A 72,089-nucleotide genomic window follows, 5' to 3' on the forward strand; every position below is an offset into this window, starting at 1 on the left:
CTTTTCAACTCAGTGCTGGCAGTCCCAGCACTGTTTCTCAGCCTGCCCCCAGGCAGCTGCAGATGATCTTGATGGGGCCTCCTCAAGGCCCAAAAGGAGACTCTGGGCACAATTGACAGTGGTAAACTACTTAATGTTAATGACATTATGATAATGATAAGGGAGACAGGTCAGGCTCAAAATTGTTCTGTGCTGTAACCCCTTGAGTGAAACCTGGAAAAAGATTAAGGCACAGACAATATGCTATATTGTCTGATCCCTCTCCTGGGATGAAATTTATTATGTAAATTAAATACATAGATAATAACATTCATTAGTATTGTTTCAGAATATAAATTTAAGAAACTGTCCAAAATTAAAAAAGATAAAGGAAAGGTAATAGTTCTTTTAATAGTTTTTTTTTTTTTTTGTCAGCCCCACCAAAAGTAAGTAAAGGTAGAGGCTATAAAGCAAGGGTTCATAGAAAGGAGTGTCTAATAATTAACAAAAGAGACTGTCAGAGTCACAAGCTTTTGACTTAATTTGAGACCTGCTAATCTTCCTAACCTACATGGGCAGGGTTGATCTGTGTTTGCTAGTATAATTTTCTAGCCCTAAGTGACAGAAATAAAGGGATCTCTACTAAACACAGAGGCAATACAAATAGAAAAGTATTTTACAAAAATTAGATGGCATTAGATATCTTAACTACAGCTCATGAGGACATCTGAGACATTACAAAAACTAAATGTTGTGTATGTATTTCTAACAACTCTGCTTATGTTTCTAAAAGCCTTAACTGGCCTCCACTCACAGATCAGTAACATGTGGATCCCACCTAAAGCTTTAATAAATTACCATCTTCATAGTTTTCAGAGACTATCTGATAATACTGATTGCTTTCATACTAATTGTTCACAAAAAAATGGTTTGCTGTCTATTTATTGTTGTCTTAGTGTTATGGGCCAGGCTATATGGACAATGACCAAACAGACTCCATTTTACTCTGAGACTCCATATCATGTAAGAAATGCTTCTTCCATGGGAAAGCCCTGACTCTGTACCTGTTAATAGTTACCTAGCATAACATACTTGGCAACACAAAATAGCAATTCTTATACAATGTAAAATTGTTCTCTTTGGTTTCCATTTTTCTTGGGCAATGTACCTAGTCAGAGATTGATTTTCTAGACTTTAGTAACCATTCTCTAATGTGTATTGAACTAGGGTCATTTTGACCCCCTTCCCTTCTGCATGCTTGCTGCTATGCCAACCTGGAAAGTCCCATGAGAAATGCTAATGTACCAATTGCATTGTCTCACTAACTGTCCAATTCAGCTTCTGTACCTGCTTGCTTGCAGCTATGTCAACCCAGGTGTGGTTTTTGCCGTTAAATATCCTAAAATGCTCAGGCTCTGGGCTGTTCCTCGAAGAAACAGTTATGAGTCCTGCAGGGAGCAGTCACTGGCAGGCCAGCTAAATAAAAACTCTTCAATTTGGACAAAACTGGGATTTAGTGCATTTTCTGAGCAACCTGTCCCACAACGTTAGCATGATACCTGCCCTGTGTATTCTTCATCCATTCAACTACTAACTGCCTCCATGGGCCTCTGGACTGTCCTGATGCTGAATACCCTTAACTCTCCATGTCACACCTGAGGGGGAACAAGGACTTCAGGTCACTTTTCCCCACCTTCACTCCTTCTCAGCAGGACCCAGCAGAATGAGTTGGCACCCAAATATCCTAAAAGAACTTAGGGCCCTAAGTCCTGAGGGGAAAATATTAAGAGACAGATGGATAAAGATAGTGGGAACATAAGGTTAAGAAAATTCTATAAAATGGGCCCACAGTGCTGACTCCCCCCATATGCTTTCTTACCCAAGTAGCAATTTACCTGCAGCCCTGCCTTTCCTAAGTGGATAGAATATGTCACATTCCTCATCAAACTATCTGCTAATTACAGGAGACTAGATTCTGAAACTCTGGGAGACAAAAATATTTGTAAGGCTGAATTGGGAGGAAGACCTGTTTTTTAAAAAAAATATATAAATGTATTTCTTTAAATATTAAGCTGTTTTATGTTCAAAATATCCAGTTAATATTTTACTCTAAGTGGCAGTGACCCCCAGCATTAAAAGTTCCTTCTCTCTCAAGAAAAAAAGTTGAACTAAGTAACATTAAAAGCCAATTGGATGATCTCATTTGTTCAATAAAAGCTTAAGTTTCATGGCAGGCCACTAGGAAACTGCCTTCTTTTAGAGTAGCTGATCCTTGCCAAACAGGCCCCAGGTGATATATGGGAAGATGAAAGCCAGAAGTATGAGAACTTTGTGCCACCAGTATACCCTGAGGGCTTAGGCTCCAAAGCACTGTAAGATAACATTAAATAGCTAATGTTTTTGCTCTAGGCACAGGAGGTACCTTTCTTGTGTTAAATCTTTTAATCATTTTATTTCTTATTCTTTTTTATTTGTAACTCTTTTAATCTTCAACTACTGTAGGAGGTAGGTACTGTTATTGTTCCAGTTTTAAGATAATGAGGCTGAGATAAATAAGATTGGCTTGCCAAGACCCTACATCTATTTCATCCTTAGGCAATCAGTTCCAGAGATCCTTTCTTAACATGTACCAGTATACTATTTATTCCAAATAGTATAGCAGAAATAACACAGGTATTGGATTTAGAAAGATATGGTTTAGAATTTCATTTTCTGGCAGTGTGTTCTTGGGCAAGCTCCTTTGCCTCTCAGGGCCTGTATTTCTTCATCTGTAAAATGGGAAATATTTAATACCTCCTACCTTATAGGATTCTTGTGGAAATAAAATGAGATCACATATTTGCTTATGAAATGTATCTCCTTATCTTCTTTCCTATTATATCACTGCTTCTGTTCAAATCACCCAGCAGAATACATTCAAGGAACTGTAACAGTGGTCCACTTTATGCTTTATGTGGTAGAATGCTTGCCTAGCATGTGTGAGGTATTGGGTTCAATCCCCAGAATCTCCTAAGCAAACAAAATAAATGTATTTGTGTCCATCTACAACAAAAAACATTTTTATTTTATTTAATTATTTAATTAATTAATTTTTTGGTACTGGGGGTTGAACTCAGGGGCACTTGACCACTGAGCCACATTCCCCAGCCTTATTTTATATTTTATTTAGAGACAGGGTCTCACTGAGTTCCTTAGCATCTTACTTTTGCTGAGGCTGGCTTTGAACTTGTGATCCTCCTGTCTCAGCCTCCCGGGCCACTGGGATTACAGGTGTGTGCCACTGCACCCTACTTAAAACATTTTTTAAAAACCCTACATTCTTGTATGTAGGTAGCAGAAACTATGGTCTATTAATGTATAGCTTAAGATGGGCATCAATACTAACATGAAACTGAATTACAGAAACCTCAGGAGGTCCAATAGCATCAACTGAATGCATCCAACCCTTATGACACCTGTGGTCTGAAACTCAAGGATAATTTCTTGATTTTATTTGCATCTCTTTGTTCCCACTTCCAGTCACTGGCCCAAGGAACAACATGGACTTTGGATGACTGTCCTCCATTTTCTCATTCAACCAGCTTTTCAAATAAAGTTACCTTCTTTTGCCTCAATAACTGGTCTCTCATCTTAATTGTTCTCTCTTACAGGGAGCAGCCAGACCCATTATTTGGCAACTACACTGTCTTTTGATTAATCACCACTCCTCTCTCAGTCTACAACCTAGTCACTTTTCTGACTCTTCTTGTTTGGAAGTGAGAAGTTTGTCCCTGGTTCCATAACAGGAGGAATGGAATAGAGGATATTGTTTTCTTAGTCAATCAGATGAGAGTCTTCTAATACACATGGCTCTGTGATATTACTTAAAATACTATAGAACTCTATTATTACTATACAATTATCATAAATGTTGTATGTATGTGTGTGCATTTGTTAAGGGGTTTATAAACCCTCACATGCAGATACACATATACACACCAAATACTGACACCTGTCTAACTTGTCAGATACATTGAAAAGTATCTAAGAGTAGAAAATGGGTATTAGAGACCCAGAAAAAAATATTAATATATTATTGAAAAATGTTTCACTAAACTGCAGAGAAAGATAAAGAATTAGGCAGAATCCCATAGTATATCAGTAGTAGAGTTGGAATTTGAATGCATGATTCTATGGACCTTCATGTAGCACAAATGAGTTTGAGAAATGACAGAGAAACATATAATATACAAAGATATGAAAAAATGTGCTTTATGTGTATAATAAGAACTGTAGTGCATTCCACTGTTGAGTATTAAAAAATAAATTTAAAAAAAGGAGAAATGACAGAGAAATGCTTCATTTCCTTAGAATTTCCAGTGGTGTTTACCCGTCCACTGCTTGACCATGAGGTTTTTCCATTCTTTTTTTTTTTAAAAATATATTTATTTATTTATTTATTTTTTGGTGGACACAACATCTTTGTTTGTATGTGGTGCTGAGGATCCAACCCGGGCAGCACGCATGCCAGGCGAGCGCTACTGCTTGAGCCGCACCCCCAGCCCCAGGTTTTTCCATTCTTGCTGCTTGGAAAGGGCTGAAAGGATAATCCTTGGTGGAAGTACAAGATACTTGGGCAGAACATCCAGGACTGTACTACTTCCAAGATCTGGGACAATTAGCATTTCTTCCTATCAGGGAAAGCCCAACAGGACAGCACAGAACCAAAAGAAGAAGGCCTCAAACCAGAATGATAGGTAAGTGCTAGGCAATTAATCACAGAAAAATGCTGGTGCTTCTGTTTAGAGTAAGTCATGACTTACTTAAGGAGACTCAGAGTCAGTCCATCACACCCCCAATCCCAGTTCCTTTCTGACTGCTGCCTAGTAGGATAAAGCTTTCAACAGATACTCATTCTGCCTGCTGACTACACTTCATAAGGAATTGCAGTACTAGTTGTGTTGCTGAGTTATCTGTGAAAACACTGTGGTAGTCAGCTTTTCATCACTTTGACACAATACCTGAGAAAAACAACTTGAAAGTGGAAACATTTATTTTGGCCCTCAGTTTCAGAGGTTTCAGTCAGTCCATGGTCATTGGCTGCACTGCTTCTGGGCTTGTGTAAGACAGTACATCATGGTGGAAGAGTGTGGGAGGAGCAAAACTGCATACCTCATGGGAGCCAGGAAGTTGGGTGGGGGGTAGGGGTGGGAGAATGAATCCATGGACAAAATATATCTTTCAAAGATATGTTCCCAGTGACCTACAACCTTCAACTAGGCCTCACCTCCTAAAGTTTCCAACACTTCCCAAAGGTGCCAGCAACTGGGGATGAAGCCTTCAACACATGAGACAGACTATGGAGGATATTCCAGATCCAAACCAAACACACACCCTTGCTTTTTGTAATCCTCCAAACATTACACACTCAAATGTTAACTTATTTCTAGGACCTTGCCTTGATAACTCTCACTATTGTGTTTTTGGTTCTGATTTTAAAGACATAATTTTTTGAAACTATCTGATAAGAGCACAAGGATCAGGAATGAATTGAGATTGACAAAAAACTTAAGAAGGAAGAGATGATTACTCTTTTGAAAGAGCAGGCCCAGTTTCTACCTGTATCTGTCATGCCTAACAAAATAGTATGAGAACATGCCTAGTATTACTCATTCTTGAACCAAGTGTGCCTAATTGAAACTTTTCTTGTCATAGAGGCACATGTTTGGATAAAAAGATTAAGGGTGAGGGCTGTGGTTGTGGCTCAGTGGTAGAGTGCTTACCTAGCACATGTGAGGCACTGGGTTCAATCCTTAGCACCACATAAAAATAAACAAATCAAATAAAGGTATTGTGTCCATCTACAACTAAAACAAAATATTTAAAAAAAAGGAATAAGGGTGAAACAGACTAGTATTTAGTGCATACTATTACATACAATAGGAGGTACAGAACACTCATCCATTCATGAAACAAATATGAATTAAGAACCTACTACTCGCCAGGCACTACACTAGCCTGAAGATACAATAACAAGCAATCAGGCATAATTTCTGCACTCATGAAACATACAGATAAGTGCAAGAAACCCATTTTAATCAAATAATCATACTAATGAATATGTAATTATATGGCAAGCATGAATCTCATTCTACAAATCCTATTCTACAAAATCATATTAGATATGTAAGAAATTTCATGTTTCTTGATTTTCCTTAAATTAAAAATAAGCCACATATTTTGTGTCAGAAATGTTAGGGGTAAAAACAATAGAAATAGGGGGATCTATAAATTGATTAAGTTTCTCCATTCAACTTAAAGTGGTAAAATATGAGTCTAAGTAGACTATGAAAAGTTTATAATGTATAGTGTGATTCTAAGCATTCCCACCCATGCCCCATCCTGTCCGACTATAGGAAAATCAATAGAACACATTAGTGATTTTTTTGTGTGTGTGGTGCTGGGGATTGAACTCAGGGCCTTGTGTATGCAAGGCAAGCACTCTACCAACTGAGCTATATCCCCAGCCCAATATAACACATTAGTAAGGCACCTCAACCACATTTCACCCCCGACTTGCTAACCCAACACTGCACAGAGTTGTAAAACATTTATTAAGCATTCCCATCCCCCACCCCCAAACTCTGGTTCATAATGATAAACCTGTATGATCAAATGTGCAAACCTGTGTGATTCTCTGATATCAAGAATTAGGGATATGATTGTTTCTTTTTAGACTTGGTAAATATAAAATGCCTTGAAAATGATCCTAATAGAGACGTGATATGAGCATTTGAATCCATTACATAGGCAGTTGAAAGGCTTGGCATATGATGGAATTTAAAGCCTTTAAATTTGTCTAGATATTATAAAATGAAAAGAAAATAAGCCTCTTCTTTTTTGAAAAGGATATTGAGAAGAGCAGCCAAAGAGTTGGGGACATTTGTGCTATCAGGAAAGATAAGGGAGGAAAGAAAGTGTTCCAAATAAAAGTGAGTGGTTAATGGTGCTGGATATTGTTTTAATAGTCAAGTAAGATGAACAATGAAATGTGTTTATTGGATTTCATAACATGGATGTCTGAGTGGCACTGATGATCTTAACAAGAGCTGTTTTGTTGTAACAGAGAAGACAGAAGCAGATTGGAGTGTGTTGAAAAGTAAATGAGGGTGGAGAAAACAAAATAAAAAATTTGGCTATTCAAAGAAGATAGATAGGATGTTACTTGAGGGAGTATGAGTAATCTAGAAGAGGAGGTTTTCTCTTTTTTTTCCCAAATAGGAAAGAGTTAGGTAGGCATTCCAGGGATGAAAAGAGCTTGTTTTACACTGAGGATTAAGCCTCTTTCTGTCTAGGCCCACAATGTAGAAACTTTATTCTACCATATGATCCCAACTATATAGCACTCTGTAAAAGGCAAAACTATGAAGACAGTAAAAAGAACAGTGACTATCTGGGAATTGGATTGGAGGGAGAGAAGGAGGGATAAATAAATGGTACATGGGTGATTTTTAGAGTAGTCAAACTATTCTGTATGATGCTAGTAGAAACATATCATTATTTGTCAAAGCTTATAGAATGTACAACATAGAGTAAATCCTAATGTAAACTATGAACTTTAGTTAATAATAATGTATCAATATTGGCTCATTAATTATAACAAATGTACCATACTAATTCAAGATGTTATAATAGGGGAGAGGGGGTACAGGAATATATAGGCATACTGTACCTTCTGCTCATTTTTCTATAAACCCCAAACTGCTGAAAATAAAAAAGTTTTTAAAAGTTTAAAATATCAGGTACAGTGGCAGACACCTGTAATCCCAGATACTCGGGAGGCTGAGGCATAAGGATCACAAGTTCAAAGCCAGCCTAAGCAACTTAGCAAGGCCTTGAGAAACTTAGTGAGACCCTGTCTCAAAAATAAAAACTATGTGATGGCTCAGTGATTAAGCACCCCTGGGTTCAATACCAGTTACCAAAAAAAAAAAAATTGTTAAAAAATTTTTATCAAAGGCCTTATGTATGGGTAGTCTCCTTCCTAAAATGTTTCTTTTTATTTGATTTATTCTGTCTCATCTGTAGCTCAAAATATTTGAAGATGACTTTCAGAAAGAGTGGCTTAACAGGTAGTTCAACACTTTCTGAAAATTAATTCCATTATAATAACATATAAGAGTGGAATTCATTGTAATGTATTCACACATGCACATAATTTGATTGATTTCATTTCCCAGTACCTCCTTTTCCCTTCCCTCTTCCCTACCCTGATATTCTTCCTCTACTTTACTGATTTCCCTGAGATATCATTTTTTATTCCATTTGACTCTCTAACTTCCACGTATGAGAGAAAACACATGACCCTTGACTTTCTGAGTCTGGACTATTTCACTTAGTATAATGTCATATTCCAGTTTCAATCCATTTACCTGCAAATGGCAATTTAATTTTTCTTTATGGCTGAGTAAAATGCCATTGTATATGTGTTTGTGCATCTCATTTTTATTATCCATTGACCTGATGATGGGTGCCTGATAATAAGATCTATTCACGAAAGACTTAGAACCACAACCTTGCACAAAAACCACTGAGACTTTAGGATATCTGTCCAAAGGCTGGCTGTCTGTTCAACTTTGGACTGATGCCACCATTGTCATCGATCCTTGTAGTCAAGATTACAGTTTCAAGTATCCTGCTTAATTTGCTGTAAGAATTTTCCCTTATCTTATCCTCCTTGACTATACTTGTATCTTCCTTTGACACATGCATTCCCATTGCAATGTTGTTATTCCTAAATAAACTTAATGATTTGGGGGAAAAAATTAGGTGCAAGGACACTGATCCCATTCCAGTATATCGCTGCAATGGCTACAAAAAGGCATTATTCCCTTTCTGTAGTATCTATCCAATCAGTTACTCTACATTACAGTGAGTCAACTTCAGTAAGCAATGGAATTGGAAAGAGATTAATTTGTGCCAGGAGACAAAGCATAGTAAGTGACTTGACAGAAATGTTTCCAGAAAAAGAGATCCATTAAAATTAACATTTTTATTTTTATAGATTTAAGATATTTATAATCTCTGAAGATATCCCACTCATAAATTCTAGCATCAACTATGCCTCTCTCCATTTATCAACTCAGTACATAGACTTAATAAGTATGAGCTTGTGACAAAATCTATGAATTTCCTACTCTAACATCCATTCTTCCCGTGCTCCTTAATGACAAAATATTATTTTATTTCGGGAAGCCATGCACCTAAATAAATGTTGACATTTTTCAACATCCCCTAGCCACATGACTAGATTCTAACCAGTGAGATATGAATGGGAGTGTCATACATGAATTTCAGGAAGTCTTCTAAAACATGCTGGTTGAACTATAAATGTAATGGCTACAGGTTAAGTAGTTATCTTGGACCATGAGATGACATTTTTAGGATGACAAAACAAGATAGGTGACTGAGTCTCTGGCTACTATGGAAAAAAAAGTCATATTTAAGTTATTCTCTTTTTGTGTTTTTCTGTTATCTGTAGTCAAACCTAATCCTAGACAATATGATATTGTACTGTTATCACATTAGGTTGCAGCATCAGAAGAACATCGTTAATCAACTGTTAAGTATTTGAAATGTTCCCATTGTTTAGAATTATTTGTTGTGCAGCATTAGTCATTGAAAAAAATCATCCCTCCACCTATAAACATGACTTGGGTATCTTAAAGGATATTTCCCCCCAAAAGTAATTATCATCATATTGAAGGGTTGGAAAAATGGTGTAAAGAACAAATTTGGGGCTTTCATTAATATGTATGTATACAACAGCTTTGTCACTTTTTTCTTTGAATTTCAAAAGGTGCATAATGACACGTGAAATGCTTTTTTGTTTTTTTTCCATGCTAAGGATTGAACGGAAATCAATCTACCAATGGGCTACATCTTCAACCCCTTTCTATTTTATTTTAAGAGAGGGTCTTACTAAGTTGCCCAGACTAGCCTGGAACATGTGATCCTCTTGCCTCAGCCTCCCAAATTGCTGGGATTACAGGTATGCTTCACTGCACCTGGCTTTAAATTTTTGATGGTTAGATATGCAGTGCATTTTTTTCTGCAAAATAATCTACTTTGTATATTGCCTCATGAATTATCTCCCAGTAGAAAAGAAGCTCCCTAATGGTGCAGAGCTAAACCTAATACACCTTTGATTTCCTCAGTATATTCATTATTTATGGAAATAGAAGAAACCATCAAAGACTACCAACCAAGAAAATCCCAGGACGGGAAGGATAAACATCCAAGTTTTACAAGACTTTTAAAGAAGAACTAATATCAATACTCTTCAGTTTATTTTAGGAAATAGAAAAAGAGGGAGTACTTCCAAACTCATTCTATGAGGCCAATATCACCCTGATTCCAAAATCAGACAAAGACACTTCAAAGAAAGAAAACTTCAGACAAATATCTCTAATGAACATAGATGCAAAAATCCTCAATAAAATTCTGGCAAATCAAATATAAAAACATATCCAAAAAATTGTGCACCATGATCAAGTGGGATTCATTCCAGGGATGAAACGTTGGTTCAACATACGGAAATCAATAAATATAATTCATCACATCAATAGACTTAAAGATAAGAATCATATGATGATCAATAGACGCAGAAAAAGCATTTGACAAAATACAGCACCCATTCATGTTCAAAACACTAGAAAAACTAGGGACAACAGGAACATATTTCAACATCATAAAGGCTATCTATGCTAAGTCCCAGGCCAACATCATTCTAAATGGAGAAAAATTGAAGACATTCCCTCTAAAATCTGGAACAAGAGAGGAATGCCCTAGCTCACCACTTCTATTCAACATAGTTCTTGAAACACTGGCCAGAGCAATTAGACGAAAGAAATTAAAGGAATAAGTATAGGAAAAGAAGAACTTAAACTAGTACTATTTGCTGACGATATATGATTCTATACATAGAAGACTCAAAAAACTCCACCAGAAAACTTCTAGAACTAGGAAATGAATTCAGCAAAGAGGCAGGATATAAAATCAACACCCATAAATCAAAGGCATTTCTGTATATCAGTGACAAATCCTCTGAAGGGGAAATGAGGAAATGTACCTCATTTACAATATCCTCAAAAAAAAAGATACTTGGAAATCAACTTAACAAAACAGGTGAAGGATCTATACAATGAAAACTACAGAATCCTAAAGAGAGAAATCAAAGAAGACCTTAGAAGATGTAAAGGACTATTCAGATTTAATGCAATTCTGATCAAAATCCCAATGGCATTCCTCATACAAATAGAAAAAGCAATCATGAAATTCATCTAGAAAAATAAGAGACCCAGAATAGCTAAAGCAATTCTAAGCAGGAAGAGTAAAACAGGTGGTATCACTATACCAGACCTTAAACTAAACTACAGAGCAATAGTAACAAAAACAGCATGGTATTGGCACCAAAACAGACTGGTAGACCAATGGTACAGAATAGAGGACACAGAGACTAACCCACAAAATTACAATTATCTCATATTAGACAAAGGTGCCAAAAACATGCACTGGAGAAAAGGTAGCATCTTCAACAAATGGTGCTGGGAAAACTGGAAATCCATATGCAACAAAATGAAATTGAACTTCTATCTCTCACCATGTACAAAAGTTAACTCAAAATGGATCAAGGAACTAGGAATTAAACCAGAGACCCTGCGTCTAATAGAAGAAAAAGTAGGCCCTAATCTTCATCATGTGGGATTAGGCCCCAACTTCCTTAATAAGACTCCTATAGCACAAGAATTAAAAGCAAGAATCAACAAATGGGATGGATTCAAATTAAAAATTTTTTCTCAGCAAATGGAATAATCTGTGAGGTGAACAGGGAGCCTACATCCTGGGAGCAAATTTTTACCCCTTACATATCAGATATAGCACTAATCTCTAGGATATATAAAGAACTCAACAAGCTAAGCACCAAAAAAAAAAACCCTAATAATCTAATCAATAAATGGGCCAAGGACCTGAATAAACACTTCTCAGAAGAGGGTATATAATCAATCAACAAATATATGAAAAAATGCTCATCATCTCTAGCAATCAGAGAAATGCAAATTGAAACTATTCTAAGATATCATCTCACTTCAGTCAGAATGGCAGCTATTATGAAGACAAGCAACAACAAGTGTTGGCGAGGATGCTGGGGAAAAGGTACACTCATACATTGCTGGTGGGACTGCAAATTGGTGCAGCCAATTTGGAAAGTAGTATGGAGGTTTCTTTGAAATCTGAGAATGGAACCACCATTTGACCCAGCTATTCCTCTTCTTGGACTATACCCAAAGGACTTAGAAACAGCATACTACAGGGACACAGCCACATCAATGTTTATAGCAGCACAATTCACAATAGTTAAACTGTGGAGTCAACCTAGATGTCCTTCAATGGATGAATGGTTAAAAAAAATGTGGCATTTATACACATTGGAATATTACTCAGCAATAAAAAAGAACAAAATCATGGCATTTGCAGGTATATGGATGGCATTGGAGAAGATAATGCTAAGTGAAGTTAGCCAATCCCAAATAAACAAATGCTGAATGTTTTCTCTGATATAAGGGGGTGACTCATAGTGGAGTAGGGAGGGAGAGCATGGGACGATTAGATTAATTCTAGATAGGGAAGAGGAGTGGGAGGGAAAGGGAGGGAGAAGGGGATTAGCATGGATGGTAGGATTGTGATAGTCATCATTATACAAAATTACAAAATACATGTACAAATATTTGAATTTGGGGCCAACATACCTTATATACAAACAGAGATATGAAAAATTGTGGTATATATGTGTATTAAAAATTGTAATGCAAAAAAGAGTACACATATAATGGCATAAATTGGCATGAACATATTTTATATACAGAGATATGAAAAATTGTGGTCTATATGTGTAATAAGGATTATAATGCATTCCACTGTTGCCGTGCATTTAATAAATAAATAAATAAATAAATAAATAAATAAGTTTTCATTATTTATTGCTGAATAAAAGTTACACTAAAACTTAAGGGCTTAAAACAATAAGTATTTATTATCTCACAGTTTCTGTAGATAAAGAAACTAATTATGGCTCAGCTGAATGTCTCTGCCTTCAGGTGTCTTATAAGCTGGAAATCATGATGTTGGCTGGGGCTGTAGTTTCATTTGAAAGCTATGCTAAGAAAGGATCTGCTTCCAAGCTCACTCATGTGGTTGTTGGAAGGACTCGACAATTTTGTGAGGTCTCAATTTCTTCCTAGCTGTTGACCAGAAGTCACCCTCAGTTCTTCAGTATAAACATGTGAGAAAGAGAACAAGGCAGAAGTCAGTTTTTGTATCTTAATCTCAGAAGTAACATCCTGTCATTTTTGCCAAATTGTATTTGTTAAAAGAAAGTTGTTAGAACCATTCTAAACTTGAGGGGAGGAGGCCATGCAAATGCTTAATAGGGCTAGAGTAAACATTGGTAGTTTACATAAATTCTGTGTGTATCGTATATTGTACTTTTAGTTTTCAATTTTTTTTCTATATACCAAAGATTATTTTGTGTATTCAAATAACCATTCTGTTGTAACAATTTCAAGCTGATAATTTTATTTGATGATTGTGTTGAATCCTTTTAATATGTGGTTTGCCAAATATTCATAAATTATGATCAGCCTGAAAATTTTAATTTGTTATGAAGTTATTTTGGGGTTTCAGGATAAAGACTTTATTTTATCTCATCAAACTGGAGAGTATACCATCTTTTTCTATATTTTGAAATAATATAAGATTAACCATCTTTGATACAGATGGAAAAAGTCATCAGGGTCCATCTTTGATGTAATGATAAAGGGATACCCTAGTAATATTTCCTATAATCTTACTCTGTTAATGATTTATACATATTTTTAAGCTGTACGGTCCAATATATTATTTACTTGTCACAATGGCTATATATACATTCAAATTTAATGACAAACAATTAGTTGCTTGGTTTCACTAGCCACATTTCAAGTGTTCCATAGCCACGTGTTGAGTGACTACCATATTGAAGAGAACAGATATAGAACATTTCTATCATCACAGGAAATTCTATTGGACAGTGCAAATTAAACAAAGTTGGCTTGAAATCAGTAGAATTGGGTGTGAGTTCCAGCTACACTCTTCACTAGCTTTGTGACTTTGGATATATCACAACCTCATTGTCACTCATTGATCTTATCTATAAAATTGTACTACTACCTTCCCTATCCATCTCACAAGACTGTTGAGAACAAAAAATATATATTTGAAAATTATAAAATACATTTACAATGTTTGTAGGGAAGTTTGATTATTGTGCAAATTATTCCATTTTTTTCATGCAAAATGGTGATAACATTACCTACTTCATAGGGCTGCTATGACATTTAAGTAAATTAGTATATGTAAGTAATATTTAGGTCCTGTGCCTGATACATATTAACAGATCTGTAAATATTAGCTGTGATTATTGTTGTAGGCATTCAGCATTACAGACATATATGGGGCTGAAAGTAGACTTAAGGAAACACTGCCCTTCACACTTTTACAGAAATGAGAATACATTTTTCCTTACAGGGATCTAAAATTCCCCAACTACAGCCATTTATTATAATACTTTGGCAAATCATTTCCTCCCTGCAATAGCTGGCTTTCAAATACTTTTTAAAATAACAGCCTAATTATTTTGTCTACCTGTACTCACTCTTAAGTTGTTCTCATCCAATTTTAAACTAAACTTGAATATCTAGGCTCAATCAATCCTTCCTGAATTCAAGATTAATACTGAGTATGCAGACACAATTGTATTCATAGGCATCTCAAGCTTACTGCGAGATACCAAAACTCCCAACTCTTTCTCAAGCTACGTTCTCCCTCAGCATTCTCAAGTCTCTGGCACCTCTATTAACCCAGTTGCTTAAGCCCAAAACCTTGGTGTTATCTGATTCCTTATACTCTTCAAAAAGAAAATATGATGGCTCTTAGAAACTTAGCCAGAAACCTACCCTTTCTCATAATCTCCACTGCTTCCAAACCACCATCATTTCTCACTTATTACCATAATAACCTCCTCACTGGTCACCCAACATTTACTCTTATCTACAAATATTCTATTCTTTGGCTTTGATCTTTTTCAAAAAGTAAGTCTGATCACATCATTCCACTGCTTAAAACTCTGTAGTGGTTTTCCCATCTTACTGGAAACTACATCAACATCTTTACAATTGGCTAAAGGGCCCCAGTCTTTCCCTTCCACTACTTCTTTACCTCATCACTCCACCTTACCTCTTATTTCTCTCACTACTTTTGGTTACAGTCTAGTTATGCTGACTTTGCTGTTGCTCCTCTAATATTTCAAAACTCTCCCAAATTATAGCCTTGTAGTTGCTCTCTCTTCTACCTAGAAAATTTTCCCTGGATATATACATGGCTCCTTCTCTCATTTATTCCAGTATTTGTTCAAATTTGATCCTATCATGGAAGCTACCTCTGATCTCCTTAATAAAAGTTTCTGTGATGATTAATTTTATGTTTCAATGTGGTTGGGTCATAAGGTGCTCAGATATTTGTTCAAACATCATTTTAGGTGTGTCTGTGAGGGTGTTTATGGATGAGAATAATGTTTTAATTGGTAGACTGAGAAAAGCAGATTGCCTTCCCTAATGTGGGTGGGCCTCATCCAAACAGCTGAAGACACGCATAGAACAGAAAGGGTGACCTTGTTCATAAGAGGGAACTCCTCCTGCCTGACTGCTGTAAGCTGAAACACCAGCATTTCCCTGCCTTCGGATGTGAAAAAAAAATTACTGGCTCTTCTTGGGTCTTGAAGCTACCAACGTTTGGACTGGAACTTATACCATCAGTTTTCCTGCTTCTCAGGTCTTTAGACTCATATTGGAGTTATGAGTCTAAAGACCTGTGGGTTCCCAGCTTCTCAACTGCAGACCTTGGGAATTCTTAGCCTCCAATCATGTGAGCCAAGTCCTTATAATAAATCTTTACACATACATATCCTATTGACTTTCTTTCTCTGCAGAATCCTAGTACAGTTTCCTATTGATGCTCTAATAAATTACCAGAAATTTAATGGTTTAAAACAATCTTAATGGCTTTCTGCCTCTGTCTTCAAAGCCATGAACAAGGAGTTGAACTTTTCTCACAGAGTTACTTTGACATTGACTCTCTAGTTCCCTGTCTATATTTAAAGGGCCCTTGTTTTATGCTGGGCTACTTGGATAATCCAGGATTATTTTCTTACTTTAGGAACAGCTTATTAGTAGCCTTAATTCCATTTGCAACCATAATTTCTCCTTGCTTCACAACATAACATGTTCATAGGTTCCAGGGATCAGAATGTGGATATATATGGGTGGCTAGCCTACCCCAACACCTTCTTCTATTGCTGTTTTAATTTTCTTTATATTACTTACCTCTTCTAATGTATAGTATGTTTACTTACTTGGCTTTTGTCTGTCTCCTCTTACTAGAATACAGGCTCCATGAGCTGTTTCATTCACTCCTATATCCTGGACTCTGAAAATAGTATCAGAAACACAACAGGAGTGGCAAAAATATTTTTTTACTACATTAATGAGGCAAACAATTTCATTAGTGAGGCCTAAAGACTGGGAGGTCCTGATTACCTTCCTGCTTTTTAAGGAAGGTTAGGAATCTAAGTGGAAAATCATAAACTTGACTTTGTAATGCATTGTAATAGGATACCTGAAAAAGTAACACTTTCTCCCTGCTCTTTTTAAAGGGCTCTAGAGAAATAGCATCTATAATTCCTCACAGTAGCCCAATTCAGGTGGAAAATCTGTGAATACTGAAAAACTGATTAAATTTGACCTAAATTCTTCAAGCTAAGATTTTTGTTTGTTTTATTTTGTTTTTCCTGATGACTTTGCTTTGCAATGCCTATTATAGCAAAGTTCCTAATGCATGTGGCAGACCCCCAGTGAATACAGGAGTTAAAATTTATTTGCAAGTTTGCTTCACTATTCATATAGTAGTTAACACTGAGATAGTCTCACAGTCAACTACCACACCTGAGTGCACCTCATACTCTCCACTGCATCCTAAGTAGGCTATGAAGTTCAGGAAGAACATATAACTTCAGGTTAAGTGCACAAGCTCTAGAGTTAGATTACCTGAGTTCAAATCCCAGCTTCACCAGTATTGCATAACTATAGGGAAATTTCTTATCCTTTCTGGAGCCCAGTCTGCTCATTTGCAAAATGGGGTTCTTGTGTTGATTAAATGATATAATCCTCATAATGTACTTATAACCTGAGACTGAGTAAGAACTCTACTAAAGGAAACACTATTTTCATTTGGCAACCTGCCCAACTTTCTTGTTACTGTACTGAGTCATCAGATAAAGCTGGGTGACATTGGAAAAAGCTAAGTCGCTATACAAATCAGTATCCATATCCTCCTTATACTAGCAACAATCTTCATTTGCAACATACACTTGTGAAATCAAACTTTCAAGTTATTGCTTTTGTTTAAAACAATGTTCCTCAATCTCAAATTTTTAGATCATTTTGAGAACCAATAATATAAAACAAAATTTTCTTGATAAAATTATATACCTTCAACTTATCTGGTGAACATGTTTTCTCACACCTGCTCCCACATCTACATTTTCTTTTCCCCATAAACAGTGATTTCCGAAGTAGGATCAGCAGGATCAGCATCAGCATCACTTAGGAACCTGACCTAATAGAAATGCCTGCCTCAGAACTACTAAGATCTAAGCCTCTTAGGGTAAGGGTATGGCACCTGTTTAAATAAAGCTGTCTCCAAGTGATTCTCATTACAGTTTTGAGAACCACTGCCCTGTACTACTCATGTGGCTAACATGGTCTATTAAAAAGAATCACTTCATTGTGTCACTAATCATAATTTTGGTTTCTTGGCTCCATGTTTCTGTGCACATGCCTTTACTACCTACCTACATTTACTTCAGTCTCTATGTGGCGTTGAACAAATTTATATCTTGAAATGTTTTGTCTTCAATGACAAAGAAAGTCAGCTGGCAATCACAAAAATGAGTATTAAGTCAAACCATGATCTTATTTTCTAGCCTTTCATCCTAGCAATACATCCGCCAGTCGAAGTTATAAGTAGAATCTGAGCAAGGAGTGGTAAATATGGAAATGATATGTTTATGATTTTTCTATTCATCTAACTTTAAAAAAAAAAGACGTAAGTGGCTCCTTCTAAATCTCACCCTGGATACTAAAGATAATATGAACATGCCAAATCATGAATCATATTAGTCACAGAACAGAGCACTATTCATTTGCTGTTTTCATATTCCTAAATGCTAAGAGGTTAAAGAATCTAGAAAATCTACTTAAAACTCTCCTGCAGAATTTATGAACATAGCTATTGATAAAATTAGTCCCATGAGTTCTTTTAAGACTTGAGATTCTTAGACTATATAATGTAGGCTACCTGAAAAACATGTTCCTTGCTGCTCAGTGAAAACTCTAATTATCCTTCTATTGGAAATAATAAACTAAGACAGGGAAAGGTGAGAGATTGGTAGTCATGAAGAAGTTTTCTTATGACATAACAGGAGAAATGAGTCTACTGTGCTATAGATTCCCTGTGTATGTGTGTACGTGTGTGTGTGTGTGTGTGTGTGTGTGTGTGTGTGTGTGAGAGAGAGAGAGAGAGAGAGAGAGAGAGAGAGAGAGATAGTTTTGTTATCTCATTAATGGAAACTGAATTGGTTAGGGCTTTAAGTAAATGTAGTCAGTGTTCTCACACTCCATTTCTTGCAGTCCACAGTACTTCATTTTTTCTTTAGGGACTAAAGTTAAATGAAACTCTGTATTAGCTTTTCACTATTGTAACTAAAAGATCCAATCAGTAAAATTATAAGGAGGAAAATTTTATTTGGGTGGGGCTCACAGTTTCAGAGGTCTCAGGCCATAGACAGCAGGCTCTATTCCTCAGGGCTCAAGGTGAGGCAGACCTCATGGTGGAAGACTGTGGCAGTAGGAAGCAGCTCACATGATTTTCAGAAAGCAGAGACTCCACTCACCAGATACAAATATATACCCCAGAGCCACGCCCCTAATGCCCCACCTCCTCCAGCCATACCCTAGCTTCCAATTCCCACCCAATTAATCCCATCAGGTGATCAATTCACTGATTGGATTAAGTCTTTTGTGGCCCTGTCATTTATTCTCTGAATCTTCTTGCAAGGTCTCACATATAAGCTTTTGGGTGATACCTCATATCCAAACTATAACATTCTATCTCTGGCCCCCAAAAGTTTACACTTACCTGACAATGTAAAATATATTTAATCCATTCCCAAGAGCCCCCATAGTCAACAGTTCCGAGATTGCTCAAAGTTCAAGTCCAAAGTCTTCTCTGAGGCTCAAGGCAATCTCACATTGTAAGCTCCTGTAAAATTCAAAGCAATTTACAAATATCCAATATATAATGATACAGAGTAAACATTTCCATTCAGCAAAATAGGGGCATTAGAAAGAAGGGATAAGACCAAAGTGAGACTGAAATTCAGCTGGGCAAATAAATTCTAGTGTTCTGTGTCTGGCATCTAGAGTACATCTTAATGTCCTCTCTAAAGCACTTGGGTATCTCTGCCCCTGTGGCCTTATTAGTTGCAGCCCAAGTAGCCTTTCTATTGGCTTAACTTCACTCAATTCCTGCAGCCTTCCTTAGAGGAAATTCCATAGCACTGGCATTTCTTAAACTTCGGGGTCTCCACTGCAGTTTTGGTTTTCTCCTCACATCTCCATGTATCACCCTCTCAGGGGTTGCCTGCGCGAACTCTGACCCTCCTATACTTTGCCTGGCCTCCCAGGCCCTCTTTGAAATCTTGGTGGAAGCCTCCATGAACCCCTAACTCCAGCTTCCTGCATTCCTGCAGAACCAGCACCATGTATTTTTGATGCCAAAGTCTGCTGCCATCTCAAGCCACAGCCAAGCCTTCTGGGACCCTGGGCCAGAAGCCTCTGAGGGCCTGAGTAGTTGAGAATGTTGAAGAAACTTCCTAGGTCCCCTTGCTCAAGAAGGTTACTCCTTTGGGCTCATGAGAATTTTCACTTTTACTCCCTTGAGCCTGAGGTGGGTGTGATCTTGCCAGTTCCTGAGGTGCCCTCAAGCCATCTTTCTCCTAGTCTCTGGAAAAAGTCTTTAGCATTTCTTTAGAGGTAGTAATGTCTTTAACAACTGCAAATTCCTTAGCCACAGTTTTACTCCTGCCTTTCCAGTCCAAGTTTTAAAATATTTCTGCTCCGCTTTCTTCTCCTGAATATCACAATTAATTTGACTAAAAGGTGTCAGCAATATCCATGCCATGGCCCGAATGCTAAGCTATCTAGAAATTTCTTCTGCCAGATTAAGAAATCCATCACTTTTAAGTCAGCCTCAAAAAAAAAAAAAAAAGTCTCAGGACACAGGCAAAATACAGACAACTTCTCAGCCAGAACATAACATGAATGGCCTCTAGTCCAATTAACTTTTCCTATAGATCCTCTTTAGCACTGTTTTCACTGTCCACAGTCCTACTGGCATTTTGATTTTCTGAGCTCCCACCAGAATTTGCCATTAAGCTCTGCTTATGACAACCTAAAGCATTTTCAGCTAGCACTGCTAAAAATCTCAAAATTTCTCTCAACAATTCCAAAAGCTCAAAAATCTTTGAACCACAGTCAGGTTAGTCACAGCAACAACACCACTTCTTGGTACCAATTTCTGTATTAGTCAGCTTTTTTGCCACTCTGACTAAAAGACCCAACCAGCACAATTACAAAGCAGGATAAGTTCATTTGGGAGCTAACAGTTTCATAGGTTTCAGTCCATAGAGAGCAGGCTCCATTCCTTGGGGCTCAAGGTGAGGCAGGACATCAGGGTGGAAGAGTATAGTGGAGAGAAGCAGCTCACATGATGATCAAAAAGCAGAGAGAAAGAGAGACTCCACTCTACAGATACAAAATATATACACCAAAGCCATGCCCCTAATGCCCAACCTCCTCCAGCCATACCCCAGCCTTCAGTTACCACTCAATCCCATCAGGTGATTAATTCACTGATTGGGTTAAGGCTCTCATAACCCAATCATTTCTTCTCTGAATCTTGCATTGTCTCACACATGAGCTTTTGGGGGACACCTCACATCCAAACCATAACAAACTCCCAGCTTATAAAAGGTTTTATAAAGTTTGACTATAGAATAATGAAGTTAAATCCCAAGAGGGGCTATGGAATATATAAAATTAACCACTGCTGGACCTTGAAGAAAGATTTCATCTCCTAAATCCTCATCTATTTCCCCTCCACTTATTACTTATTCCTTCTTGAGTTGTATTCCGCAACAGACTTTTAATCCAGATACTATGGACTCAGATTACTAACAGCTTCCCCAACTGTTGTTAGTCCACATAATCTTGACAAATTTTCTTTCAAAATTGCTTTCACATAATTCTCCTGCTCAATTGTCCACAATGGTTTCCTAGTTCCGAATGCATTTAGATATTGTATATCTAAACTCTTCTGTCTAGCTTTAAGGCTAAAATTTGGCTCCATTCTTCCATCCATCATTGTCACCTTCACTAGGATAAGTATGAAATTCCTTTGCTCTTAGGATAGAGGTAAAGAAACAAGGGGAAAAAAAACAGACACTGAAATCCCTAACAGCAAAAGTTTATTTACAGTTGAAGTTAAGGAATATTTTAATGCATGCTGAGGAAAACAGTAATATTTCAAACTTATAGGTTACTATCTAATACGGAATACAAGAGGATGCTGGGAAAGGCTTTGGCATACACAACTATTGGAACCAGGTTATATGACACTTAAACACTATTAGAACCAGGTTATCAGAACACTTACATATATACTACTTTTATGTCACATCAACTTCATAGACAGTTCACCTAACTCCTCACTGGCTATTTGAGTAAATAGCATTCAAGGTTAAACATTAAGACTGGGGAATAGAGAAGGAATACAGAAGTGGTACACATTACAACATTTCGGGGCCTACACATATTAATACAACACTAAGATTAATTAATAAACAGTGTTTTAATTTTTGTGTGAAATAGTATTCAGCAATGTTTAGCGCATGAGAAGACACTGCTTTGGTCCGTCCACTCTTTCCAGCTTTTCAAAATGTTTCCTGGCATTGCGGATGTTGATCAGAGTAGCTGCAGAAGCTGAGGGTAGGAGTGGGGAGATACACAACAGAATAAATATGGGGAGCCAAAGGAGTGTTTAACTAGTAAACACTAGTAAAAACAAAACAGACAAAAGAGAGCCAAATCCTTCAACGTACGTCACAGAGAACATAGGAAAAGGAACTTCCAAGTTATCAAGGTTTAATTTTTCTGAAGATTGGCTCATATTCTAAACACAAAATTTCTAAAATTTTGGTTTGGGACTAAAGAATAAAACCCATTATTTTATGTTTTAATATTAGCCTAATGTAGGAAAAGCCAGTAGGTAATAGATAATTTAAAGTTCTAGAAATATTGCAGAAAGCTTTATCTCAATGTTTGAAATAGATAAGGCTATTACACTTCCCTTCATGCCCATAACAGAAAGATGGGAATGTAGCACATAGTAATATACAATGACATAAAATTGTCCAGCATTTGAAAGTTTAGAGGTTATGTGGACCATCCTTTGAAAAATTTATAACATAACTCTAAAGTCTCTAAAGAAAGAAATTTAAGAAGACCTTAGAATGTGGAAGGACTTCCCATGTTCTTGGATAGGCAGAATATTGTCAAAATGGCCATACTACTGAAAGAACTATACAGATTCAATTCCCATCAAAATTTCAATGACATTCTTCATGGAAATAGAAAAAGCAGTCATGAAATTCTTTTGGAAAAATAAGAAGCCCAGAATAGCCAAAGCAACTCTTAGCAAGAAAAGCAAATTAGGAGGCATCATAATACCCGACCTAAAATTATTCTATAGAGATATAGTAACAAAAACAATATGGTATTCGTACCAAAACAGACATGAAGACCATAATGGAACAGAATAGAAGATGCAGAAACAAATCCCCCAAAATTCAATTACCTCATACCAGACAAAGGCACCAAAAACATACATTGGAGAAACAATAGCCTATTCAACAAATGGTGCTGGGAAAACTGGAAATTCATACATAGTAGAATAAAATTTAACCCCTATCTCTCACCCTGTACAAAACTCACCTCAAAGTGGATCAAGAACCTAGACCAGAGACCCTGCACATAATAGAAAAAATATAGGCCCAACACTCCAACTTATCAACTCAGGAACTGACTTCTTTAACAAGACTCGTAAAGCACAGAAGTAAAACCAATAATCTAAATGGGATGGCATCAAACAAAAAAGCTTCTTTATAACAAAGGAAACAAATGAGAGCCTACAGAATGGGAGAAACTCTTTGCCCCTGTACCTCAGTTAGAACATTAATTTCCTGGATATATAAACAACTCAAAAAACTTAACATAAAAAAAACCCAATCAGTAAATAGGCAAAGGAACCAAACAGACACTTTACAGAAGAAATATGAATGGTCAACAAATATATGAAAAATGTGCAACATCACTAGTAATTAGAGAAATGCAAATTAAAACTACACTGAGATTTCATCTCATTCCAGTCAGAATGGCAACTATCAAGAATACAAGTAAAAATAAATGTTGCTGAGGATATGGATGAACATTGCTGGTAAGACTGAAAATTTGTGCAACCACTCTGGAAGGCAATATGGAGATTCCTCAGAAAACTTGGAATGAAACCACCATTTGACCCATTCCTCATTACACATTCAAAGAATTTAAAATCAGCATACTACACTGATACAGCCACATCACTATTTATAGCAGCTCAATTCACAATAGCTAAGCTACAGAGCCAGCCTTGTTGCCCTATAACAGATGAATGAATAAAGAAGATGTAGTATATATACACAATGGAATATTACTCGGCCATAAAGAAGAATTACTTTATGACATTTGCCCAAAACTGGATGGATCTGGAGACTCTCATGCTAAATTCAATTAGCCAGTTCCACAAAGCTAAAGGTTTAATGTTTTCTCTGGTATGTGGAAGCTAACCCACAATAATGGGGGGAAGTGAGGGGAAGAAAAGAATTTCAGTAGATTAGACAATGAAGAATGGAGGGAAGGGAGGAGGGATAGAAAAAGGAAAGGAATGAATCTGACATAATTTTCCCATGTACATATATGAAAATAACACAGTGAATATCACCATCATGTACATCAGTAAGAATGAGATCCTAACTAGAATAAGATATATTCCATGCTTATATAATTATGTCAAAATGGATTCTGCTATCATGTATAACTAAAAAGAACCAATAAATAAATAAAATCTATATATATGAAGCATAAATCATGGACTTCAGTTCTCTTTAAAATTCCTTGATTTAGTCACTTGTTTTCTGAAGTTCCCATGAAGAAAAACACAATACCCTAGAGGCAAAATTGTTTTTCAGCTTCAAAATGTGTCTACCACTGTTACTTGTTTTTTTTTTCAGTGTGTTAAAATATAGATGACATGAAATTTACAATGTTAACCATTTTTTTTTGGCGGGGGTACCAGGGACTGAATTTAGGGGCACTCAACCACTGAGCCACATCCAGCCCTCTTTTGTATTTTATTTAGATACAGGGTCTCACTGAATTGCTTAGCACCTTGCTTTTGCTGAGGCTGGTTTTGAACTCAGGATCCTGCCCCAGCCTCCCAAGCCACTGGGATTTCAGGTATGTGCCAACATATCAGCCACATTAACCATTTTAAGTGTATGGTTGAATGCAATTAAGAACTTTCATATTGTTGTATGACCAACCCCACTGTAAAATAATTTTAAAATATCTTATACAATAATACCTCTAGGGCAATTGTTTAGAGAATATGTAGATTTGAAATGATGTCATCTTAAGTTTAAACTTACGAATGGATGGATCAGACATCACAACCATCACATAAGTGTTAGATGTAAAGATGTCAATGAAAGCAGCAAAGTTAGAGTTTCTGACTTCCATACTCTGGAAAGAGGCAGCCAGCTTGCTACAGAAGAAAGGAATAAAATAATAACAATATAAGAAGTTTATATCTTTTAGGTTAAACATTTTTATAGTATTAATATACCTTAATTTATCCCTTGAGAGTTTATAAGGAAAGTCTAAAATTGAATTTAACATGTTTCAGAGTGACTGAAATGAAAATTAGGCTAGGACTTCATATTGACTGAGAAATGAAAATAGGTTTAGACCTAGATCTATGTTGAAAAATCATGTTACAAATGACTTCTTTAATATTTAAGAAGCATCCTTATTTGGAATTTCCCTATCTTGGCAATTAATACTTATATCTGTTTGATGTTACATTTATATTCAAGAAATTACCCCATTTCTTTGAAAACAAACAAGGCAACTATATTTGCTTGTTATTTGCTATTTCTTGTTCAAAATGTTAGCGTAAACACTCTAGAAAGTCTCAAAGTATACTAAGATGTAAAGTGGGCAAATTGATCCCCACTCTCCAAGCATCAAGTTTTTATCAGGTAAGAATTTGATTTTTAAATCTTTACTTATTTATGATATTTAGCCATTCATTTTCCCTCTATTTGTAATACCCAAGACTCAAATCTTATTCAATCAAACCAGATACATCATAATTTGACATTTCTAAACTCTCTTCTGTTATCATTTCTGAATCAGTATCTATTTTACTTACTATTGTTTTATAGTCAATTCTGTTATTTAGTACGGCAAATTCTTTCTTTCTTTTCAAAACTCTCTTGGATATTCTCAGTTTATTTCTTCCCAAATAATACTAAACACGTTGAAAGGGTATTTTGCTTGAATATTTCTCAGATGCTTCTGGATTAGTTGAGTTTGCATGAAAGGACAAGGATCTGTATTTTAGTCAACTGTAAGCTCCCTTAGAGTTCAATTTTCTTTTTGATTAAAGCAACCATTGTGAACATAGAAGTTTAGTCAACAACTATAGTTATTTGTATTTCTCAAAAATGATAATTTTCCCAGAAATTAATGTATCATTCCTATAAGATCGCTTACCTGCAGCTCAGCTTGAATTGCTTAATAATGTTGCTGATTTTCTCAAATCTATGAGCATCACGCTGCTCTTTACACTGATAATGAGAAATCACCTGTGAAAATGAACATTGTTCTTTGAATCCATGCAAAATATTCATATAACCCACTGCTGCTACTTGAAGTAGACATCTGTTAGTTTCTTGACCACCTGGTTTACCATCTTCTCCTGTCTGTATCATATCTTTGTTAAGATTGCATGTGATTTCAATATCCATCCAGATGGTCTATTCAGTATTGTTTGGTTATAACTTTATTAGATCATTTAAGTATTCTACATATATTCTTTGACTTATCATAGTTCAACTTTTGACTTTACATTGGTGTTAAAGTGATAGGAATTCAGTAGAAACAATATCTCAAATTTTCCCATACTAAGGATATGTGATACTGACAAACTCTTGTGAGGCTGGGCAGCAGCAGAGAGCCATAACTCGAAGTTAACCATGAGATACATTATAAGGGTAAACAACAGATACTTTTCAGTGTTACTTGTGTTGCTAGGCTATGATGTTTGGTACGTTAGGTACATTAAATGCATTTTCAACTTATGGTGGGTTTATCAGGACACAAACCCATCCCAAGTCAAGGAGCATCTGTATTTTGGTTTACTGATATTCATTCTCAATTTTTAATTTAATTTTTAATTATCAACATTTAATCATTAAATATTCACCTTATTTCAATGTTTCACAGGATGATTTTTGATTTTAAAAACATACAAAACAAGGAAAATAAAATACATAACAACTCTTGAGGTTTAATTACTATATTTAAATTTAATGAAGTCTATAATCAAGTAGCTTTGGGAATTATATTTTAAAAGCTTAACTAGATAATTCTAACCATTGAGAACTATTTTTAAATGAATCTATTCAGGATAAACACCAACACCAGCTGAAAATACTTTTCCTAACAGTTTGAGATTTTAGTAAATCATACAAGTATCCTACAGGCCAAATGCAAAGTTTATAATAGGAAGCAAAACTGAGTCAATTGCCAAAATAAAATTCTCAGGGAAATACCCTGAGGTAACACGAAACTTTCAACATTTAATTTATATATAAAGAGCAGGACAGATCCACATGCTTGACTTACTCCCCTCAGTAAAAATGGTCAATTACATTTAAACTTTTTTTTAACTGTTGATGGACCTTTATTTGTTTATATGTGGTGATGAGAACCGAACCCAGTGCCTCATACATGCTAAGCAAGTGCTCTAGCACTGAGCCACATTCCCAGCCCAAACACATTTAAACTTGGTCATCAAGAGAAACAAAAGCTACCTATTACTGTCAGTGAATAATAGAGAGCTTACTAACATTATCTTCTAAGACCTTGTGTAGTAGATATAGCATGGTAATACTGCTGTAGCAGAGTCCTGTTGTGCCATGCACACTGAGACAGATGGAATAGGTTACTTGCTTGTTGCCATTCACACTAGCAGGAAAAAAAAACTGGTTTGGAGAAGTAATTTCAGGCACATAACACATGCCACTGGACTGAGGCAGAAAGTCACTCTAGTTACGACTCCTTGCCTCAGCTATATCAGCTAGCAGGAAGAATGGCTCCACAGTGCTGCTATGGCTATAAGTAATATTTCTACAAAGGAAAAGAGGAATTGTACTTTATATTTTCTGCCCTCAGTTGACACAGCAGCAAAGGGAACCAACATTTAATAGTTCACCTATGTCAAAGCTTGTGATAGATGCTTAATGTTACTATGCCCCATTTTAATGAACATGATAAACCTATGATACAGATAGTATTATCTCCATTTTAAAAAAGGGGAAACAAGCTCAGAGAGATTAAGAAATGTCTAAAATTACCAAGCAGTGGTAGAACTCAGAAACAAATTATTTACTGGGAGCTGCTCTTAAGAGTTACATTTCCTAAGCTAGTTAAAAATTACTTTTTTATGCAGTGTGTTGGGACATCATTTTCTATCACTGGTATTTAAACATTTTATTTATAAAGATAATACTAGCTTTTGCATCCTCTATTCAGGGCTATACAAAAAAACAATAGGGTCTAATATAGTTGCTAAGTTCAATTTATACAAAAAGTAACAGTATCAACATGCATCTTTTCCCCTTTAATTCTCCATCTGCTCTTAGCTATATCACTGAGTTGACCCTTACTTCTCTTCCAGTTTTCACCTTAGCCTTTTGGAGAAAAGGGAGGGAAGAGAGTTATCTCAAAAGGACAATACAATAAATTTCATAATAAAATTCAAGAGAAAATAGGAATATTTCATCCCAAATAAATAGTTATTAGCAGAAATAATCTAAACCCTCTAATAGGGTATACCTGCAAAAACCTATGGTTTACTAGTTACAAAGGAGCTAAACACCAAAGGACTTCTTTCAGATCACTTGTCAACAATATTACTTTATAAATAGGGCTGAGTATGCTGAAGTAATGAGACAAGAGAAAAAGGTTCTTCCTAAAAGGGAAACATGCTATTCTGTGTTCCTGAATAGAAGGTACTGTGTGAAATACATCTTCAGAACAAAAAGTTCTTACCAGAAAAGTAGCTCTCTCAAACAGAAGTACTTCATCAGCCTCAATAATTTCAGCAAAATTCCTTAAGTTCATTTCCAGCTGCTGAACATTGGGAATCAGTTGATAAACAATGCTGGACCAAGCCTAACAGAACAGAAGCATAATGTAATATTACTAACAGTTAGCCAGTCCCAGACCTTTGAAAAGAGTAAATAAACTATAAACCATCACATATAAACAGCAAAACATGATGACAATTGAATCCCAAACAAATACTGACATTAAATATAACACAAATGAAATGAGAAAATGAAGCTATATTTGATTTTTATCCTTGAATTGAATAGTTTTAAGTTCAAACACTTTTTTTAAATGCTGGAGAAACTTCTTTCCATTGATAATTAAAATTAAACAGGTGATTTAATGCCATTATGTTGCTTTAGGGAAAAAAAGTAGCAAAATATGACCTACTGTGTTAAAAAGCTTCTAATCTAGACCTTCGACAAATATTTAAATCCAACAGTGCAAATTTCTTTAAAGAACCTAATAATGCTATATAAAACATATGTCCAAGAATCAATTTTGTGAAAATATCAGAGCCACATGGACAAATGGCTCCTCCCCTCAGTGGTGTAATATACCATTATAAGAGAACCAGTGGTATTATCATTCCCAAAGGTTGTTGTCATGTGTAAAAATTATTGATCCAACAGAATTTCAAAAGGTCCGTTGTGTTTGCCTAAAACTGACTTCATCCAGAGGAGTATGACTAATGTAAGCAGTTGAAATTATCCACACCCTCCCTCTAGTCTCTTAAGGCCCTTTTATTTGTATTTCCATTATAATACTTCCTTTACTTTCACTCCAATTTGTCTGGTTAGGTGTATTTTCTTCTTCTCTCCCCTACTAGACGGCAGGAATCTGATCTTAGTCATCTGGGTATGCAACAGCATCAAGTAGATAGGCAATGAGCGCTTGTTGAATAAAACTTAATATAAAAATTTAAGTCAGTTCTATGCAACATTGATGTAAGAGATAGTAGTGCCATGTCTCTGATCCATTTAGTTTTATTACTTAGGCATAGGGGTTCAGGTTCCAAATTCCCAGGTCGGTGTTAATGTCACTGCTGAATTTACCTTGGAGAAGGCACCAAAGCTAACCACAGCAGAGACATTGTCACTCACAGCAGTGTTGTGATTAGCCAATTGTCTTTGGTCGTGTTATGTATTGCCATCCTTCACACCGCAGTTGGTTCTTATCAGTGCGTCATGTCCATCCTTATTCACGGTTACCTGTTCTATGGGAATAAGGCTTTGAGAGAAATTCGGCCCATATTAATCTAGAACAGTACTTCCTAGACAGGTATCTCAAAATGATGTTATTAGAGTGAGGCTGGGTCAACATAATATTGGGGAAAAAAGTGAATTAGTTTAAAAAAATGGCTATTTTTAAAGTCCAATGGCTTTTCTCCTTGGCAAGTCAGGTTTCTGTGCTTCTGGTTGTAGACACTTGTCAGATGCAGTTGATACTGAGGCTCTAGCTATCAATGACAGAGAAGGATCCTTTGCCACTCAGAGTCAGACTTGTCAATGGATACCAGAAGCAGTCTGAAGGAAAGGTCAGACCACAGGAGGATCCAAAAGGAGACAGTCCTTAAATCACTCAGTAGAAAAAAGGGAGGAAGCAGGAGCCTATGTGCCAATAGGTAATTTCAGCTTCATCCGTAAAGAATTATTGTTATAATCTCTATAATTACTTCAAGCAGTGTGGTATCCATTCCAGCAAGGGGAACAATCCTGGTTGGAAGAATGTTGGTCTCCAATCTGGCATGAAAGTTGAAGCTACTATACTCTAGGAATAATATGTCTCATCCTAAGATTCCCTTCTCCAGTCTCTCCACTAAGTATTTTTCTTCTACTACTACCCAAACTTAGGTAGACTAGTTTATATCATATAGAGGTACCTGTATACAAGATACAACTCCAGTTAGAATTGAGACCATGACAGTTCAAAATATATGATGGCCAGTGAGTAAAGTTTCTGCTTTCACAAAGTCAGTATCAAATTAATCATACCCAAACTGGCTAATTCAATATGATTTGGTAACAATGTCGACCCAATGTAGGATTAAAACCAAAATCTGTTAAGTTTGGTATTCTTCAATTTGTTGCAGATTATTTCATTTTTTAGTACAACAAATCAAGACGGCTATGAAATTGTTTAAAATATTTCAATTTTGTTAATATTCTTCTAGCTCTTTTTCATGCTCTTAAAATGAGAGAACCCAGGAAACATACACACCTTATAGAGAGTTTCATCCCAGATAGATGTTCGGAAACAAGAACATTCCAATGGGCGAGACAAACGCCTCAGATCTTCTTCTCGCTCTTTAAAAATCTGAATTAAACAGTCCAACATACTGATCAGCATATAACAGTTCTCCTCTTTGATTGCAAAATCTAAGATATAATTATTTCAACATGTTTTAATCAAAAGCTTTTGCTCCTTAAGAGGAATTTGGAATATGTACCTTATTTCACAAACTAGAATGGCAGAAATTATCTCAGGACAAGTGTAAAAGTGCTACTGGTTACTAGAATTATTTAGACTTATACTGTGTGTGCTCTATACACGTTGAGAGCACTGTATTAGAAAATAAAATTTATTATATAGAGGAATCTTAAAAAATATCTAACACTCCAAATCATTAAATCTGGGCATTTCAAGAGTTATACCCATATCAAGATTTTGTAAATCAAAATATTTAACCTTTTGATATACATTTCTCTCAAATGTCTATTCATATGTATTATTTACATATGTATGCACTGTATGTATTTCAACATATAGATATAACCCCCCCACAAACATCTACCAATCTTGGATATATTTCTATGTATATATGCCCATATGTACATTGGAAAAAATTGTTATACCATTTTTCCATGAGTGGATGAATTGGGAGCAAGTGTATGATGGTTAATTTTTGTGTCAACGTGACTAGGCTGCAGTACCCAGGTATTTGGTCAAACGTCAATCCAGATGTTGTTGTGATGATATTTTTTAAGAGGTTAAGTTTTAAATAAGTTGACTTTGAGTAGAGCAAATTGCCCTCCATAATGTAAAAGAAAAAGTTTCACTACTGAGAAAAATGGAGCTCTACCTACAGAATGCCTTCAACAATCTTAAGTACAACATCAGCTTTTCCAAGGACAGTCTCTAAAATCGAGTGAGCTAACTCCTTAAAATAAATCACTCTTCTTTCTTCCCTTTACTCAAATATCTCTACTTCCATAACCCTTCCCACCAACACACATCCTATTGGTCCTGTAATTCCGGAGAACCAAAATTCAGATTTTAGCACTGATAGGTTCTAGAAGAGAATTTTAAGGATGAGTCTTCTCAATTGGTTTTTGAGGTTTCTGGAATCATTTCTTTAATATGATTAGAGTTAAAGGTGTTAATAACTCTATTTCCAGTAGTAAAGATAGCAGTGAATAGTTCACAGTGATATATAAAATACTACCACTGAATACTTCTAATCAAATATGTACAAGGGTGACCATGTATATAATTTTGAATATTTTTTGTCAAAACAATGAGTGTGTAATGAGATTGGCTGACTTATACTAATTGTGCTGGACCAAATAGAGAAAGAAAAAAAAAAAACGAGCTCAGAAATTTCAATCCCCAGTTTAAGCACCATATAAATAACCCCAAATTATCTATATTCACCCTAGAAGAAACCCATACCCTCTATAGATGCAGAACTGAGATTGCTGAAAACTAAACTTGGAATCTCATCCTGTGAGTGGATAAATCACAATGCATATTTAATTCCCAATTAAACAGAGTATTTTCTGTTGGAGTGCTGACTGAAAGAATAGGATTCTAGAAATTGGAATAAGAGTCATATGGGAAGATCTCAATGAAGACTAGGACACTGAACTCCTAACTTCTCATGAGTCTTTGCAAATAGAAGCAGCCACTACATTGAGATTTAAAATTAACCCTACTTTGCCTCAGGGGAAGGTAATGATATCCCCTGAGGTAGCTGTCTTAAAACAGACCTGATTTACCATCACCATCTCTCTTAGGTTTCTAATGGTTTGGTTGCTTGGCTGAAATATGAACCCCAAATGGCCTATGCTAAGTGAAGCTGAAATACCTGACCTGCATTAGTATATAAGGGAAGGTATCCAAAGGCTTAGGGAGACTGGAATGTTCAAATGGATTTGTCATTTAAGACCTACTTACCAATCTTGGGAAGTGCCAGAAGAGACCTTTCACCATAACTGTGAGAAATAAATTTGTGAGAGGAGCCCAGCTTCCTTCCCTGCTCTGATCACTCTTCTCTGTAGGCCAGACCTGACAGTGGGAACTGCTGCCACTGAATTTGGGAACCTAAATGCAATGATGGCAGTTGGATCCTGAAGTGGTAGGAGCAAGGTGGAGACACTCACCAAATGCAAGGTAGGTCTAATCTGACAGAGTAGGTCTCTGACTGAGACCTATGGTGTTTGCTAGTTGATCATGGTGGTCCTTAGAAGTGAAATAGATGGGATATCGACTAAATTCCCACTTCTTCTATATAAGTAGAAGAGTCTAAGTCAAGTGGTCCAAAATCTAACTTGAACCATAAGAACAGAGTCAGGACCCCTCAATAGACTTGTATTAGTTTACAGACCTAGAGCATCTTGAATAAAAAGGGTGGGTCCAGGTAAGGAAGGACCCCACTATACTGCCCAAAGTTTATACTATTATTTTTCCTCCCTGCCTCCTCCAAATGAACCTAAGACCTTTTATGAGGGTAACTGTGCTTTGGGGAAAAGGAAAGGATCCAACCTTTGGGAGACGACTGAGCACTGGCTCTGAAATTCCAGGAGTCACAAAATATTACTATAATCCACTAGTCAAGAGTAGGAAAGTCAGTAGTTGTAGTGGTCAACTTGATAGGATTAAGAGATGATGAGGATTAAGGAGTTTATGGGTATGTCAAGAGAATGATTGACATGTGAGAGAGCCAACCAAAACGGAGACCCTCCCTAAGCATGGGCAGCACCAACCAATAGGATGATGGCTTGGATGGAATAAAAGTTGGAAGAACAAGGAAGCAGCAGCAGATGCAAGCTCAATTCTTCTGGAACGGGTTTTTTTGACTGCTGCTGTGATCATCTGAGGATATGGGACTCTAGCTTCTTCACTCTTCCAAAGTGGACTCTGCCAGTGATTCTCCAGAAGCCTTCAGTCTTAGACTAGGATTACACTATTGATCCCTCCTATTCTAGGCTTTGGCCTCTTGGACTGTGCAGCTACTGGTTCTTCCAGCTCTCCAGACTGCAGATGGCCACTGTGGAGTATCCAGCTTCTGGTCACATGAGCCAACTTAATAAATCCCTTTTTATAATCATACTACCTGGTTCTTCATGCCAGTAGCATATGCTTGACTCAAAGATCAAGCCATTCATGCCTAAGTACATGTGGCTGGTATAGCAATTCTGTACAGCATTGCTTTGGACCAAGGAACTCACTTCACAGCCAAAGAAGTGAGGCAATGGGCTCATGCTCATGGGATTCACTGGTCTTACCATATTCCCCACCATCCTGAAGCAGCTAGTTTCAAAGAATGATGGAACAGACTCTTGAAGTTGTAGTTACAGCACCAGTTAGGTGGTAATACATTGCAGGCTAGGGCAAGGTTCTTCAGAACCTTCAGAACACTCTGAATCAGCATCCAATATGTTACTATCTCTCCTATTGCTAGAATTCACAGGTCCAGGAATCAAGGGGTGAGACAGGAATGGTACTACTCATTCATCATTACTCCTAATAACCCACAAGGAAAGCTTTTGCTTCTTCCCTGCAACCTTATGTTGTATAGGCTTAGAAGTCTTACTTTCAGAAGAAATGCTTCTGCCTGGAGATACAACAATGATTTCATTAAACTGGAAGTTAAGACTTCACCATGGACACTTGGGCTCCTCATGCCTCTGAGTCAACAGACTATGAAAGGAGTTATGGTACTGGTGGGGATGATTGATCCAGATTATCAAGGGGACATTGGACTGTTACTCCACAATGGAGATAAGGAAGCATACTCCTGGAGTACAAGAGATCCCTTAGGGTGTCTCTTGGTATTACTCTGTCCCCTTATTAAGATCAATGGGAAACTACAACAACCCAATCCAGACAAGATGACAAATGTCTTAGACCCTTTAGGAATGAAGGTGTGGGTCACTCCTCTAGGTAAAGAACCAAGACCGCTGAGGTAGTTGTTGAAGGTAGAGGAAATACAGAATGGGTAGTAGAAGAATGTAGTCATAAATACCAACTATGGCCACATGACCAGTTACAGAAATGAGGATTGTAATTGCCATTGATAATTCTTCCCTATTCCACTAAGAATATGTTTGGGCATACTTAACAAATGCATTAAGAGGAAATAATTGTTACTCTCCTGTTATTCATTCTGTAAAGTAATACTGATTGACTTAACATTAGTAGTGTTTTTGTTTATTCTTCTATTCTGGGGAAAGAACTAGTGTATTCGGTTGTAGGAAGGATAGTTATGTTAGGTAGAATTATAACCTTGTTGTGTTTATTTGGAGATTAAGTGAGATGTAAAGAGTCATATTTGGATATCAAGTTGACGAGGGGGTGGATATTTGGATTAAGAGATGCTAAAGATTAAGGGATTTATGGGTGTGTCAGTGAGGATGTGTCTAGGAAGGATTGACATGTGGTATAGCCAACTGAAATGGAGACCGTCCCTAAATGTGGGCAGCACCAACCAATAGGATGATGGCTTGGATGGAATAAAAGTTGGAAGAACAAGGAAGCAGCAGCAGATGTAAGCTCAATTCTTCTGAAACGGGTTCTTGACTGCTGCTATGATCATCTGAGGATATGGGACTCTATTTTCTTCACTCTTCCAAAGTGGACTCTGTCAGTAATTGTTCTGGGGCTCAGCCTGTGGACTGTGCAGCTACTGGTTCTTCCAGCTCTCCAGCCTGCAGATGGCCATTGTGGACTATCCAGCTTCTGGTGGCATAAGATAACCTAATAAATCCTTTTTTATAATTATACTTCCGGTTGATTCTGTTCCTATAGAGAATGCTAATACAGTGGTCAATAAAGTTTTAGTTCAGTGGGCCCATGGTTCCCCAAACCATACTGTGGTTATATCCCAATTCCAGAGTACATATTTGGAACAGACATACTCAGCAACTGACTGAATCTCCACATTGGTTCCCTTATCTGTGGTGTGATGGCTAATATGGCAGGAAAAGTCAAGTGAAAACCACTAGAACTGCTTTTTCCTAGGAAAATAATAAACCAAATGCAATATTGAATTCCTGAAGGGATTGTGGAAATTATTGCCACCATAAAAGATTTAAAAGATACAAGGTTACCAATTCCCACCACATCCCAACTCATTTTGCCTCTTCAGGCTCTACAGAAGGCAGCTAGCTCTTGGACATGGATTTCCATAAGCTTACTCAGGAGGTGATTATAATTTCAACTGTTGTAAAAGATATGGCCCAATTCCTTGAGCAAACTCACACATCCCCTGGTACCTATATGCAACTATTTTTCTGACAAATGCCTTTTTCTCCAGACTTGCCCATAAAATCCACCAGAAGCAATTTGCTTTTAGGTAGCAAGGCCAGCAAAACACCTTCACTGACTTACTGAGGGAGATACCAACTCTCTAGTCCTATGTTATAATTTAATTTATAGGGCTCTTGGTCACCTTTTCCTTTTACAGGATACTACACTGGTCCATCACATTAATGACATTATGCTGATCAAACCCAGCGAGCAAGAAGTAGTTACACCAGACTTATTGGAAAGACATCTGAATGTCAGAAGGCTGAAAAGCAATGTGACAAAAATTCAGGAGTATGCTACCTTTTTAAAAAAAAAAAAATGTTTAGTTGTAGATGGACAACACTATACCTTTATTTTATTTATTTATTTTTATGTGGTACATAGGATTGAACCCAGTGCCTCACTGAGCCACAACCCAAGTCTGTTACCTTTACTTTTTAAGGACAAAAGAGAAATGTACATCATCTAATAGGCCTATGTAGATTGTGAAGGCAAAATATTACTCTAGATGCATTACTCCAGCTTATTTACTGAGTGACCCAAATAAGCTGCTACTTTTGAATGGGGCCCAGCACCAATGAAGGCTCTGCGACAGGTCCAGGCAGCTGTGCAAGCTGCACTTAGACCATATTGTCCAACAAATTCAACAATGCTTTAAGTGTCAGGAGCACATAGGGAAGCTGTTTGGAGCCTTTTACAGGCCACTATTGGTGAACTGCAATGCGCGTATTTAGGGTACTGAAACAAAGCCCTACTATTCTCCACAGATAATTACTTTCCTTTCAAGAAACAGCTCTTGGCCAATTACTAGGCCATAGTACATACAAACTGAACATGTCCCACAGGCTACCAAGTTACCATGGGAACTGTGCTGTTCATCAGGAACTGGTTGTTATTTAATCTACCAAACCATAAAGTCAGACATTTATAGCAGCTCTCCATCACCAAGTTAAAGTCATATATTTGTGAGACTGGGCCCATGAAAGTCTTGAGGGCATAAGTAAGTTACATTTTAAGAAGTGTTCCAAATACCTGCAGTCCTCCTTTGCTGCTACATTACCTTTTCTTACAGCCCACACCTAAGACTTCATGGAGCATTCCCTATAATCAGTTGACTGAGGAAGAGAAGACTAGGGCCTGGTCTATAGATGGTTCTGCATGATACATGGGCATCACCTAGAAGTGAACAGCTGTAGCTCTGTAGCCCATTTCTGGGACATCCCTAAAAGAAAGTGTTGAAGGTGAAATCCTCCCATTGGAAAGAACCTTGAGCAACTGGTTGTTCACTCTGCTTGGAAGGAGAAATGGCCAGATATACAGCTATGACTCATGAGCTGTAGCCATTGGTTTGCTGGATGGTCAGGGACTTAGAAGGAACATATCTGGAAAAATGGAAGAGGTATATAGATAAATCTCTTCCAATAGACAAAAAAAAAATTGTGAAGATATCTGTGTCTCAGGTGAATGCCCACCAAAGGGTAACCTCAATAAAAGAGGATTTTAATATTCAAGTGGATAGGATGACCTGTTCTGTGGATACCAGTCAGTCTGTATCTTTATCCACCTCAATGGGTTCAGGAAACTAAATGGACATGGTGAAAGGGTTAAAAGTAATATGTGGGCTCAGCAACATAGACTTTCACTCACCAAGGCTGTCCTGGCTGTGGCCACTGATGGGTGCCACAGCAGAGACCAACACTGAATCCAAAATACATACCAGTCCTCCAGGTGAACAGGCAATTATATGATGATGACTTGATTATAATGGTCTGCTTCTATCATGCAAGGGGCAGCATTCTACACTTATTGGAATAGACACTTAATTCTGGGTATTGATTCACCTTCCATTTATGCAGTACTTCTACCAAAACTACCATCTGTAAATTTAGAATGCTTCATCCACTATCATGGTATGGCACATGATATTGCTTCTAATCAAGGAACTTCCTCCACAGCAAATAAAATAAAGCAATGGGCCCAGACTTTATTGTTCTTATCATGTTCCTAACCATCCTAATGCAGCTGGCTTGACAGAATGATAGAGTGGGTTTTTGAAAGCTCAGTTAGGTGGCAAAAATTTATAGGGCTGGGACAAGGCTGTCTGGGAGGCTATATGCTCTCATTCAGCATCCAATGTTTGCTGCTTTTTCTACCACAGTGAGGATTCATGGCTCCAGGATTCAAAGAGTGGTAATGGGAGTGGCACCACTTATTATCATCCTTAGTAATGCACTAGCCATTACTAAGGGTAAAGGACAAAGTTTTTGTTTCTTGTCTCTATGACTTTATACTCTGCTGGCCTGAAGGTCTCAGTTCCAAAGGCAGGAATGAGTATGCCAGGAAATATAACAATAATTCAACTGAACTAGAGATTAAAACTGCCACCAGCTACTTTGGGGTCCTCATGCCTCTAAATGAATTGGCAAAAAAGGGAGTTCCTGTGCTCTCTGGGGTGACTGATCCTAACTATCATGGATGGTCAGGGACTTAGAAGGAACATATCTGGAAAAAATATGTTCATGGGGAAATTGGACTATATTTCACGATGGAGTTTGGGAAAAGTATGTCAAAAATAAAAGAGATCCCTCAGGGTATCTATTAATAATATCATACCCTGTAATTAAAGTAATGGAAAACCACAACTACCCAGTTCAGGCAGGTCTACTAATGGCTTAGACCATTAGGTCTACTAATGGTTTTAGGGTCATCCTACCAGTAAAGAAATATAACCAGCTGAGGTGCAAAGGCAATCCAGAATTGAAGAAGGCAGTTATAAATACCAGCCAAGATCATGTAAATGAGAATTATAACTGTCATGAGTATTTCTTCCTTGATTTTGTTATGAATATGTATAAGTGGATATATACTAAGCATGTCTTTCACTTTTATCCGTTTATCATGAACATATGATATATAAACTTTATATCAATATTATTTTAAGTACTATTTACATTGTAATATTTAAGTTACAGGATAGAAAGTAGAAGAATAAACATTACCCAAGGACTTATCTGGAAAGAGTTAGTGTATTTCTAGTTGTATGCAGAAAAGTTGTATCAAGTTATGTGGAATTATAATTGTGTTATTATATTTATTTGGAAATTAATTATGCTTTTAGAAAATGTGTATGAGTGCCTAGTTGAAAAGGGTGGACCATAATGGTTAGTTTTTTTTGTTAACATGACTAGGCCATAGTACTCAACACTGGGTAAAACAGCAGCCCAGATGTCACTGTGAAAGTACTTTTTAGATGAGATTATCATTTAATTCAGTAGACTTTGGGTAAAACAGATTACCCTCCATAATGTGGATGGGCCTTATCTATAAGACATTTAGAGAAAAAGACTGATATTATAAAGAAGAGGGGAACCTACCCTCACATTGCCTTCTGCCTTAAACTGCAACATTGACTGTTTTTCCTGGGTCTCTAGTCTAAGGACCTGCTCTCAAGATTTCAGAACTGCCAGCCTCCACATTCAGTGGAGGCTATTACTTAAATAAATACTTCCCTCATCTCTTTCTGTCTCTTTATATACAAACATATCTCATTGCCTCTGTTTCTCTGGAAAACCACAACATTCACGCACATGCAGGGAAATAAATCTTAACGGAACTTTGTATTTTGAGAAGCACTTAATTATTTATACTTTAAAACTTCAAACTTTAAATCTTTAATGAAATTAAAGATATTAAGCTTAAAATCCACTAAAGAATATTAATATATCTTTGGGGGATAGTCATATGAAAGAAAATCTAATTCAAAATTATAAGTGATTGAAACATTCATAAGGAGCTCATTTATTGAAATGTTCTAGATTTAATTGTAATTTTGGCTAAGGATTGAAATTATTTTTAAAGCTTCACCAACTCAGGACCCATACTTTTTTTTGTACTGGGGATTTAAGCGAGGGGTGCTTTACCACTGTTATTGTTTGCATGTGAGGTGTCCCCCAAAAGCTCATGTATGAGACGATGCAAGAAGGTTCAGAGGAGAAATGATTGGGTTGTAATAGTCTTAACCCAATCAGTGATTTAATCCCCTGAGAGGAATTCACTGAGTGGTAACTGAAATGATAGGGTATGGCTGGAGGAGGTGGGAATTAGGGCATAGCTTTGGTGTATATATCTGTATCTGAAAAGTGGAGTCTTCCTGTTCTCATATGAGCTGCTTCCCTATGCCACACACTCTGCCATGAATGTTCAACCTCACCTCAAGCCCCAAAGAATGGAGCCGACCTTCTATAAACTAAGATTTCTGAAACTGTGAGCCCTCAAATAAACTTTTCCTCCTCTACAATTGTTCTGGTCAAATCTTTTAGTCACAGCAGTGAAAAAGCTGACTAAAACAACCACTGAGTCGCATTCCCAGCCCTTTTCATTTTTTAAATTTTGAGACAGGGTATTGCTAAGTTTTGTAGGGTCTTGCTAAGTTGTTGAGGCTAGCATCAAATTTGCAAACTTGCAATCTTTCTGCCCTAGCTTTCCGAGTTGCTGGGATTATAAGTGCGTGCCACTGTGCCTGGCAGGACCTATACTTATACACAGTTTTCTGGGAGATGGAGAAGGGGAAAGAGTTAAAAAAAAAACTACTGGATATTCAAAAGTACAGTTCTGAGTCAAATGCAGAACCTTGTCAAATGGTTTTTGAAAGCCTGCAAAATAATCTAGAAACATTCGAATAGTAGAGACAATCCTGTAAATAGTCATGGAAAAAAGTATTCCTTACCATAGCTATTACCCAAACTCCTTTAGACTTAAACTCTAACATTACAACTCAAGGAAGAATTATATTCTTCTATATGACTAGTATATTCTAAAACTGCTTTCCTTAGTTATACCCTAAGAAATAGAGGGGGATCTTCTCTTTCACTTCAGACCTTACAAATCTTATTCTCCTATAAAGTGAACTAGAACTAGACTATGTTTTTGATCTGCCAGTCCTGGAGTCTCAAAACTATGTAGGATTTTATGCCTTCTACTTTATTTTTTTCTCTGATGGGTCTTTGATCCCTCTCTAGGCTATACTAGTTTATAGGTAGTTATCTACATTTTTTTATCATGAGGGGATGAAGGCTGATATTTCCTACTATACCATCTTGGTGACTTCACCTCCTACTGTGTCTTCTCTAGTACTAAGTCATTTGTACTAGAAAAGAAGAGAAACATACTATGTCAGTGCAATTATGAAGGACCTGGCCTAGAGCCTCACAGTATGGTTGGCACATGGACTTGTAACTACCAGTTTCTATGTCAACCCAGTGACAGCAACAACCTTTCTTCCTCTCATTCTTGGTGGGTCTCTAGGCTTGACAGTAAACCATGGAGCAATAAACATTTTAAAAATAAAGGCTGCTTAGTGATGTCACATGGTCAGATTCCTTACCTAATTTTAAAATTTATTTGCTAATTGAATATCACATTTCTCTTACCATGAAAAAATGTTTTTAAGAATGTTTTCTTAAAAAAAATGATAAGATTTTAGTTTGAAAGCTTAATTCTGGGAACTTTTTTGCTGAAAAGAGTATGGTACAAATTTGTGTAGCACCCGTTCCATTTCTTACCAGGTCCCGTTGATCCTCCTGTACCAGATCCATTTTGTGAACCAAGCAAAAAATTTTGGCATCTGGAGAGTTCTGGAGAATGGCTTCCAGGCATGACTGATAATAGTGCATGTCCTTTTCAAGTTCGCGGCTCTCCACGTCAAAGACATAAATCAGAACCTCCACATTTCGGAAGATATTGTCCCGTTGGCTAGTGAAATAATTTTCCATGAAGGTGTCTTGTCTGGTAGGAAAAACAGATAGTAAGCAAGTCCTCAGTTCAAGCTTCATCAATGCAAAAGATAATCATAAGGCTACAATTTATAGGGCAAACAATAGCAAATAATTCTGGTCTTACCTTACCTCTTTTTGTGTATGTGTGTGGTGCTAGGGATTGAATCCAGGGCCTTGTACATGCAAGGCAAGCACTCTACCAACTGAGCTATATCCCCAGTCCCTTTACCTTACCTCTTGAGACACAACTTGCATCACCCTCTGCTCCTCTTTTGGTGCTCTATACACATAGACCCTTTCCCAGTTCAAGTGGGCCATGGTTTATCCACCATAGGGCCTTTATACATGCTGCTCACTCTGTCTCTGATACTACTCCCATGCTTTTTCATCTAATTAATTCTTCCTTGTTCCTTTAGGTTTCAATTCAATCCACATTTCCTCATACAAACTATGACTTTCCCTGACATCCCTGATTTGAGCCAATGTACTTACCATAGGCTCATTTACCAATACATTACTCTCATTGCCAACACCTACTACAAGTATGACATTACACATACTTATATGGGTCTTTAATTAATGACATTCATTTCCCTGGACAGCAAGACAAGAACCATGTTTGGTACTATTCCTCAGTTTCTCAGATTTAAAGGAGTGTCAGATGCTCAATGAAATTTTTCTGAATGAAGAACTCAATAGTCAAATATTCTAAACTATATGAAAATAACTGTAATGATAATTTTTTAGAAGAATGTTGGTCTTTGCTTCTTACGCTGTATGCCACTTCCCAAGAAGTCCTCAGTCAATAGCTAGACAGCAGAAAATAGTACCATTGTGTAGCAGGGGATGGGGGAGTGGGATATGAATCTAGGTTCTAGTTCTGTATCTTGCTATTAATAAGCTACTTGACCTTGGAAGATTATATCTTAAAGCAAGGGACTTGGACTAATATCTTTACACAGACTAGAGAACTGGAAATAATGACAATGAGTAAGGATTACATGGAGAGAGCTGCTAGGATGTTAAGTGATCCATCTGCTAACAGGAATGAAATCATTTTCTTAGATAGTATTTGGCTATCACATTACCCTTTCAACAAATATTCACTGAGCTCCTATTCTTTATTTGGTTTTATACTAAGGCCTGGGAAACAGAGCTGACAATAATATCTACTTATTTTGTGAGACACTGTGGTATGTATTTTTATATAAAATCTCAATTATCAAAATAACCCTGAGTTGGTACCATTACTATTAATTTTGTACCAGAAACTGTGGCTCAGAGTTTAAATGATTTACCCAAGATAAAACAGCTAACAAAGCTGAGATATAAACCCCAACCTAACTCCAGTACCTATATTCCTAACCACTGTGCACTACATACTGCTGCTTCATATCAGAGATATAAATGGCCAAAGAGTAGCACTGAACATTGGCATAGAAGCACAGTGAGTGTGTGAATTTGTGATGAAAAAAAAAATTTTTTTTTTTTTTTGGTGAGTGCGTTGGTCATGAGAAGAGCTGTCTCCTACTTTCTAACAGTGTGTAACTCAGCCAGATTGCACATGCTCAGAGTTTGATCTATAGTGCTTAGATTGCCTGGAGATAATTTTTTTAATTATTAAAAACAAATTATTATGGTGTGGTAGCTAAAAGCTTGGCACTTGTGTCAAATCATCTAACACCGCAAAAGAAATCCAATTTATGCCCCTGCAAAATAGAGAATGCTTAACCTATACTACACATATCTAGGTGAAGTTTGTGTTAGAGATACTTAAACATGTCACATACAGAAGGCACGTCCACAGTTAACAAAAATCAGAGATCTTTATTTAATCAAGTACCAAGTATGAAATAATTCTATCCAATGTATCTATTATAAATAACAGTTACTGTAGGTATATTTGTCATACTGATTATACTAGAAGCCATGGTTACTGCCATTGGCTTTACAAACAAGTAAGTAGATGATGGTACTTACCCACCACAATCCCACAGGTTCAATACCAGGTTTCCCAGAAATCGAACATGAGAATGTTCTACATCAACTGGAAGACAAGTATGACAAATCTAGTAATTGCAGCATGCAAGGTGAAATTCAAAATAAGCAAAGCACTAACCCATGGAATTTAGAAGGACCAAAGTGGAGTGAAATGCTCAAAGCCACAACAAGAAGGTGATTTTCAGCTTAGTAATGTGGTTTAGTGGCAAGGTGGGTACCTAAACTACCCTGAGCTACAGAATTGGCTCTTATGTAAGTCATTTTACTTTTTAGTAGTTTAGTACTCAGAGTAGAAACAATCTCCAATTATACTACCAATGTTAAATTTCCACATATAAGACAGCAACATATACCATTTAATAGATCTTCCTGTCCCACCTGCCCTCACCAACTTCCCCCATGAAAAAGTAAAACAACAATAACAAAAACCGAACACAAAACAAACATAAAACATAACCAAACTAACTCCTGTCTTGATTCCTTTTCAGTTAATGACTCTACGTTTCCCCCTATTGTGTCTCCTAGGTTCTCATTCAATTCATTGCTAGTTCTTTGAAATCTCTCAATTCCATTATCATCTCATGCAAACACTGCTACAAGAGATCCATAACTGAACTCCCTACCAGAAAAACCTTACCCATTTTACATCGTCCTATAGGCTACTGTCAGGCTCATCTTCTTAACACTACTTTGAACATGTCACTCCCCATTCAAATACTTTCAATGGCTCCTCCGTCCCTAAAGGGGGACAGTCAAGGTCCTTCACAATTTGGCTTCCAATCTACCTATATATCCCCCAATAATTCACATTAATAAAACCTTTCATTCCAGCCCAATTTGGCTTATTCACAGTCCTCCCAAACCCCACTACCTCCCCAACCCCAACATACCTTACATCAGGGGTCGCAAACTTGCTAATAGGGGCCAGGCCAGTAAACATACAATCAAAGTTGGCCACATATAGAGGATAAACATCCATCCAATAGAATGGGCAGCAGTTACTGAGCTCTTGCAAGAATGCTGGCTCAGGTTTGCCAGATCTTTCAATTTTTCAATAGCAGTGGGAAATTCAGATTTTTATGAAAACTTTGACATGTGATAACTAATTCCAATTTTTCTAAAACAATGGACAAGCCAAACAAAATTTGTCTATAGGCCTTATCTAGCACACAGGCTGCCTGTTTGCGACCTCTGCCTTACACTTCCCTCCCCGCTATCCTTCACCTACTCTGTCCTTCTGCCTAGAAAGCCCACCCCATCTTTCTTTCAAAGTTATATTCATCTTTCAAGACCCAAACTAAATCCCACTCCTCTAAAAGCCCTGCCTATCTCACCCCACTTACCGTCATTTCTCCCACTAAATTCATTCAAACATTTATTAAGCATCTACTCTCTGCCAGGCACTAAAAATCCCAAGGAGGAATAATGAAAATATTTATACTGAAAAGTACTCTAAGACTAGAAATTATTATCTATATAATTTATATGATAGTCAAATGTTATTATGGCATTTCTTCTTTGACTATCTCAAAGCTGTTGCTTAAATTGAGTATTATCTAACTTTTGGGCAATTTTACCTTCTCATAAACTAGATCATAGATAGCAAAGCATTAAAAAGTAAAGCATATAAGCTTTGGAGCCAAACAGATCTGAGTTCAAGTACCAGCTCTACAACTCTGTGACTTTGGGCAAGCCACTTAAGTTCTGAGTATTCGTTTCCATTTCTATTTAAAAAGAAAGAAGGGGCATAGTACTGACCTCACAGAATAGCTGTGAGGATTCAATGGGTTATCATATATGAAGTGCCTGGCACATAGTAAGTGCTCAAACTACTTCCCTTCTCCCCTTTACTTCCCCCTCCTTGGAAAAGGAATCATATCTTACATGTCTTTGTATTTCCAACAGAGTCTACGAGAGAGTAGGTGCTCAAACTGCTATTAATTTGAAGACTATGTATACGGTCTAGTACTAAAAAAAAATGGAAAGAAGTGCTACTGAGAAAGGGAAAGACAATAACAAAAGAAGTGACAGGATTCAGTGACTTTTAAGATATGGGGCAAATGGGAAAGAAATCTAGATTCTACTCCCATATGATAGAATTTGTTCTCATCAAGTGACCAATGGCCCCATTACCAAATCCAGTGGACTTTTTAGTCCTTGTCTTACTTTCTGCAGCATGACACTGTTGACTACTCTTCTTCTCAAAAAAAATCTCTTTTCTTGGTCTCTGATATACCTACAAACTCTCTGAAAGATCCTCCCTCACAGGCTCCTATTCTTCTTTCTGTCCCTTAAATGTTGGATTTCTTCAGGTCTCCATTCTTGGTCACCTTTCTCATCTATGTATTCTTCCCCAAAGTAAGATAATATATTCATATTATTTTGTATACAATTTGGATATTGATAATTCATAAAAAAGAAGCTTCAGTACAGATTTCTCTCCTACCTTTCTGACTCACACAGTGCATTTCCATTTGAATAAATCACAAGTATCCCAAACTCAACATATCCAGATTAAGTCATGTCCCCTGTCTTCCCCCCAATCAGTTCTTTTTTCAGTCTTTTATCTCTTAGTAAATTCAACCAGTTGCCTATCACAAAACCTTAGTTTCATCTTTCAGTTCACTCATTCCCTCACCATTCTCCCCATATCTACCAGCAAGTCCTCTTGACTCCACCTCTTTAATATACCCCAAATCCATTAGCTTCTCAACGTATCCACTACCAACACCCAAATCAAGCACTCATCTCTTTCCTAGTTTACTAAAATAGTTTCCTAACTAGTCAATTTGTTTCTATCCTTGCCTCCCTCTGATCTACATTTCATATTATAGATAGAGCAATCTCTCCAAAATGTATATTTTATTTCATTCTTTTAAAAGAAAAAGAACATGTCATTCGGAGTATGCATGATTGCATACACCCGGAAAAAAGGGGCCAGAGGATAACCTCAGGATGATCTAACCCCCATTTTCTGCTTCCCTCTTACGTTCTTGGCCCTTTGGCTCTGCTAATCTTCCTGTCCTGAGGTTATGAGAAACCGAAAAGAAGCAAAAACAGAGCTTTGGGGAATTGCATACACTTATGGGGCAGAAAGAAGAAAATATTATGATAAAGATTATCTTTTTTAAAAGCAGGGAGGAATGGTTAAAGATAAAAGAAGAAAACCAGGGTAATAAAGCATTAAATAAAAGCCCAGAGAAAAGAGAATTTTGAGAAGGTAGGAAATCTTGGAGCTGTCAACAGTGTTTGAGACTAAAATACTTCATAATCATATTTTTATTGACAAATTTACTATTCCAACAAACACATTTTAACATCCCCCCTAATAAATTAATAACATCATCATTCTGTATTCTTACTTCAAATTTCCAAACACAGTAGGCTCTAAATTTAACAAAATAAAACTGGACTTTTTCAAGAAATGACAAACTAGGAAAACACTAAAACATTAAAGTCAATGTAAATTTTAAAAGAAGTACTCTTTTGCTACTTTTAAAGAAATTAGCAACTGCATAAAAGGAATATCAAGTAAAAAGCAATGCACTATAGGAATTTTGAACTAGTCTATATATTTAGCAATAAAACAGACCTTTCTTCAATAATAACAAACTAGCTAATGATGATATGCTAAAGCATTAAAGCCAACATATTTTTAAGTATACTTTTACTACCTTTAAGGAGATATAATAATTGCTAACAAAGTATATTAATAAAGCTCCCACTTGAGATATCCTTAAGGACAAGAGCCCATCCACAGTGCCTAACACACAGAGAAGTTTCAGAAAATTACCCATTTAATAAATGGCCTACTTTAGTGAATAGGATCCACATAATTTGCAACATTCTGTTCATAATGATGCTGTTAGATTATGTTGAAATTACTTTAAGCAGTTTGAGTAGTTCCAAAATTTTGGTTGTGAGTCTGTTCATTGGATTCAATAATAAATCAAGTCTGCTGATCAGTTAAAATCAGAAACATCACTGGGATTAGAAAGGGGTTCTTCAACAAATTGTGCAGAATTTTAAACACAAAGAAAAAGGAGTCTGCCAGGAATTGTTCAGAGTAGTGTTCATAGATTGTGATATAATAAACAGAAGTTGAGCACAGATTGGTATTCCAGCTCTAATGTTTACTAGCTAAGTGAAATTAATTTTTAAGTTGTACTTTTGTTATCTATTAGAATAAAGTTAATATGAGGACTAACACAAATAAAACAGAATACAAAAGCCTGGCAAATGACAGTTGTTCAATAAACATTTGCTTCTTTAATCTACTGAAATCATATAGGTTCTAGGCCTAGATATAACTTGGAAGAAAAGAAAAATTTCAAAATCTATCAAATCAAGATAGAAAGAAATGTGAATGGATAGACAGATTTTCCAGAAGCCCGATATAGGTACAACAGGCCATTGAACAATATCTTGTCCAAAATTTTTGACCAATATCGAAACCAAATGACATACTCATCAAATGTACAAACTGCATAAGGCTGGAAGGATAGATAATATACGAGAGAGTAACAATGAACATAGGATCCAAACCCTTTACTATAGAAAAGGAAATGAAGAAACACAGATCAGAGAGACAGTGACTTGTTTTGAATTTTACAGTTAACATACACAGGGTGCAGAAATATATCATGGGATAAAGCAAAATTTAGTAATAAGCATTCATACTTAGGTTCAAAATATTAACTGCACAAGACCCAGAACAATATGTTTTAATAACAATATATCTGAAGAGGAACTGGGGCTTTTTAGTATGACTCAGTGTAATGAAGGTCATTCCATAAAAGAAGATGGGGGTTACTCTGTTACTAATAGCAATGTAATATCCAGAATAAGAGATGTAATAGGCCTACTCTGCCCTGATCAGACCACAGCTACATAAGAAAAATGTAAATAAGTTTGAACAAATCCTTAAAAATACTTCCAAATTATGTCAAATGAAGAATAGATGGAGGAACTAGAGATGTTTAACTTAAGAAAGACAAGATTTGGGAGGCAGGGGATGACTAGGATAAACTGAGACACTGAACATCTTCAAACATTTGTAAAGCTTACAAGAACAGAAAGAAAACCAGCTAATGGAAATGAGGGAAAATAGATTTGGATCTCTGCTTAAGAGACAGCTTTGTAGTCATCAAACCTGCCCTAATTATGAAAGTGAATACTATACTCCAAGCCCTATAAGAACAGAAATAAGGTTTTCTTCTCCTTTTTATCTCAGAATCTGGACAATAACGTGTTTAAAAGATGTTTACTATTCTTGAAACCAGAGTGAGACACTATTCTTATGGGTGACTTATCCCTAAAAACATTCAAGATGCTAGAAACACAGATCAGGAATATTTAAAGGTCAGGTATGTAATGCCTCCTTCACTTGGAAGTCAAAGACCAAGGAAGGAAGAATCCAGAAATGCTTGGATGCCACAGAATGAAATGACATTGCAGCTCACAGACAGAAGGGCTCTCCTAGGATCCTAGATACACTGGCCTGGTGGCCATGGCAACCCAGCAAGTCTATATACTAACATTTCAACCATAAAGAGCAATAAGATATTTCCCATGTCAGAATAGAAAACTCCAGTGAGACCATCTATGTGTATCTAGGATGAGAATATCAGGTTAATTTCCATTCTTCCCACCCCTGTAGTTTACCTTTGAATGAGGACAAGGACTAACTACAGCTTCAAAAAATTTTGGATTTTATTTATGCTTCTTAATACCTAAGAATTTCCCTTTGTACAATAACAATTAAAAACAAACACTCTTCCCCCAAAACAAACAAACACAAAGGACCCTATGCTGGTTAAGAAATAGCAGGATAAGCAAGAAGTTGGAAGAGGGCATCCCACTTTGTAAGCAAACTAGAAAGCAAAAAAGCCTTCCAAGAGAGTGAGCAGTAAGAATCAGAATTAGGCCACATTTCTCTGAGGAGAAATGCAAAAAGGGGAACATGCTCCAAAAATCCTTCAACCTCTGCATTCCCAAGCTATGCAACCAAGTGTGTTATGCAGATTAATAGTTAAGATCACCTCACTTTACAATAAGATAAAACATCTTACTTGTTGCACCAAGCCGACGTGTGTCTCTGGCAATATAATTTGCAAAGATAATAGACCTCATGCTGGTCTTACCAGACCCACTTTTACCCATCAACAGCACCTAAAAAAGAAAGAAAAATGTTAACAATCTGGAGTAAATCTAGTGTAACAGGACCTATTTCTCTCCTGTATTTGGCATTTTAGTGAAATAACAGTATCAACAATCTGGTGTAGATACTTGTAACTAACTAAACTGTTTCCCAACCAATGGTGAATGCAGATATATCTAGCATTCCAGAAGCCAAGTGCTTACCTGTCACAGGTCACACATCCTTTTGGCTACAGAACTACAGTGATTTTATGTTTTTTGTTTGTTCTGTGGTAATGGGGATCAAACCCAAAGGGTTCTTTACCACTTTACATTCTGTCCCTTTTTTATACCTTTATTTATTTATTTTTATATGGTGCTGAGGATCAAACTCAGTGCCTCACACATGCTAGGCGAGTGCTCTACCACTGAGTCACAGCCCCAGCCCCCATTCTGACCCTTTTTAAAATTTATTTTTTGAGACAGGGTCTCATTAAGTTGCCCAGGCTGACTTCAAACATGTGATCCTTTTGCCTCAGCTTCCCAAGTCACTAATTACAGGTGTGGGCCAAAGCACCCAGCTGAATTTATGTTATTAATATGTAATATTCTTAGAACTAGATTAGAAAAATACCATCTCGAGAGGAAATTAAACCCGATTCTCCTATAATCTAATGTTTTATGCACTGAACTACTTAGCAGGAGATTTAGCATAATTAAAATTTCTTCCTCCTCCGGCTCAAGGTCAATTCTTCTACCTCTCTGGAGCACTTGAACTTTTCCCTTCTACTTCCCTCTATGATTTTGTTTCACTAATTACTCTGTCTCTCTTTTTTTTAATATTTATTTTTTAGTTATAGGTGGACACAATATCCTTATTTTATTTTTATGTGATGCTGAGGATTCAATCCAGTGCCTCACACATGCTAGGCAAGTGCTCTACCCCAGCTCTCTGTCTCTTCTTTTTATAAGTTTCCCATGACCTACAGGATTAAGGCTTTAAACTATATATAAGCTCTAGCCTATCTACTACACTATCTTCATCTCCTGTCCATCTGAGCTAGAACTTTTAGCAACCAGCCACACTGAACTGAGAACAGCTTATAGTCTCTGTTACCAGCCCTCCATGGAGTCTTGCTTCTATGTCTGTTTTATACTGTACTCTCTCCCAGCAATGTTCCATTCTTTGTTCTTTCTACTAAATGTCACTTGGTTTAGTAATCATCTGCTCAAGAAGATTCTCTGACCCTAAAGCCCTAGGCTGACTTAGGTGTCTTATCTCAGTCTCCCAATTAAACTGTTTTATCATTGCAAAGGACATAATGTATTGCAGTTACTCACTTTTCAGCCTGATTCTCACAAGACTCTAAGTTCCCAAAGGGCAGGGAGAGTCCCATTTATATCTCCAGTGCCTAACATATGATAAATGCTCAAAAGATGTTCTTCAAAGAATAAACAAGCTTCAAAAACAAAGATAAAAAGGAGAGCTTCTAACAATGAAGAAGTTTCCAGTGGAAATTGTGGCCTTATGAAGGTAAATAACTTTGTTATCAATGTTAGCATTAACAGAGAGAGAAAAATACCTGTCAAGAATGTCATATATTCTTGTATTTGAAGGGAATTGGATAAAATGACTTTTTAGAGTCCTTTCAAATCTAAAATTTATAAAATACTGTTCCAATTACCTTGCTTTTCAAATGTAATGGATACACATTTTACTTTCAATCACAGATATTTTATAAAAATTTCTGATTACAAATGTAAGGAGTATTAATGAAAATGTACTGCACTCAGGTTTGTACTACACTCAATCTAACACATTCTCTGTGTAACTTTATCTAATTAAGAAAATTTCACTACTGAGCCAGCCAAAAATCTGTACAAAAAAGGGATTTTCTGTTATTTAAAAAAATATTTTAACTGAGAAACAGTTAACTATATATATTTCTGGGGTACAACATGATATTTTGCTACATTTATATATTATGGAGTGATTAAATTAAGCTAAATTTTGTTTTTAATCATGTAAAAAATTCTGGTATTTTTAGGCATCCTTGTTGATAAGGCTAAACCATGTTAGACCCTAAGTGCTCTACAGGCATTTTATTCATTTACATTTCACAACTACCTATGAGATGGGTGATTTGTAAAATCACCATTTCACAAACGATACTGAAGCCTCGAAGTTTAAGAAATATGCTCTAGAGTTGCACTCTTAAGAATTCTGCCTAAACCCCAATGTGAGGCATAGAGCCATAACAACATAAAAGGAAGAGTGGACAATTCCAGTTGGAGAACTGATGTAAGATCTTATAGTGTAACATTTTGATTTGGGTTGAAAATAAATGTGCAGGCAGACTCCTACATAGTGGGTGTATATATGGATTCACCCATTCAGATTTATATATTTTAGAAAAATAAAAAATCTAATGGCACAGTGAATAAGAATCAGGAAGGTTCCTGCAATAGTCCAGGAAAGATGGTATATATCCACTCTATGGTTCCTGAATGACTATTTCTTACCTTTACCATCATGTTTCTGATGTACCTAACACATCTTACCTTTTTCTTCATGGCTGTATTTGGTAGCACCCACCTGTAGACATAAACCAAAAGACAAGAGTTCCCATGATCCAATTGCCTTAGAAACTGAAATTAAAGAAATATAAATAAATGTGCAGGAGCAAAAGAACATGTTTAATTCAACAGGTGAATGCAGCTGTGTGGGGAACCTCAGTAGAGTAACAGCCCTCATAAACTACAAAACTGGGTTCATGCTCTTGTCCCCTAACTACAACCTCTGGCGACAGCTCCTAGGAGAATATATTTAGGAATATAAATGAGTTATTAAAATTTGACTTTTCCTCATCTTAAAAAATTGATCAACAACATATACAGGTGGTGTAATAAGTCAAAGAACATTTTCATATTTAAATATTATATATCAAATCTTATATTTTTTAAAATTCGACTTTCTTTTTTTAAAATCTGGAAGCATCCTTGGACCTTGGCAGTCTTCCAAGATGTATGTCACTCATTAATGGCACAAAATACATATAATACAAGTCTCAAATTCAGGTACAAATTGGCACAGAAAACACTCTAGGCCACTGGTCTCTAAGAAATACTAGTCCTTTTATCTCTTACATGGTGAGATCTAATCGCCTTTTATTGATAATTCAAAGCAACCGTCTCAATTAGAACACCCACATGCCCCTTCCCAAGGGTTCACTGCCCAATTGGCACCAGTCCCTTTTTCAGTTTATTATGTTGTCAAAAGTATATCAATCAACCCTACTGATGAACCGAAGCAATTTATCATGCAATTTATCATGGGGGTGGGGTGTTCTAATTCACAATACTCTTCAGTTCAAACACCCTCCCTTCCAGGTTTGACACAATACCCTTCACCCACCCAAGCGAGCCTTCCGGTTCCCCTAGTGGAGGATCCATTCGCGGCCCCAGATTCTCTTTCTCCATCTTTTTCTCAGAGTCAGATTCTTCCATCGTGCAACAAGTCCTTTCCAGTCCCTTCTAAATCCGCAGTACTCTTTTTTTCTCGTTCACCCCCTCAACTGCCTATTCTCATTGACTGCGGCCCTCAGGCCTGCTCTATTCTTGCCTCTGCCTTTGTCCACTGGGGGGCCGCTTTCCCCACCGTTACCTTTACCGCCCCGAACTTGGCCTCAAGGCACGGCCAAGCAGGCCAGCCAAAAACCAAGCGATTCAGTGGTGCAAAGGAAGAGATGGAGGAATAGAGGAAAAGACAGGTAAATTGGGGAGTCTCCCCGATTTGGGGCCTCACGCCGCAAGGTCTCGAAACCCAAAAGTGATTTCGCCCTCAAAAAGGTGGGGACCGCGAAGGCGGAGGTCGCCGAAAGAGATGACCCGGTGCCGTAGGCACTATGCGGTGAACGCCTCAGCCGCCAGGTTGCTCGCTCCTGGCCGCCCGGTTTAGTCCGCCAGCGGCGGCGGCGGCGGTAACGACCTAACCGCCCGCCCTTCAGGATCCCAGGTACCTCACCGCAGCCACCCGACTGCAGGCCAGGATCACGTGAGCACCTGTCGTAAACCCGGAGTCTGACACGTGACTGCCGCTGCCCAAGGGGCGGGTGGGCTGGGAAGAATACCATAGAGACTACTCCGGGAAAGCCAGAGTGTCGCTTGTCGCCATCACGTGGCATTAGCTCTTAACTTCCGCGCCACCAGCCCCACAGGCTCTGTGAGCCTGCAGGCTCTTTAAGAGTGTGCCGACCTGCTCCCCTGCCCCCAACCGCTAAGGAGAATTAAAGGAGATGACTGTATTTCCATGTCTCCAGGCTAGCCATTTTTACTGCTAGTTACCCTTAAGGGATCTTGGCAGGGAAGGCCAAGCGTTTTTTAACTTCCTGTCTTTTGTTGTTAGTCCCAGTAACCGACCTTGCAATTAGGTGCATTAAATATCTAAATCTCTTAAAACTGAGACTTTCCCAATAAATTATTATTGCTGGGAGCAGGGATTCATGTGGGGTTTTAGTATTCCCATTCATCTCCCCACTTTTTAAAAAATATTTTGGCAATTTAAAATTTTTTGATTAATATGTAATATTTGTACATATTTATGGGGTACAGTGTAGGAAATAAGTTCTCATATCACTATAGTAAGAAGTAATAAATATAATATACATTTATATATTATATATTGCCGTGTGCATATATTACTTTGATAAGAAAATAAAGGAAGAGAAACAGCACACAAAAAGGGTACTCTCTGCTCCCATATTTTCCCATTTGAGTTCCTATATGATTTTTTGTCCCCATAATTGGCATGCCACTGATACTGCCGGTTATCGGTGATGAGTCCTGCTTCCCCACATGTTTAAGTTTGAACATTAGAGAAGCAGGCTGAGGCAAGCATATAAAGCAGAGTTTATTCAAAAAGGGGTAACAGACTTCTGGGAGGGAGAAGGGGGCCATAGCTGGTATCCTGATATCCCAAGAAGCGAGGTGTTCTGCCCTTTTTATAAGCCCTAGGCTTCCTTTGTTCTTCTGACTTTCCCCCTTATCTTTCTCCTTCCTGCCTACCTGACTAGACCCAGGAATGCTTGGTGGGATGGCCCCAAGGTGGGAAACGGGAGAGTGGAGGGGGAAGGGCAACACTGATTAACAAAGGGCATTTTAACAACCTTTCAGCTCCCTGTAGAGAGGGACAATTCCTGCTACAGGTTACCTTGGCAACAGGTTGCAGCAGGCACAGGTTCTTGATAAGGGTGGAGGAAGGGCTCTGTAGGAATTAACATTTCAATCCCTCAGGGGACAAGTCTCCAACTTCCCAGACTCACTCAAAATTGACCTCCCTGGTCCGACCTGACTCAATTTACCATCTATACTGACTGCCTGTCTAATTCTGGCTTAACAATAACAACAATAAAAATATTTTTTTCTGAAATCCCATTTCTTAGCCTTATCACTTGCTAATCTGTCTCCTTCCATCAGCTATCCCACACACATTCCTATTCTAGCTTTTCCTGTCTGGTGAAAGACCTTAAATACAAAACCAGGATTTCACTTTAGATTTGCTGCCCACCATGCAAGTCATTGAGACCAAGTCATTTTTAGTTAGATTTCTACAATGTGTGTACACCTCCCTGGTCTGAATCATTGAAATAGCCTCCAAAGTGGTTTTCCTACAGTGGCAACTCTAAATGGGTTGGAGGTGGGAGGAATACTTTTTTATCAAGTCATCTCATATACCCCAACATGAAATACGTGCTTGTTTTGTAAAATCAGCTTTCAAACATCTTTCAACCCCCAACACATTCCCCCGATGTTTTACCTGCTAAATTGCTCCCTTAAACTACTGTTTATAGAAATTTAATGTCTCCCAGCTACTTCAGTTTTCCATTTCCTCCTCTCTCCAACCATCCATTCTTTCTACCGACTGCTTGAGTGACCTTTTAAGTTCAAATCAGTGAAGGCTATTTTTCTGCTTTAAAACTCTTGTATAACTTAGGGGGAAAGTGTATCAACACAAGGAATTTCAAGACCCAGCTTATAGCAACTTTACCAACTGCATTTCTCCACCCACTCTCACCAACTCCGTCAAGCTTCTTAAGGAATTGCTAGTGTTTTCTCAATGTGCCAAGAGGCAAGAAGAAAGAGGAGACAACATCTGACAAAGAAGGGGAGAGAATGTATGAAGTAGAAAAGAGAGAGAAGTGGGGAGATGGAAAGAGGTAAGGAAGAGAGGGGAAAGGAGAAGAGGAAGAAGGAGAAATTGGGATTAGAGAAAGGGAGTTGAAGAAAGAGAATGCAAAAGATTTAGGAATGAAATTAAATTAAGGGTTGATTCCAAAGAATGGTGAATAAGACTATTGGTATAATGCATTCCTGTATTGTCTAGCTGTTAAGATACTGGTTTCTTCTAGGTGCCTTTGGCTGCTTTATTTTTACACTTTCATTAAGAAACTTATCATAAATAGGGGATGAAGTTCACTTTTTATTATTGTCAAAATAACTTTTTAAAAATTTTTATTATAGATTATTTTCAGAAAATGTTGATTAAGGTCTTTTATTCTTCCAACAAGCACTTATGGAGAACAACCATTCATTGCCAGGAACTTTGATGGATGACAGGGTTACAAACATCACTCTATTTTGTACCCAATATTTGTCAAGTGTTCCTGTCTTAACACCTTAGCTCTACTCTATACACACACAGATACACACACATACAATCAGTCTTCCGTTTGTCCAAATCCCAATATGGAATTTTTTTTCAGTCATACATCTCAGGTAGAAACATACTAAGACCTTTAACAAAGATTCCACTAAGATCTCAGTTTCCTTATAATCTCTAAATTAAATCTAGTTATGTTTACCCTTAAACCCACTCTTAGGTCTCCAGTACTCAAATTGCTATTCATAACCTGCCTACCATTTTCCTTCGCCACCCTACTCTTCTTCTTTTTCCATTGTTCACTACTATTTTCCAGAGCCTCACAATTTCATCCCTACACCCTGCTGGTAGCTTTTACCTCCATATCCCCATCCCTTGGCTTGAAATATAATAAAATGTTTCTCAAGTTAATTAGACTTAAAGCTTTAATGAATGAAAATCTGGTGGAGGAATTTTTGGTTTCCAGTTCTGCATGTAAATAACTTAAAACTCACTCTTCATGCTAACAGTAAGTTAAAAAGCTCAACAAACAAAAAATCAACAATTATTCTTAGATTCTTCAGAGAAGGAAAGTCACAGGACAAAAAACACTATCCAGACCCAAATAGGAGAGGCACATAAGCAAATATACATAATGAGAGCTTTTCAGAGTAGAAACCCACAAGCACAAACCTTTAATGGAAAAAAAATAGACAGCATTTAATGGAAAAGATGGATGATATAAACAGGGATATGAAGTTCTAAAAAAGAATTTAAAATGCTATAGATCAAAAACAGTAAGGTAGATGGGTGCAGTGATACAGGTCTATAATCCCAGTAGCTCAGGAGGCTGAAGCAGGAGGATTGCTGCTTCAAAGCCAGCCTCAGCAACTTAGTGAGGCCCTAAGCAACTTAGCAAGACCCTATCTCAAAATAAAAAATACAAGCTCTTTTTATTTTATGTGATTACACGCTTGGGCCATACCATCTTGCAGGACCAGGTATTAAAGACTCCACACCACCTCTCAGCATTGCCACACTGAGGACCAAATTCCTACATGTGAAGTCTTAGGTATCAAACTCAAACCATATCCAAATCATTAAAATGTATACCACAAACTCTAGAACAATTGAAAAAGGAAAAGAAGAAGGAAAAAAAAAAAATATATATATATATATATATCATCATATGCTAAAAAAAAGATGGAATCGTAAAATGTTCAATTGAAACCACAAATAATAAAAACAAAGTATGAAGACAAAAATTGGACAAAAGAAAACAGGACAAGAAATAAATAACAGTAACAAATGTGGTATGTATTAGTCCAACTTTATTTATTTATTTATTGCAGTGCTGGTAATCCAACCCAGGGCTTCACACATGTTGGGAAAGCACTCTACCACTGACCTAGCCCCCCAAACCCTCTCAGTAATCAATTTAAGTGTCAATGGTATAAATAAACTAAAAGAGATTATCAGAGCAGATTAAATAAACAGATCCAACTACTTATTATCTACAATAAACTCGCTTTAAACACAAAGACACAGGAAATAGGGGAAGATTTACCATGCAAGCACTAATCAAAATGACATGTAATTGCTATATTAATTTCAACAGTGTAGATTTCAGAGTAAGCAAATTTATCAGGGATAAAGAGAGGAATTACTTAATTTTAAAAGGATCAGTACTCCCAAGGTGACATAACAATCTTCTATTTCTGTGAATGTAAGAATAGAGTGTCAAATCAAAATATCTGGTGTAAAAACTGATAAAACTGCAAAAAGAAATAGACGAACCTACTATTATAATTGAGACATTAACACATCTCCATCATAAATGGAGAGATTCAACATGTACTGAAATTTCTAGCAAGAGCAATTAGGAAAAAAGAAAAAAACACAACATAAAAGCCCTCCAAATTATAAAGGAAGAAGGAAAATTTGGTTTTCATATGATATGATTTTATATGTTAAAAAAAAAAAGAAAACTAGGGCCAGGGTTGTGACTCAGTGGTAGAGCACTTGCCTAGCATGGGTGAGGCACTGGGTTTAATCCCTGGTACCACATACAATAAACAAATAAAATAAAGGTATTGTGTCTACCTACAACTACAAAAATATTTTTTAAAAAAACTAAAGAGTTCATGAAAAAAAGATTGTTAGAATTAATAAACTGCAAATATTGAAAGATACAAAATCAGTGTATAAAAATCAGTTCCATTTTATATACTAAAAATTATTTTTCCAAAAATGAAATTATGAAAATAATCCCAGTCACAGTATTATTAAAACAGAATAAAATACTAAGGACAAAATTTAACCAAGGAAATGAAAGACTAGTACACTGAAAATTGTAAAATGTTGGTGAAAGAAATTAGCAGACACCAACAAATGGAAAGATATCAGAGTTTCAAAGATTGAAAGAATTAATACTGTTATAGTCTATGAACTACCCAAATTAATCTGCAAATTTAATGAAATCCCCATCAAATCAGAAAGATTTATGTTTTCTTTTCTATCAAAGTTAAACCTCTAATGCAATATAAACATGTTTACTGTAATTTAAATTTCATGTATGTAATAGAACCATTTTAAGTGGGGAAACCATGTGGTTAGAATGGAGCCATTTCAAAATTCCCTAACAGGTATTCATTCAATCACAACTGTAGCTCTTCTCCATACTTTCCACAATTTTAAATTAGCTAATTGTGTAGATTGTACCCCTGAACTCTTCCTATCAGAGCAAGGGACAATGCTTCATTATGGATAAAAGCAGACAGACTGCCTGCCTAGTGTGCTTGCTCACCAGATTCCCTCTGAGGGCACACCATTCTTCAGAAGAATATATTATACATTTTTTCTCCTTGCCAACCCATTTCTGAGCACACTTAATTTCTTGCAGCACCTTGGTATTTCTAACAAAATCCATGTGGCATTTTGTGGAAATAGAAAAACTGCCAAAATTTATATGAAACCACAAAAGACTCACACAAAATAATTTTATGCAATGAGAATAAACCTAGAGACATCATACTTCCTGACTTTAAAATATAATGAAAAGTTATAGTACTCAAAACAATGTGGTAGTTGCATAAAAAGAAACACATTGACCAACGGAACAAAATAGACAGCCCAGAAATAAACTCATGCATATGTGATCAATTTATCTTCAATAAGGGTGCCAAGAATACACATCAGAGAAAAATAGTCTCTTTGGTAAATGGTATTGGGTAAACTGAATATCCACATACAAAAGAAGGAAATTGGATCTTTATCTCACAACGTATACAAAAATCATCTGAAAATGGGTTAAAGACTTAATTGTAAAATTTGAAATCATAAAACTCCTAGAAGAAAACTTTTAGTCAGCTTTTCATCATTGTGACTAAATACCTGAAAAAATAACAACTTAAAGGAGGAAACATTAGTTTTGACTCATGGTTTCAGATGTTTCTGTCTAGTTTGGCTCATGGTTTCAGATGTTTCTGTCAATGGTCACCTGGCTTCATGGCAGGGAGCATGCAGTGGAACAATGTGGCTTTACCTCATGATGGACAGGAAGCAGAAGAAGAGAGAGAAAGCCAGGGACTCAGGACAAAATAACCCTTCAAAGGCATTCCCCAGAGACATACTGTTCCCAACTAAGCCCCACTTCCTAAAGTTTCTTCCATCTCCCAATAGCACCATAAGCTATGGAACAAGCATTCAATACATGAATTTTTGGTGGACATTTCAGATCCAATTATAATAAAAACACATGGAAAAAAACTTCTCAACATTGACCTTGGCTATGACTGTTGGGATATGACACCAAAAACCACAGACAACAAAATTTAAAATAACAAAGTGGGTTTACATAAAATTAAACAGTTTCTGCATAGCACAGAGACAATCAACAATATGAAAAAGCAGCTAACATAATGGTAGAGAATATTTGCACATCATGTCTAATAAAGGGTTAACATCCAAAATATGTATGTTAACTCAATGTTATAACTCAATAACAATACAAATAAACAAAAACCAATTTTAAAATGCCAAAGTACTTGAATAGGCATTTGTCCAAAAACAATATGCAAATGCACAATAAGTATGTGAAAAGGTGCCTGCCATCAATTAGTCACTAGGGACATGCAAATCAAAACCACAATGAGATATTACCACACACCTCTTAAAATGGTGCCGAAGCCAAGTGCTAATGACTCGGCTTGGCACAGAATCACGAGCCACCACACAGCTCTGTAGGTTCAAACAGCAATTCTTTATTCCGGATCTCACACCAGCCTCCACACACGTTCAGGGGCAGTCTCGTTCTGCCGCACACTTCACCTACTCCACGAGGCTTTTTCCAAAATCCCATTTGAATCTCACGAGAACTCAACGGGAACAAGCAACAGGAACACCCTAATCCCAGCAGCAATAATCTTCAACCTCAACTTCCCTAAAACCCATATTCTTAAACCGGGAAACGCCTTAAACCGGGAACACCCTAAGCCCAAGGACCGGGATACTTCCTCAAACCTGCAGGATACTTCCTCAAACCTGGATCCACCCTCGATCACCTTGAGCAGGGTCATCTTTCTCAAACACACAAGCAAGGTCGCAGCAAATTTCCAAGGCAAGTCCATTTAACATGGGGTACACTGGCAAGGATTACGATGCGTCAATACCTACTTGGTAATGGCCCTCAGCAAAATGGCTATCATCAGATAACTGTTAGCAAGGATGTGAGGAAAATGGAAGTCTGTACATCATTGGTGGGAATGGAAATTGATGATACCTTTTATAGAAAATGCTATGTATGTTCCCACCCAAAATTAAAAATAGAATGGCCATATGCTCCAGCAACCCCACTTCTAGAATCATCCAAATGTGTTGAAATCAGGATTTCAAAGAGTTGTCTGCACTTTCATGTTTATTGCAGCATTATTCACAAAATCCAAGACATGAAAGCCCCATAAATGTTCATTCATTAATGAATAAATTTTTAAAATGTGATCTAGGAGATCCAAGATGGTGGGCCAGAGGGAGGCAGCATTCTGTGATGCTCCATGACCTGGGATTCAAGAAGTGAGAATACTTCCGGGTCCATGCAGGACTCCAGGCCTCAGTGTTGGATTAGGTCTCCCAACTACTCGCCCAAGCAGGACTACCGTGGGGCCATCCGCACCTGTACCCATGCAAAACTTTCGGCCACCCACCTGAGCAGAAATCCTGGTTGCAGATCCCACACGGATACCTGGCAGCTACCCATGCATAGGATCTCCAGCCTCCACTCCTTTGCAGACTCCCATCAACAAACCTGGGGCTCCCCCAGTCACCTCTATCTTGGGACTCTGCAGCAACGGAGATACTCCCCTACTTGCCGCAGCCTGCCTGCACTGGGCAACACACAGGCTCTGAAGACAGACATAGCCAGCCACACGTGGCATGCCACAGACTCAGTCTCTGACCTCATTGTCCAACACTTATGACACAGCTCCCCCCACCTGACCCGAAACCCAATTGCTGAAAGTGAATGCCTCCATCTTGGGTCACCTTCGTCACCATATTTATTGGGGGCAACTCCCACTTTGGAACTCCAGCAGGACAGGTACCCAGTTTCTAACTCCCCCCCCCCCCCGCTCAATCCCCAGCAGCCACTAACTCGACACAGTAGCTGCCCAACCAAAAAACAGCTCTCAGTGGGTCAGTGTTGAGTGTGCCCAAAGCACCACAGGCAAGAGCCCTGGAGAGAAAGGTCCCTTATTAGGAAACAGTAAGGGAGAGTGTGTGAGTAATACAGTTTAGAGACTAACAGTCATCAGGAACTGGGAGGTCTTTAAGTGAGATAAGGAGCTAAGGCCAGGTGCTCACATCACTGGAGCAGGCCAAAAAAGGAACCCCTGAGGATCTCCCTTGAGCACTGGTGGGTGCCACACCCAACTTCCAGGTGCACTCCACCCAGGAACAACCCTCCCTCCCTGGTTACCTTCACCACCCTGAGGATGTGGATACCAGCTAACAATAGATGACTCCACCTATTGAATGAGAAGGGAAGGGGGGAAAATATTGATCTCCAATCAAAACAATCCTTGTTTCTTCCTTTGAGATTTTTTTTCTTTCTTCTCCCTCTCTATTCCCCGCCCTCACATCCCCAAGATATATGAAACCAGTACTTTGCACGAATTAGGATATTAAGGTCTGAGACAACTGAATAGTATATTACAGGTATGTTGTATATTCTTTTTTTCTTTGTTTTTTCCCCACCAATTTCTACTATTTCAACCTTTTTAAATTTTTCTTAATATATATGTTTGTTTTCTGTACTCTACTGTCTTCCATCTTACTTGTCCACCCAAAATTACTTCCTTTCTATTCTCCTTCTTCTTTAGATTTCTCTTTCATACTTCTTAAGATATAATAACTCTATATCCTCATTTCCTACCTCCTCAGCATATCATCCTACTCCTCACCCCCTGTTATTTGTCCACCATCAGAAACTGTAAACACATTTACAAATCTACTGATTATATTATAGATAATAATTGAATTCACCATTTCTGTACATTGTGACCAAACTGTAAACATCTATTAGCAACTATTTGTTTTTAAGTGATATATTGTTTATATTGGGATCTACTAACCCTCAAAAGAAAGGTATTGGAAACCTACAGGGGCATGATAAGCCTATAGGGTAAAAATGGTAATGCCTCAGATCCACAGTGCTAAAAAGGGAAGACACGTGAACAACATGAAAAGACGAGTAAAGAAAGTACCCCAAACAAATCAAGATACTACATTATTAGAATCCATGGCCAGCACAGCAAAAGACATTACAGAGAAGGTGGTCAGGATGTTCATAATTAAAATGTTCTGTGAATTAAATGATGATATGAGAGCAAATATAGGCATCAAAACATCATTTTGACAAAGAGATACATAAATAAATACAGGAAGCAAAAGATCGCTTCATTAGGAAGATAGAAGTTCTAAAGAAAAACCAAAGAGAAATCCTTGAAATGAAAGAAACAATAAACCAAATTAAAAGTTTAATTGAAAGCACCACCAACATATTAGACCACTTTGAAGACAGGACCTCAGACAATGAACACAAAATATATAATCTTGAAAAGAATCTAGTCCAAACAGTGAAAATGGTAAGAAACCATGAGCAGAACATTCAAGAAGTATGAGATAACATAAAAAGAACAAATGTAAAAGTTATTGGGATAGCGAAAGGCAGAGTTCCAAACCAAAGAAATGAACAAACTATTTAATGAAATAATATCAGAAAAATTTCCAAAACCAAAGATCGAATTGGAAAACCAAATTCAAGAGGCTTATAGGATGCCAAATGTACAAAATCAAAATAGATCCACACCAAGGCACATTATAATGAAAATGGCTAACATACAGAGTAAGGAGAGAATATTTAAAAACATGAGAGAAAGGAATCACATTACATATGGGGGGAACCAATTAGTTTATGTGCCTATTTTTCAACCCAGACCCTGAAAGCTAGAAGATCCTGGAACAATATATATCAAGCTTTGAAAGAAAATGGATGTCAACCAAGAATCTTGTATCCAGCAAAATTAAGCTTTAGATTTGATGATAAAATAAAGTCCTCCCATGATAAACAAAAAAGAATTTACAGTTATAAAACCTGCACTAGGCTGGAGATGTGGCTCAAGTGGTAGTGCGCTCGCCTGGCATGCGTGAGGCACTGGGTTCAATCCTCAATACCACATAAAAATAAAATAAAGATATTGTGTCCACCTAAAAATAAATATTAAAAAAAGAAAAAGGAAACCTGCACTAGGGAACATCCTTGGCAAAATATTATATGAAGAGGAAATGAAAAACAACAGTGAAAATCAGCAGAGGGAGGTATTACACTAAAGGAAAACACTAAGCAAAGGAGAAACCAAGTCAAGTTAAATAACAAAAATGGCTGGGAATAAAAATTGTGTCTCAATAATAACCCTGAATGTTAATGGCCTAAACTCACCAATCAAAAGACATAGGTTAGCTGATTGGATTAAAATACCCAAAAATATGCTGCCTCCAAGAGACTCATCTCATAGGAAAAGTCATCCACAGACTGAAGGTGAAAGGTTTAGAAAATCATACCACTCACATGAACTGTGGAAACAAGCAGGGGTTTCCATCCTCATATCAAATAAAGTACACTTCAAGCCAAAGTTAATCAAAAGAGATAAAGAAGGATATTTCATACTGCTTAAGGGAACCATACAACAATAAGCCATCACAATTATAAATATATATGCCCCCAAACAATGGAGCATTAAAAAAATTCTTAGGGCAAGGTAAATGAGAACACTGATACAACATATCAAAATCTCTGGGACACTATGAAGGCAAATATTAAGAGCAAAGTTCATTGCATGGAGTTCATTCCTTAAAAGAAGAAAAAGTCAACAAATAAATCACCTAACATTACATCTCAAAGCCCTAGAAAAAGAAGAAACAATCAACACCAAAAGCAGTAGAACACAAGAAATAATTTTAAAAATATTGAGCTGAAATCAATGAAATTGAAACAAAAGAAACAATTGAAAAAATTGACAAACAAAAAGTTGGTTCTTTGAAAAAATAAAATAAAATTGACAAACCCTTAGCCATGCTAACAAAGAGAAGGAGAGAGAGAACTCAAATTACTAACATGCGTGATGAAAAAGGAAATATCACAACAGACACTACAGAAATACTGAAGATAATTAGAAATTATTTTGAAAGTTTGTACTCCAATAAAATAGAAAATATCGAGGGCTGGAATTGTGGCTCAGCTGTAGAGCACTCGCTTAGCACGGGCGGGACTCGGGTTTGATTCTCAGCACCACATGAAAATAAAGGCATTGTGTTGTGTCCATCTACAAAAAAAAATTTCTCTCTCTCTCTCTCTCTCTCTCTCTCTCTCTCTCTCTCCTTTAAAAACATAGAAAATATCGAAGTCATTGACAAATTTCTAGAGTCACTTGGTTTGCACAAATTGAATCAGAATGATATACACAATTTAAATAGATCAATTTCAAGCAATGAAATAAAAAATGCCATCAGAAGTCTACCAACCAAGAAAAGCCCAGGACCGAATGGATACACAGCCAAGTTCAACAAGACCTTTAAAGAAGAACTAATACCAATACTCTTCAATTTATTTCATGAAAAAGAAAAAAAGAGGAAGCACTTTCAAACTGATTCTATGAGGTCAATATCACCCTGATTCAAAAACCAGGCAAAGGCACATCAAAGAAAGAAAACTTCAGACCAATATCTCTAATGAACAAGGATGCAAAAATTCTCACTAAAATTCTGGCAGATCGAATACAAAAACATATCAAAAATATCGTGCACCATGATCAAGTGGGGTTCTTCCTAGGGATGCAAGGTTGGTTCAACATATGGAAATCAATAAATGTAATTTGTCACATCAATAGACTTAAAGATAAGAATTATATGATCATCTTAATAGATGCAGAAAAAGCATTTGGCAAAATACAGCACCCATTCATATTCAAAACACTAGAAAAACCAGGGTTAACAGGAATATATCTCAACATCATAAAGGCTATCTATGCTAAGCCCAGGCCAACATCATTCTAAATCGAGAAAAATTGAAGACATTCCCTCTAAAAACTGGAACAAGACAGAGATGCCCTCTTTCACCACTTCTATTTAACATAGTTCTTGAAACACTGGCCAGAGCAATTAGACAGACGAAAGAAATTAAAGGGATACAGATAGGAAAAGAAGAACTTAAATTAGTACTATTGCTGAAGATATGATTCAATACCCAAAAGACCCAAAAAATTCCACCATAAAACTTCTAGAACTAGTAAATGAATTCAGCAAAGTAGCAGGATACAAAATAAATACCCATAAATCAAAGGCATTTCTGTATATCTGTGACAAATTCTCTGAAAGGGAAACAAGGGAAATTACCCCATTTACAATAGTCTCAAACAAAAAAATACTTGGTAATCAACCTATCAAAAGAGGTAAAGGACCTCTACAACAAAAACTACAGAATGCTAAAGAAAGAAATTGAAGAAAAACTTAGAAGATGGAAAGATCTCCCTCGTTCTTGGATAAGCAGAATTAATATTGTCAAAATTACCATATTACCAAAAGCACTATACAGATTTAATGCAATTCCAATCAAAATCCCAATGATATTCCTCATAGACATAGAAAAAAAAAAAAACAGCCATGGAATTCATCTGGAAAAATAAGAGACCCAGAATAGCTAAAGCAATTCTTAGCAGGAAGAGTGAAGTAGGTGGCATCACCATATCAGACCTTAAACTAAACTACAGAGCAATAGCAACAAAAACAGCATGGTATTGGCACCAAAACAGACTGGTAGACCAATGGTACAGAACAGAGGACACAGAGACTAACCCACAAAATTACAATTATCTCATATTAGACAAAGGCACCAAAAACATACATTGAAAAAAAGATAGCCTCATCAACAAATGGTGCCAAGAAAACTGGAAACCCATGTGCAACAAAATGAAATTAAACCCCTGTTTCTCACCATGCATAAAAATCAATTCAAAATGGACCTAGGAATTAAACCAGAGACACAGCACCTATTAAAAGTAAAAGTAGGCCCTAGTCTCCATCATGTGGGATTAGACCCCAACTTCCTTAATAAGACTCCTATAGCACACAAATTAAAAATCAAGAATCAATAAATGGGATGGATGCAAACTAAAAAGCTTCTTCTCAGCAAAAGAAACAATCAGTGAGGTGAATAGAGAGCCTATGTCTTGGGAGCAAATTTTTACCACTCGAACATCAGATAGAGCACTAATCTCTAGGGTATATGAATAACTCAAAAAGCTAAACACACACACACACACACACACACACACAAAAAAAAAAAAAACCACCAAAAAACCAAATAGCCCAATCAATAAATGGGCCAAGGACCTTAACAGACACCTCCCATAAGATGATATACAATTCAACAAATATATGAAAAAATGTTCAACATCTCTAGCAATTTGAAAAATGCAAATCAAAGCTACTCTAAGACTTCATCTCACTCCAGCCAGAATGGCAGCTATTAAGAATACAAACAACAATAAGTGTGACAAGGATGTGGGGGAAAAGATATACTCATACATTGCTGGTAGGACTGCAAATTGGTGCAGCCAATATGGAAAGCAGAATGCAGATTCCTTGGATAGCTGGGAATGGAACCACCTTTTGACCCAGCTATCCCTCTCCTCGGTCTATATCCAAAGGACTTAAAAACAGCATACTACAGGGACACAGCCACATCAATGTTTATAGCAGCACAATTCATAATAGCCAAATTGTGGAACCAACCTAGATGCCCTTCAGTAGATGGATAAAGAAAATGTGGCATATATACACAATGGAATATTACTCAGCAATAAAAGAGAATGAAATCATGGCATTTGCAGGTAAATGGATGGAGTTAGAGAATATAATGCTAAATGAAGTTAGCCAATCCTAGTAAACCAAATGCCAAATGTTTTCTTTGATATAAGGAGGCTGATTCAAAATGGGGTTGGGAGGGGGAGCAAGGGAGGATTAGATGAACTCTAGATAGGGCCAAGGGTTGGAAGGGAAAAGGAGGGGGCATGGAGGTAAGAAAGATAGTGGAATGAGATGGACATCATTACTCTAAGTACATGTATGAACACACACGAATGGTGTGAATATACTTTGTATACAACCAGAGATATGAAAAATTGTGCTCTCTATGTGTAATATGAATTGTAATGAATTCTGCCATCATATATAACAAATTAGAATACATTTTTTAAGAAAAAAGAACATAATGAATTTCAAAGGTAAAAAAAGATATAAACATACAATGGAATATTATTCAGATTTAAAAGAAAATACTGTCATTTGTGACAATATGGATGAACCTGGTAGATATTATGTATTAAATAAACCAGAAAAAAGACAAATACTACATAATATCAATAACATGATGAATCTAAAATAATCAAACTCATGAAAACAAATTCGAACATAATGCTTGTAGTAACAACCTGTTTTGAAGACATAATTTTTCCAAGATGGTAGACCTTAGGTTAAGTAGTCTTATCACAAAGTAATGATAATAAATAAAAATGTCAAGAGTCAAAGATTTCCTCTTATCTCTGGAAGCTGACTAAAATAAGGGAAAAAAGCAGGAGGAGGCAGGAATCCCATGAAAATAGAAGGGAAATCAATGGAGCAGAGAAAGGGGATTGAATAGGCATGGGGAGGGAGGGATGGGAAAAGAGAGAAATGGTGAAATTAAATTGACCAAACTATGCTAGATACATATATAAATATACCACAGTGAATTTCAACTTATTGTATATCTAGAAAACATTAATTAAAAAAACTGTAAATAAATAGAAGGAAGATCAGCAGAGTGGAGGAACAGGGAGAAGGAGGTAGGAATTGAAAGGGGAAATACTGGTGGCTGAGTTGGAACAAGTTATATTCCATGCTTATTTGATTATGTAAAAATGACCCCCAAATTATGCATAACTAACCTACTCTAATAAGAATGCAAAATTACTGATGCAAAAAATAAAAGGTTCAAAGGGGAGGGAGGGGAAGGGAGGGAGCAAGTGGGTAGGGATGATGGTGGAATAAGTTAGACATCATTACCCTAAGTACATGTATGAAGCCACGAATGGTGTGAAAATACTTTGTGTACAATTAGTGACTTGAAATATTGTGCTCTATATCTGTAATATGAAATGAATTCCACTCTGCCATCATGTATAACAAATTAAAATAAATAAATAATTTAATTAAAATATAAATGGTTGAGAGGAAACTTTTTGAAGTAATAGTCATGTTTATGAAATAGATTGTGGTCATGATTCTATTGGTGCATCTTTATCTCCAAACTCATTAAATTTATGTATTAAATATGCACAGATTTTTATTTGTTAATCATACATCACTAATATTTTTAAAGTAATGAAAGGAGCCAATAAGTAGCAAATCAATAAGGATTTAGTTGAATTCAGGGGAGCCATCAATTAACTGAACATAATTTATATCCATAAACTGTTATCTAACAATCGATTACAAAAGCTTTTCAAACTCACATAGACCATTCACCAAGATGGAACATATTTGGCCCATAAAGCCATTGAACAAATGTAAAAAAATAGAAATCATGCAATATATGTTCTCAAGACTACAATGAAATAAAGTGGAAATCAATTATATAAAGATAGCTGACAAATTCCAAAATGTATGGAGATTAAATAGCACATGAATTTAAGAAGGAACTCAGGGTAAATTTTAAAATATTTTGAACTGAATAAAAATGAAATAAAACTTTTAAAAATTTGTGACATGTAGCAAAATTATTTCGTGGGACAAAATTTATAGCATTGAATGCATATCCTAGTAAAAAAAGAATAAAACAAGAGCAACATAAAATTTAGCAGAAGCAAAAACATAATAAAAATTAGCACATAAATAAATAAAATTGTAAAAAGGAAATTAATAGAAGATATCAATGAAATAAAAGTGGGTCCTTTCAAAATATCAATGAAATCAAATAAACTCTACTCATTCTAAGAAAAAAAGAGTACATAAAAATTCTAGTATGAAATTCTAGTGTGAAATGAATAATAGTATGAACAATATGAATAATATAAACAGCTCTATACCCACGATTTTTTTTGGTCTTTTTTGGGGGAAGGGGTACTAGGGATTGAACTCAGGGTAACTCAACCACTGAACCACATCCTCAACCATATTTTGTATTTTATTTGGAGGCAGGGTCTCACTGAGTTGATTAGCACCTTGCTTTTTACTGAGGCTGGCTTTGAACTTTCGATCCTCCTACCTTAGCCTCTAAAACCACTGGGATTACAGGCCTGTGTCACCATGCCTGGCTATTTATTTGGTCTTTTTAGTTATATATGACAGCATAGTATATTTTGACATATTTATACAAACATGGAGTACATTTTATTCTAATTGGGATCCCAGTCTTGTGATTGTACATGATGTGGTGATTCACTTTGGTGTATTCATATATATATATACATAGAAAAATTAAGTCAGATTCATTCCACTGTCTTTCCTGTTTCTGAGGCCCTCCTTTCCCTTTATTCTCTTTTCTTTAATATAATCTATCTAATTTCTAATCTTCTCCCCCACTCCTTGTTGTGTGTTAGCATCCACATATCCACAAAAATGGTTTGGGAGATTGACTTATTTTGCTTAGCATAATAGTCTCCAGATCCATCCATTTACTGGAAAAAGTCATAAAGTCATTCCTTTTGATAGCTGAGTAACATCCCATTGTGTAAATATATACCACATTTTTTAATCCATTCATCTTTCAAAGGGCACACAGGTTGTATACCCAATTTGATAAGTGAAGAAATTCAATTACTAACCTTCCCAAAAAGAAAGCATCAATCTCAAATGGATTCAATTCTATCAACCATTTAAAAAAGAAATCATACCATGTTTCTACATTCTTTTATGGAAGATTGAAGTACAAGGAATACTTCCTAACTCTCGTGGCAAAAGTAGACAAAGACATTATAAGAAAACTACAGATCTTTATCTCTCAATAACAAAGATAAAATTTAAAAATCCTCAAAAATATTAGCAAATCAAATCCATCAATGTATAAAAGGGATTACATACCACAAATAAGTGGGATTATCCCAGGTATGCAAAGTTGGCTCAATATTTGAAAATTAAATAATATAATTCATCTCATTAAAAGGCTAACAATGAAAAAGCATATAATCATATCAATAGATGTAGAAAATAATTATGAAATCCAACATGCATTCATGATAAAAGTTCTGAGCAAATTGGGAATAGTAGGAAACTTCCTCATTTTGACAAAGAACACGTACAAATGAAAACAAAAACAAACAAAAAAATCCTAGAGTTAATATAATATGGAGCAGGGAGAAAATAAGTTTTCCCACTAGGATCAAGAACAAGGCAAGGATGTTCCCTCCTACCACTGCTTTTCAACAACATACTGGAATTTCTAAGACAGCAAGACAAGGAAAGAAATAAATTGTACATTGATTATGAAAGAAGAAATAAAACTTTTTTTCACAGAATATTCCCAATGTAAAAAAAATTGAGAAAAGTTCAACTACAACAAAACTTCCTAAAACTAATAAGTGATTATAAAAAATATTGCAGGATACAAGGTTAATCTATAAAAGTCAATTACTTTGGGGCTGGCTTTGTGGCTCAGCAGTAGAGCGCTTGCCTTGCACTTGTGAGGCCCTGGGTTCA

At 36.7% G+C, this 72,089-nt stretch overlaps 1 protein-coding gene across 5 annotated transcripts; it reads right to left on the reverse strand.

Moving 5' to 3' along the window:
- Positions 1–13,011: 13,011 nt before the first annotated feature.
- Rragb (Ras related GTP binding B) lies at positions 13,012–54,204 on the reverse strand. 5 transcript variants are annotated; one of them, XR_013342579.1, is made up of 12 exons: positions 53,583–54,204; positions 52,730–52,763; positions 50,101–50,200; positions 44,009–44,075; positions 41,816–42,038; positions 30,945–31,040; positions 28,665–28,787; positions 26,103–26,194; positions 24,974–25,089; positions 19,309–19,431; positions 16,466–16,539; positions 13,012–13,285 (listed from the first exon to the last, which is right to left on the reverse strand). XR_013342579.1 is itself a non-coding variant. In XM_026413607.1 (11 exons), exons 1-11 carry the CDS (start codon positions 53,672–53,674, stop codon positions 22,114–22,116), a joined length of 1,125 nt encoding a protein of 374 aa, XP_026269392.1. In that variant the 5' UTR covers positions 53,675–54,204; the 3' UTR covers positions 21,746–22,113. The 5 variants fall into 5 exon arrangements, 2 of the variants coding, with proteins under 2 accessions (XP_026269392.1, XP_026269390.1); XR_013342578.1 differs by having other exon boundaries at positions 13,012–16,539; XM_026413607.1 differs by lacking the exons at positions 13,012–13,285; positions 16,466–16,539; positions 19,309–19,431 and adding exons at positions 21,746–22,211; positions 45,914–45,997.
- Positions 54,205–72,089: the final 17,885 nt, after the last annotated feature.

The sequence above is a fragment of the Urocitellus parryii genome, chromosome X (genome assembly GCF_045843805.1).
Source record: "Urocitellus parryii isolate mUroPar1 chromosome X, mUroPar1.hap1, whole genome shotgun sequence".
In the NCBI taxonomy this organism is placed as follows: domain Eukaryota; kingdom Metazoa; phylum Chordata; class Mammalia; order Rodentia; family Sciuridae; genus Urocitellus; species Urocitellus parryii.

Bases quoted from the DNA above. Each gene is read 5' to 3' on its own strand.
- Rragb (XM_026413607.1), bottom strand. From the start codon at position 53,674: ATGGAAGAATCTGACTCTGAGAAAAAGATGGAGAAAGAGAATCTGGGG. The intron at 28,788-30,944 runs GTGTGTATGTTT...CTGTTCTGTTAG, and splicing joins GGGATGAAACTCTCTATAAG to GCTTGGTCCAGCATTGTTTA. The intron at 25,090-26,102 runs GTAAGCGATCTT...TTTCTTCTGTAG, and splicing joins CAATTCAAGCTGAGCTGCAG to CAAGCTGGCTGCCTCTTTCC.